This window comes from Dendrobates tinctorius, unplaced genomic scaffold (assembly GCF_039654945.1).
Source record: "Dendrobates tinctorius isolate UK_male_01 unplaced genomic scaffold, ASM3965494v1 ptg000535l, whole genome shotgun sequence".
Taxonomy (NCBI): domain Eukaryota; kingdom Metazoa; phylum Chordata; class Amphibia; order Anura; family Dendrobatidae; genus Dendrobates; species Dendrobates tinctorius.
In genome coordinates, this window is record NW_027362194.1 from 282,266 (window position 1) to 353,510 (window position 71,245).

Sequence of the window (71,245 nt, forward strand, 5' to 3'; positions counted from 1 at the left end):
GTATGTTTTGCGCTGAGCTCCGGCACCAGCCTCATTATTTACTAATGTAAAGGTCGGGGACGAGCCGTGTAGACTCTGGACTGTGCGATGGACGGAGACCTGCAGGATGTGTGAGGCCATGATGAGCCGCAGACCCGGATTCCTCCTCACCTTCATCATCCTTATGTGCTGTACCCCAACGTCTCAGACGGTATGTCAGGGTGGGGGGCGTACAGCACCAGACACACAGGAGCAGAGACTGTCACCTCCTCCTGGAGCATAAGAGCTGACAATCTACAGAAAATGCAGGGCCAGGAGCATAGACAGCACAAGTACCACCATTACTGGAGACGCCGTCCATCACTGCCTGCCTGAGCGTCCTGAGCCCACAGTGGGGTCTATTGATGGGACCCCCTATTAGCTACAGCTGAGAGCTGCCCCTGACTCTGAGGGACGCCTGACAGTCAGGCATTACACCCAACACTTATTATTACAAAGTGCACACTGTAGATTCAGACTGGAGACAGCACTGGAGTATACCTTCAAGGTTCTAGCAATTTTCTGGATGGACTGAAATTAATGTCTCACAGTAAAGATGGACTGTGGTTCTCGCTGTATTCAGGCTTAGCACAGTTGTGGAATAGTCTCAGCCCCGTATGGAGCTGTAGAGTGACACTGAGCTGCCAGACACCTGATGGACGCAGCCATCTTCTGAAAGTCGGAGATCAAAACATGAACTCCAGACGAGGCAACTTGATCATTAGAATGTAAGGGGCAGCACATATTATGGGTTGACTTCCTCCCTCTGTCTCTTCCTTCTTTCCTACCTTTCTCTCTTCACTCCTTTATCTTCCTTCTTCTTTCTTCCTCTTCCTTCCTTTTCCTTCCCCTTCCTTCTTCTTCCCCTTCCTTCTTCTTCCTCTTCCTTCTTCTTCCTCTTCTTTCTTTCCTTTTCCTTCATTCCTTCCTTCCTTCCTCTCTCTTCCTTCTGTCTCCTTCCTTTTCCTTTTTCTTTGCCCTTCCTTCTTCCTTCTTTCTTTCCTTCCTCTTCCTTCTTTCTTTCCTCTTCATTCCTTCCATCCTCTCTCTTCCTTCCCCTTCCTTGTTCTTCCTCTTCCTTCCTTCTGTCTCCTTCTTCCTTCCTTTTCCTTCCTCCTTCCCCTTCCTTCTTTCCTCTTCATTCCTTCCATCCTCTCTCTTCCTTCCCCTTCCTTGTTCTTCCTCTTCCTTCCTCTCTCTTCCTTCTGTCTCCTTCCTTTTCCTTCCTCCTTCCCCTTCCTTCTTCCTTCTTTCTTTCCTCTTCATTCCTTCCATCCTCTCTCTTCCTTCCCCTTCCTTGTTCTTCCTCTTCCTTCCTCTCTCTTCCTTCTGTCTCCTTCCTTTTCCTTCCTCCTTCCCCTTCCTTCTTCCTTCTTTCTTTCCTCTTCATTCCTTCCATCCTCTCTCTTCCTTCCCCTTCCTTGTTCTTCCTCTTCCTTCTTTCCTTCCTCTTCCTTCTTTCCTTCCCCTTCCTTCTTCCTTCTTTCTTTCCTCTTCATTCCTTCCATCCTCTCTCTTCCTTCCCCTTCCTTGTTCTTCCTCTTCCTTCTTTCCTTCCTCTTCCTTCTTTCCTTCCTCTTCCTTCTTTCCTTCCTCTTCCTTCTTTCCTTCCTCTTCCTTCTTTCCTTCCTCTTCCTTCTTTCCTTCCTCTTCCTCCCTCTTCCTTCCTCCCATGTGAACATTTCCGTAAGAACAATGGAAACCTCTGTATGAACATAACCGTGGTCCGGACTTTGTTATGAGCCTTCACTTCCTCCCCAATCACAAGATCTTTTCTTGCTCCCATTGACCTGCCCTAGTGCTCCTTACAGCTGAGGGTTTGTTACATTGTATCCAGTCCTCTGTGAGACATATGAGCCTGAACTCTCGGCTGATACATTGTAACAATCCGGGATCTGGATGTGTCCCCCAAACCCTGAGTTCTGGGTCCGGACCCCCAGCTGCGGTGTAAGATAAGGAACTCCTCTCCTTATCTTCGGGGTCTTTGGACCCCACATGTGCCCGGGCCCCGCGGTGACTGCTGCGCCTCAACCCCTGAATACAGGGCCGAAATCTCTGCAGGAATGTTATTTAACACTTTGTGTTCCAGCACTGACAGCAAGCAGAGATCTTGTGACTGAGAAAGTGATCTGATGATCGTACATGATCCTGAATGATGACGATCTCTGGTTGCTATGTGTTACAGCTCATTTGCTTCTTGCCACGCTCGGGCTGGCCCATAGGGGAATCCTCCGGAGGGCCCTTGTGCAGTCAGGGGCCCACAACCCCACTGGATGGGCAGTACTTGGCATAATTCACACGTTTTGCTGATCATTCACCCAGTGTATTATTATAGAGAGAGGTGAACCTGGGAATGGGAGCAGTGTAATATTTGTATACAGGTGACGAGTGGGTCCCCAAAGTCAATGTTACTGGTGGGCCCTTGGCACCGCAGCTCGACACTGGCCATGTTAGTGATTAGCGCCCCCTATGTTCCTTGTATCTTATTGTCGTCTTTCTTTCCGCAGTTTCGCCATCGTCTGACGAATCACGGTAAATATTATCTCACGGATGTTTACTGAGCGCCGCACAGCGAGAAATGTGCGGGAGGACAGAGGAAGGACATATAGAGGGTACATATAGGGGAGTACACAGAGGGGGAGTACGGAGTATACAGGGAGGCAGCACACAGAGGAGGAGTACAGATTATACAGGGAGACAGTACACAGAGGGGGAGTACAGAGTATACAGGGAGGGAGTACAGAGAGGTGGAGTACAGAGTATACAGGGAGGGAGTACAGAGAGGGGGAGTACAGATTATACAGGGAGACAGTACACAGAGGGGGAGTACAGAGTATACAGGGAGGGAGTACAGAGAGGGGGAGTACGGAGTATACAGGGAGGCAGCACACAGAGGGGGAGTACAGAGTATACAGGGAGGGAGTACAGAGAGGGGGAGTACAGATTATACAGGGAGACAGTACACAGAGGGGGAGTACAGAGTATACAGGGAGGGAGTACAGAGAGGGGGAGTACGGAGTATACAGGGAGGCAGCACACAGAGGAGGAGTACAGATTATACAGGGAGACAGTACACAGAGGGGGAGTACAGAGTATACAGGGAGGGAGTACACAGAGGGGGAGTACAGAGTATACAGGGAGGGAGTACACAGAGGGGGAGTACAGAGTATACAGGGAGGGAGTACATAGAGGTGGAGTACGGAGTATACAGGGAAGGAGTACAGAGAGGTGGAGTACAGAGTATACAGGGAGGGAGTACAGAGAGGTGGAGTACGGAATATACAGGGAGGCAGTACACAGAGGGGGAGTACAGAGTATACAGGGAGGGAGTACAGAGAGGTGGAGTACGGAGTATACAGGGAAGGAGTACAGAGAGGTGGAATACAGAGTATACAGGGAGGGAGTACAGAGAGGGGGAGTACAGATTATACAGGGAGGCAGCACACAGAGGGGGAGTACAGAGTATACAGGGAGGGAGTACAGAGAGGTGGAGTACGGAGTATACAGGGAAGCAGTACAGAGAGGTGGAGTACAGAGTATACAGGGAGGGAGTACAGAGAGGTGGAGTACGGAATATACAGGGAGGCAGTACACAGAGGGGGAGTATAGATTATACAGGGAGACAGTACACAGAGGTGGAATACAGAGTATACAGGGAGGGAGTACAGAGAGGTGGAGTACGGAGTATACAGGGAAGCAGTACAGAGAGGTGGAGTACAGAGTATACAGGGAGGGAGTACAGAGAGGTGGAGTACGGAATATACAGGGAGGCAGTACACAGAGGGGGAGTACACAGAGGGGAGTACACCAGGAAGTACAGGGGTACACAGGGCATTCACAGATTGAAATACACTAAGGGGCATATATCTAAATGGTAATGAACTGAGCCACCCTTCATGTATTTACTCCATTCACTGCTAGCAAGCAGCCTGAATGATACAACTTCCTACCTCTGCTGACTCTATTTCTGTGCTGCAATATATCCAAATGGTACAACTCTGTAGTTCTCCTGCTTTACCATTTTGCCACATATTTTAATGTGCCTGCTAAAGCTTTGGTATAACTCATTTGTTGCACTGTATGTAATACTTACTGCTTTAGATCCATGACTGGGGCCTCTGTAGATGTTATCAGGTGGAAGGTGCTATAGCACATTAACATCGCCTGGTCTAGTGCCTTTGATCATCTAACCATCCCCTGGTGTGCTGGCCCCAGCTGCCAAATTATACCCAACCAGCTCCCACAATCCCTCTCTCCTGAGCCTGTAGTGTGGCCTATATATGTAGTAGTTGCTAAGGGGAAGCACGCAGTGCGGGGTACAGCACGCAAGCATCCCCTAAGCAAAGCATCACAGAAGCTAAGCATCATGAAAACGGCAGTTATACATGGCAGTTAGGGCAGGAATCAGGTAACCGACACTTTGCTCTCCCCCTCAACCATGTGCTTTATTTTTATCCTCCTGTGTTCCTTCGCCATCCATATTCACCACCCTATCCCCCCTCCTTCACAACTCTTACACATCAGCCCCTCTATACTACCCTCTCCCATGTACAGCTCCCATGCACTCCTCACCTTCCTGAGAAACCTCAGCCCATCTTGCCCAAACACATCGCAGAAAAAACTACCTACAATTCCAACAACTATTTGCTCTTTATCTTCCTTCTCCTACTGATTTCAGGTGACATCTCCCCCAACCTCAACCCCCTACCCTACTTCATATCGAAACCATAATAATCTTATTACTATTACTTGCACTCCCTCATCTTCATCTTTTATTTGTGCCCTCTGGAATCCACGGTCTGCTTGTAACAAGCTTCCTTTCCTGCACAACTACTTTCTGAACAACTCAATCTGTTGGCCCTCACTGAAACCTGGATTCAGGATTCTGACACTGTCTCTCCTGCTGCCATTTCCTACGGTGGCTTACAATTCTCTCACGCCCCGAGACCCACAAACAGACCTGGGGGTGAAGTCAGCATACTCCTGTCCCCACAATGCACTTTCCAGGTCATCCCCCCCAGTTCCATCACTCTTATTCCCTTCTTTTGAGGTCCACACCGTCAGGCTCTTTCGTCCCCTCTCCCTCAGGGTAGCGGTCATATACCGGCCCCCAGGCTCACCCACCCATTCCTTGACCACTTTTCAGCCTGGCTGCCGCACTTCATGTCCTCAGAACTACCAACCCTTATCCTGGGAGACTTCAACATCCCCATTAACAGCCCTACTTCTACATCTGGATCCCAGCTTCTATCACTAACCACCTCTCTAGGCCTCTCACAGCTTTCAACCTCTGAGACACATAAGGATGGTAACACCCTTGATCTGGTCTTCGGCCGGCTCTGTTCAATCTCCCTCCTAAATAACTCACCACTTCCACTCTCTGACCACAACATTCTCTCCTTCACTCTCACAAATCCTCATCCACCCCAGCTCACTCCTACCTACCACACAGTCAGAAATCTACAAGCCATTAACCCTCAGACACTTTCAGACTCCCTACACTCATCACTGTCCCCAATCTCCTCTTCTTCCTGTCCTGATCTGGCTGTACATTACTTCAATGACACTCTTAGAAGCACCCTTGACCAAGTAGCTCCCCTCACCCTCAGAACCTCCAAACACAGAGTAAAACAGCCCTGGCTCACATCGCAAACTCAACTTCTCCAGCGATGCTCTAGGTGTGCTGAACGCTTATGGAGGAAAACCCGCACACCAGAAGACTTCATCCACTTCAAATTTCTGTTAAGAACCTATAACGCTGCCCTTCACCTCGCCAAACAGACCTACTTCACCACCCTGATCTCACTAGCCAACAACCCCAAGAAACTTTTGACACCTTTCACTCCCTCCTCAGGCCAAAAGCACAAGCCCCTATCACAGACATGTGTGCTGATGACCTGGCTCCCACTTTTCAGAAAAAATAGATACTATCAGTCAGGAAATCTGCTCCCAACCACCAAGTGCTGTGACTCCCATCCCTCCCTGCATCTCCCCTGGCTCAATTTCCACATTTGATCCCATCACAGAAGAAGTCTCCAGACTCCTCTCTTCTTCTCGTCCGACTACATGCACTACCAATCCCATTCCCTCACATCTCCTCCAGTCTCTCTCTCCAGTCGTCACAACTCACTAACTACAATCTTTAATCTCTCCCTCTCCTCAGGCATTTTCCCATCCTCCTCCAAACACGCCATCGTTACTCCATTACTAAAGAAACCTGCTCTCGACCCATCCTGCACAAACAACTACAGACCAGTCTCCAATCTCCCCTTCATCTCTAAACTTTTGGAGCGCCTAGATTACTCCCGCCTTACCCGTTACCTCTCCACTCACTACCTCCTAGACCCTTCACAGTCCGGCTTCCGCCCCCTACATTCGACTGAAACTGCACTCATCAAAGTGACCAATGACCTTCTGACAGCAAAACGTAACGGTGACCACTCTCTGCTCATTCTTCTCGACCTATCTGCAGCTTACGACACTGTTGACCACCATCTCCTACTCTGTAGGCTCCAGTCACTAGGCATTAAGGACACTGCTCTCCTGGTTCTCCTCCTATCTTTCTGACATCTCCTTCAGTGTTCTGTTCTCTGGCTCCACTTCATCTCCTCTTCCTCTCACTGTCGGGGTACCTCAGGGCTCAGTCCTTGGTCCACTTCTCTCTCTACACGGCCCCAATTGGACAGACCATCAGCAGATTTGGCTTTCAGTACCATCTTTATGCTGATGACACACAACTATATACGTCATTCCCCAACCTTACCCCCTCTGTACTACAGAACGCCACTGACTGTCTGTCTGCAGTCTCCAATATCATGTCCGCTCTCTATCTGAAACTCAACCTCTCCAAAACTGAACTTCTTCTGCTCCCGCCGTCTACTAACCTCCCTAAATCTGACATTTCCTTCTCCGTGGGTGGTACCACAATAACGCCCCGGCAGCAGGCGCGCTGTCTGGGTGTTATGTTTGACACCAATCTCTCCTTTACATCCCATATACAATCTCTTGCCCGCTCTTGCCGCTTACACCTAAAGAACATCTCTAGAATCCGCCCTTTTCTCACCATGGAAACAACAAAAACCCTCACTGTAGCACTGATCCACTCCCGCCTGGATTACTGCAACGCTCTATTAATTGGCCTCCCCGTCACTCGACTATCCCCTCTCCAGTCCATACTTAATGCAGCGGCCAGGGTTGTCCATCTGGCTAATCGGTACTTGGACGTGTCCGCTCTTCGTTAGTCATTACACTGGCTGCCCATTCATTATAGGATCCAATTCAAATTACTTGTTCTCACCCACATAGCTCTCCACGGTGCGGCACCCCCTATATCTCCTCCCTCATTTCTGTCTATCGGCCTAGCCGATCGCTGCGCTCTGCAAACGACTTTCGACTAACCTCTGCACTAATCCGTACCTCCCACTCCCGACTCCAAGACTTCTCCCGAGCTGCGTCAGTCCTCTGGAATGCTCTACCCCAAGAAATTAGGACTAACCACAATTTGCACAGTTTTAGGCGCTCCCTCAAAACACATTTGTTCAGAGCGGCCTATCACATTCACTAATCAAAGTCATTCTCTGTGTAAGTGTGCGTGTGTAGCCCATTCACTATCTCCATCCATCCCTCACGTCTTCAAGATGGCTGGACCTTCATTGTAAATACACCATTGTAAATACACCCCTGTCCTCTGTATCTCCCCCACCTCATTGTAGATTGTAAGCTCTCACCAGCAGGGGCGGCTTATTTCGTCTTATTTTACTTTATTGTATTGTTAATGTTGTTACTTATGACTTGTGTTTTGAAACTGTTAAACTGTAAAGCGCTGCGGAATATGTTGGCGCTATATAAATAAAGATTATTATTATTATTAATATTATTAAGGGGGGCTTACTTTGAATTTCAGTTTCTCACCTTTCCAAGATCTCTGCTTGCTGTCAGCAAATGACAACATTCTACCCTTTATATCATAACTAACGTCCCCTTAGTTTCCACGCTCAGCTGATGGGTTTGTTACAATGTGTCAGTGCGGCTTTGTCAGGGAAATCTCCTAACATAAAACCCACAAACAGAAGATCTCAAAATGGCTTTATCATTTTTGTTGTCACTAACAACAAGCAGCGGTGATGGATCTAAAAGTGGTGGAGAAGCAGCCACTACCCCCATCATCTAATCATTCACAGGTTTTGGGGGATGGCGTGGGGTGACAGTGGCATTTACACTCCGCCATGGTCACTAGCACTGCTTGCTGGTCACTGCTTCATCCTGGAGCTCATCCTGGAGCTTCATCCTGGAGGTAAAAGTGGCTGGGACCCTAGGAGGTAGCGACCATGCTATTTTAGAATTTTGGATAACTAGAGGCGGAAGACCTGTGAAGACTCAGACGTCAAGGTTAGATTTCAGAAAGGCAGATTTTAAGGGATTCAGAAAGAGAATTGGAGGGATCCAATGGCTGGATATCCTTAAAGACAAAAATGTCCAGGAAGGATGGGAAATCTTGAAAAATGAAATTCTCAAAGCACAGTTGTTAACAATTCCGAAAAGAGGGAAGAATAGGAAGCATTTAAGGAAACCAGGATGGATGAACACAGAACTTAAGCACATGCTAAAAAGGAAGAAAAAAATGTTTATAAAATGGAAAGAGGGAGGCATATCTAAAGAAGAATATAATGCTGTCTGCAGAACCTGCAGGGCACAAATCAGATTAGCTAAAGCTGAAAATGAATTGAGGCTTGCAAGAGATGTCAAAAGCAATAATAAAGGATTTTGGGGATATGTCAAAAGTAAAAGAAAAGTCAAAGATGCTATAGGATTTTTACAGGATGAAAATGATGAAATGGTAAGACAGGATGTTGAGAAGGCTGAACTTTTAAATTCCTATTTTGCATCTGTTTTCTCTCAGAAAGGAAATGTAACATCAACTGTTATTCACTGTCCTATTAAGGGAATAGAAGAATCCAGGATATCTATAAACAGAAAGATAGTGAGGAAACACTTAGCTAACCTAAATGAATTCAAGTCTCCAGGTCCAGATGAATTACACCCCAGAGTACTGAAGGAGATAGCAGAAGAAATTTTTGAACCCCTCTCCATAATCTTTGAAAATTCTTGGAGAACAGGAGAAGTGCCAGAAGACTGGAGAAGAGCAAATGTTGTTCCTATCTTCAAAAAGGGGAAGAAGGTGGACCCAGGCAACTATAGGCCGGTGAGTCTGACTTCTATACCAGGAAAGATCTTTGAACAAATTATTAAACAACATGTATGTCAATACCTGGATAAGAATGAAGTGATTAAACAGAGTCAGCATGGGTTTGTAACTAATAAGTCATGTCAGACTAATTTAATTTCCTTCTATGACGGTATTACTGATTGGGTGGATCAAGGAAATGCTGTAGATATAGTATATCTTGACTTCAGCAAAGCATTTGACAAAGTCTCTCATACAATCCTTATTGAAAAAATGACTAAGTATGGAATGGACAAGGCAACTGTTAGGTGGATTCATAACTGGCTTAGTGATCGGACCCAAAGAGTGGTCGTAAATGGCTGCACATCCAGTTGGAAGAATGTCTCAAGTGGGGTACCACAGGGCTCTGTCCTGGGCCCTGTATTGTTCAACATCTTTATCAATGATTTAGATGAAGGAATTGAGGGTAAACTGATTAAATTTGCTGATGACACAAAGCTAGGAGGGATAGCTAATACTAGAGAAGAGAGAGAGAGGATTCATAAAGATTTAAATAAACTGGAGAAGTGGGCAGCAACTAACAGAATGGTTTTTAACAGGGAGAAATGCAAAGTACTACATCTGGGCAATAAAAATGAAAAAAGCATATATAGAATGGGAGGAATAGGGCTAAGTGACAGCACATGTGAAAAAGACTTGGGTATACTAATAGATCACAGACTGAATATGAGTCAACAGTGTGATGCAGCAGCAAAAAAGGCAAATGCAATTCTAGGATGTATTAACAGAAGCATACAGTCTAGATCACGTGAAGTAATTATTTCCCTCTACTCCTCTTTGGTCAGACCTCATCTGGAATATTGTGTCCAATTTTGGGCACCACATTTTAAAAAAGACATCAACAAACTGGAGCAAGTTCAGAAAAGAGCGACCAGAATGGTGACCGGTCTGCAAACCCTGTCTTATGAGGAAAGGTTGCAGGATTTGGGAATGTTTAGTTTGCAAAAGAGAAGACTGAGAGGAGACTTAATAGCTGTCTACAAATATCTAAAGGGCTGTCACATTGTAGAAGGATCAACTTTATTCTCATTTGCACAAGGAAAGACTAGAAGCAATGGGATGAAGCTGAATGGGAGGAGACACAGATTAGATATTAGAAAAAACTTTTTGACAGTTAGAGTGATCAATGAGTGGAACAGGCTGCCACGAGAAGTGGTGAGTTCTCCTTCAATGGAAGTCTTCAAACAGAGGCTGGACAGACATCTAACTGGGATGATTTAGCGAATCCTGCTTTGAGCAGGGGGTTGGACCAGATGGCCCAGGAGGTCCCTTCCAACTCTAGCATTCTATGATTCTATGATTCTATGATTCATCTTCCTTGTTTTACAGAACAGTTGCTGAAAAATCTGGGAAGACAACTTGTGGAGAACTTCTTCTATGCACTGAACCTGAACTACGATGACTCTGTGGAGGGTAAATCTACATCCTGGAGTATGCAGACCCCCTTCCTGCCTGCAGACCCCCCTTCCTGCCTGCAGACTCCCCTTCCTGCCTGCAGACTCCCTTTCCTGCCTGCAGACCCCCCTTCTTGCCTGCAGACTCCCTTTCCTGCCTGCAGACATCCCTTTCTGCCTGCAGACCCTCCTTCCAGCCTGCAGACTCCCCTTCCTGCCTGCAGACTCCCCTTCCTGCCTGCAGACCCCCCTTCCTGCCTGCACACCCCCCCTTCCTGCCTGCAGACCCCCCCACATCCTGCCTGCAGATCACCTTCCTACCTGCAGACCCCCTTCCTTGCTGCAGATCCCCCCTCCTGCCTGCAGACCCCCCTTCATGCCTGCAGACCCCCCTCCTGCCTGCAGATCCCTTCCTGCCTGCAGACCCCCCTCCTGCCTGCAGATCCCCTCCTGCCTGCAGCCCTTTCTGCCTGCAGAGCCTCCTCCTGCCTGCAGAGCCCCTTCCTGCCTGCAGACCCCCTTCCTGCCTGCAGACACCCCTTCCTGCCTGCAGATCCCCCTTCCTGCCGGCAGACCCCCTTCCTGCCTGCAGATCCCCTTCCTGCCTGCAGATCCCCTTCCTGCCTGCAGATCCCCCTCCTGCCTGCAGACCCCCCTCCTGCCTGCAGATTCCCCTCCTGCCTGCAGACCCCCTTCCTGCCTGCAGACCCCCTTCCTGCCTGCAGATCCCCCTCCTGCCTGCAGACCCCCTTCCTGCCGGCAGATCCCCCTTCCTGCCGGCAGATCCCCCTTCCTGCCGGCAGACCCCCTTCCTGCCTGCAGATCCCCTTCCTGCCTGCAGATCCCCCTCCTGCCTGCAGACCCCCCTCCTGCCTGCAGATTCCCCTCCTGCCTGCAGAGCCCCCTCCTGCCTGCAGACCCCCTTCCTGCCTGCAGACACCCCTTCCTGCCTGCAGATCCCCCTTCCTGCCGGCAGACCCCCTTCCTGCCTGCAGATCCCCTTCCTGCCTGCAGACCCCCTTCCTGCCTGCTGATCCCCCTCCTGCCTGCAGACCCCCTTCCTGCCTGCAGACCCCCTTCCTGCCTGCAGACCCCCTTCCTGCCTGCAGACCCCCTTCCTGCCTGCAGATCCCCCTCCTGCCTGCAGACCCCCCTCCTGCCTGCAGATTCCCCTCCTGCCTGCAGATCCCCCTCCTGCCTGCAGACCCCCTTCCTGCCTGCGTGATTCTTAGAGGGGGGAGGATCAGCAGGAGGGAGACTTCTGATTGGGCAGTGCACCCAGCACAGCTCTGACATCACACCAGAAGACCCCACCCACTAGGAGAGGTACATGGTCAGTGCAGAGAGTGGCCCCAGAGCCTCACTCTATAGTAATTGGCCCCCCCATGCAGAAGCATTATGTTAACATGAAACTTCTTGATCAGATCCCTGCAGCTCACAGCCATGTCTTAACCACGGAACATGTGTGAACACGGAGCAAGGATACACGTGTCGCTGCTCAGAGTTCTTCACTGGATTAAACTGTGAGAAAGGTGAGAAAAGAAGGAAAAGCTCAGTGTGGCAGAGTTCACACAGGTCCTGTTAGGATTCTTTACAGTAACAGCAGTCATGATATGAAATGTCTTCTATGGGGTGTAAGAATTCTTCATTGTAAGATCATTGAGGTTGTGCAATATTCTTTGAAACTGGTAAGGATTATTTGCTGTTTAAGAGCTGCATAATTCTCTAATTAGACTGTAAGGAGTCATTTCTAGAAGAACAAGAAGACTGGAAAATGAACTGAGAGCAGTAAGGCTGTGGTATATGTTATCTAGACAGGAAGTATTCTTCACTGTAAGAGCACCATGACTCACTTCCACAGTCTTACAGGAACGTTTCCCATAGATATGTCCTCTAAAGAAAATCCGTATTTTATTCTGCAGTGAAGTAATGCTGTTCTCCAGTTTCTATAGATAGAAAGGATTCTTTTCTGTAAGAGCAGTGAAAGTGAGAGTTTCACTGCAAGCGCAATAAAGCTGTGCCATATTTTCTGAGATTCTCTACTATGTGAGCATTAAAGAAGTAGAAAATGTTCTATACAAGATAAGGGTTCTTTACTGTAAGAGCAATAAGGGGGTGAAATATTCTGCATAAATGAGAAGGATTCTTTGCTGTAAGAGGCTGCTGCCAGTGTTTCTCCTGGGTGTAAGTGCTCATCCTATGATCCAGAAATGCCCAGAACATTTATGCTATGGACGGCTTCTTTGAGGACCCACTGGAGGGTCTTTCGACCTCTGGGTGATCGGTCCGACCTCCTAACATCGAGCTTCTCAGTGACCTCATTATCCGTGCAGCTCTTTAATATAAAATATTTTCTGTACGTTTTGTGGACAGTGATGGGGCCGTGCAAGAAGGACACGTGCGACCACGGCGACTGCGTCCTGAAGAAGTTTTCTCCGTATTACAAGTGTCGGTGTCACTATCCGTACCAAGGCCCCGCGTGCAGTGCAGGTATGAGGCGGCCCCGGGGTCAGGGGGCTACACACAAAATCTACTGTTGTCAATTTCAAGACCTCTACTTGCTGTCAGTGAAAAGAAACCCCTTCCGTTATCCTCTCCCAGCGAACATCCATTATGTCACAGTGGGGGTCCAACGAGGCTTTACATACTATGGGGGCAGGTATGGGGTCCGCTCAGGATAAGTAAAAGTGCACAGAGCTTCCCCTCTGCCTAATATAATGGCGTCAGATACAAAGAGAGCACTGCTACATCTGCACACGGCAGCACTGACCGCTCCCTCGCTATTGCTGCCCGCGGATGGGATTGTTGTCTTCTTTTTGCAGTTGAATCTGTTTGCACCAACAATCCCTGTAAGAACGGAGGAACCTGCCTAAGAAAACTCCTGAGCGAGTTCATCTGCATCTGTCCAAAGAGCTTCAGGGGGACGTTCTGTGAGATGGGTGAGTGCAAAGTGAGGGTGATGGGAGTCAGTCTGAGCTCGGCTGCAAGGTAAAGACATTTCTCACATTATGGAATTGCATTATGAGCAATTGTCTAATATAATAATGGTATTGTAATTGCGCTGTTTGTGGCAGACTGGGCTCCTGGACTGGACAGATCACTGAACCAGCAAACACCAGTATCTGGTGACCGCCCGTCCCTCCATCATCAGTATCTGGTGACCGCCCGTCACCTCCATCATCAGTATCTGGTGACCGCCCGTCCCTCCATCATCAGTATCTGGTGACTGCCGTCTCCTCCATCATCAGTATCTGGTGACCGCCCGTCCCCTCCATCATCAGTATCTGGTGACCGCCCGTCTCCTCCATCATCAGTATCTGGTGACCGCCCGTCCCCTCCATCATCAGTATCTGGTGACCGCCCGTCTCCTCCATCATCAGTATCTGGTGACCGCCCGTCCCCTCCATCATCAGTATCTGGTGACCGCCCGTCTCCTTCATCATCAGTATCTGGTGACCGCCCATCCCCTCCATCATCAGTATCTGGTGACCGCCCGTCACCTCCATCATCAGTATCTGGTGACCGCCCGTCCCTCCATCATCAGTATCTGGTGACTGCCATCTCCTCCATCATCAGTATCTGGTGACCGCCCGTCCCCTCCATCATCAGTATCTGGTGACTGCCCGTCACCTCCATCATCAGTATCTGGTGACCGCCCGTCTCCTCCATCATCAGTATCTGGTGACCGCCCGTCACCTCCATCATCAGTATCTGGTGACCGCCCGTCCCTCCATCATCAGTATCTGGTGACTGCCGTCTCCTCCATCATCAGTATCTGGTGACCACCCGTCCCCTCCATCATCAGTATCTGGTGACCGCCCGTCTCCTCCATCATCAGTATCTGGTGACTGCCCGTCCCTCCATCATCAGTATCTGGTGACCGCCTGACCCCTCCATCATCAGTATCTGGTGACCGCCTGTCCCCTCCATCATCAGTATCTGGTGACTGCCCGTCTCCTCCATCATCAGTATCTGGTGACTGCCGTCTCCTTCATTATCAGTATCTGGTGACCGCCCATCTCCTCCATCATCAGTATCTGGTGACTGCCCGTCTCCTTCATCATCAGTATCTGGTGACCGCCCGTCTCCTCCATCATCAGTATCTGGTGACCGCCCGTCTCCTTCATTATCAGTATCTGGTGACCGCCGGTCTCCTCCATCATCAGTGTCTGGTGACCGCCCGTCCCCTTCATCATCAGTATCTAGTGACTGCCCGCCTCCTCCATTATCAGTATCTGGTGACCGCCCGTCTCCTTCATTATCAGTATCTGGTGACCGCCGTCTCCTCCATCATCAGTATCTGGTGACTGCCCGTCTCCTCCATCATCAGTATCTGGTGACTGCCCGTCTCCTTCATCATCAGTATCTGGTGACTGCCCATCCCTCCATCATCAGTATCTGGTGACCGCCCGTCCCCTCCATCATCAGTATCTGGTGACTGCCCGTCTCCTTCATCATCAGTATCTGGTGACTGCCCGTCCCTCCATCATCAGTATCTGGTGACCGCCCGTCCCCTCCATCATCAGTATCTGGTGACTGCCCGTCTCCTTCATCATCAGTATCTGGTGACTGCCCGTCCCTCCATCATCAGTATCTGGTGACCGCCTGTCCCCTCCATCATCAGTATCTGGTGACCGCCTGTCCCCTCCATCATCAGTATCTGGTGACTGCCCGTCTCCTCCATCATCAGTATCTGGTGACTGCCGTCTCCTTCATTATCAGTATCTGGTGACCGCCCATCTCCTCCATTATCAGTATCTGGTGACTGCCCGTCTCCTCCATCATCAGTATCTAGTGACTGCCCGTCTCCTTCATTATCAGTATCTGGTGACTGCCCGTCTCCTCCATCATCAGTATCTGGTGACCTCCGTCTCCTCCATCATCAGTATCTGGTGACTGCCCGTCTCCTCCATCATCAGTATCTGGTGACCGCCCGTCTCCTCCATCATCAGTATCTGGTGACTGCCCGTCTCCTCCATCATCAGTATCTGGTGACAGCCCATCTCCTCCATCATCAGTATCTGGTGACCGCCCGTCTCCTCCATCATCAGTATCTGGAGACTGCCCGCCTCCTCCATTATCAGTATCTGGTGACTGCCCGTCTCCTCCATCATCAGTATCTGGTGACCTCCGTCTCCTCCATCATCAGTATCTGGTGACTGCCCGTCTCCTCCATCATCAGTATCTGGTGACTGCCCGTCTCCTCCATCATCAGTATCTGGTGACCTCTCGTCCCTTCCATCATCAGTATCTGGTGACCGCCCGTCTCCTCCATCATCAGTATCTGGTGACAGACCATCCCCTCCATCATCAGTATCTGGTGACATCCCATCCCCTCCATCATCAGTATCTGGTGACAGCCCATCTCCTCCATCATCAGTATCTGGTGACCTCTCGTCCCTTCCATCATCAGTATCTGGTGACCGCCCGTCTCCTCCATCATCAGTATCTGGTGACCTCTCGTCCCTTCCATCATCAGTATCTGGTGACTGCCCGTCTCCTCCATCATCAGTATCTGGTGACAGCCCATCCCCTCCATCATCAGTATCTGGTGACAGCCCATCCCCTCCATCATCAGTATCTGGTGACTGCCCATCTCCTCCATCATCAGTATCTGGTGACCGCCCATCTCCTCCATCATCAGTATCTGGTGACCGTCCGTCCCCTCCATCATCAGTATCTGGTGACTGCCCATCTCCTCCATCATCAGTATCTGGTGACCGCCCATCTCCTCCATCATCAGTATCTGGTGACCGCCCGTCTCCTCCATCATCAGTATCTGGTGACAGCCCATCCCCTCCATCATCAGTATCTGGTGACAGCCCATCCCCTCCATCATCAGTATCTGGTGACTGCCCATCTCCTCCATCATCAGTATCTGGTGACCGCCCATCTCCTCCATCATCAGTATCTGGTGACCTCTCGTCCCTTCCATCATCAGTATCTGGTGACCGCCCATCTCCTCCATCATCAGTATCTGGTGACAGCCCGTCCCCTCCATCTCTTCTTCTGATTCTTTCTAGACAGACATAGTATCATACTTGGACCTGGAGGGAGCAGAACTTGTCTGTGTTGGTTCGGAGTAATTAGGCCTCTCATTAGTGATGGAGCAGCAGAGTCAGGAGGGTCTGGCGCCATTTGTCCCTATAGACAGAATATCAGAATCTCTTTCTCCAATAATCCGTACCGTGGATCCTGGATTATTGGACTGCTCCTCCCAGTTCTTACTCTCTGGCAGATGGATTTTCATTTATCTGATGTGAGATTATTTTCCTGTCCTCTCAGCATCCAGTGAGTGCTACCGGAACGATGGGCTGCGGTACCGCGGTTATACCAGCCAGACAGACGACGGGCACCGCTGCCTGCCCTGGGACTCCTACCTCCTGGCCAGGGAGGCCATCAACGCCTTTGTGCTGGACATATGGCAGTTTGGGATCGGGGAGCACAATTTCTGCAGGTAAATCTCTAACCGTTCTCTGTACACAGCTCCTAGGCAAAGCTGCACCGCTCCAAAAAAAATAAAGGGAACAGTAAAATCCCAGATCCTAGATATCACTGAATGACGTATTACGGATGCAAATCTTTATTCCTTACATAGTGGAATGGGCCAAGAACGATAAAACATAAAAATTATCAGTGTAAAACACAATTCATTTCCCCTGGAGGTCTGGATTTGGAATGATGCTCAACATCAAAGTGTAAAATCAAATTACAGGCTGATCCAACTTCAGTGGAAATGCCTCAAGACAAGGAAATGATGGAGCGCCTGCCTCTGGCGAGCACATGGAGGGCTGTGTGACCCTCCAAAGAAATGCCACCCTACACCATTACTGACCCACTGCCAAGCCAGTCATACTGGAGGATGCTGCAGGCAGCAGAACGTTCTCCACGTCAGACTCTGTAATGTCTGTCACATGTGCTCAGTATGAACCTGCTCTCATCCATGAAGAGCACGGGGCACCAATGCCGAATCTGCCAGTCTTGGTGCTCTCTGACAAATGCCAAGCGTCCTGCACGGTGTTGGGCTGTGAGCACAACCCCCATCTGTGGACGTCGGGCACTCATACCACCCTCATGGAATTTTCTGACAGTTTGAGCAGACACATGGATCTTAGTGGCCTACTGGAGGTCATTTTGCAGGACTCTAGCACTGTTCCTCCTTGCACAAAGGAGGATGTAGCGGTCCCGCTGCTGGGTTGTTACCCTCGTACTGCCCCCTCCACGTCTCCTGGTGTACTGGCCTGTCTCCTGGTATCTGCTCCATGCTCTGGACACTGTACTGCCAGCCACCGCTAACCTTCTTGTCACAGCTCGCATTGATGTGCCATCCCGGATGAGCTGCACTAACTGAGCAACTTCTGTGAGTTGTAGACACCGCCTCATGCTACTGTACAGTACCTCTAGGGGTGAGAGCAATGACAAAATGCAAAAGTGGCCAAAACAACAGCCAAAAAGGATGAGAACAGAGAAATGGTCTGTGGTCACCCCCTGCAGAACCGTTCCTTTATAGGGGTTGTCTTGCTAATTGACGATCATTTCTACCTGTAGTCTGTTCCATTTGCACAACAGCTGGAGAAACTGATTCACAATCGGAGTTGCTTCATAACTGGTCAGGTTTATTCCACAGAAGTGATTGACTTGGAGTTACATTGTGTTGTTTAGTGTTCCCTTTATATTTTGAGCGGTGTATGTGTCTAAAATAGAAAAAGTAACTTACTTAGTACTAAAGTCCCACACCTGTAATAGCGGCATAGCAGCTGGTCATAGTCCACACTAAACAGAAAACGGCACAAGTTGTTTTTCTTCATAATTTATCGAAAATATTTCATCCAGTATATATGCAAGTAAGAAAACAGGTGCAGTATATTCACCACTGTGAGCAAATCCAGACTGCGGTGCGGCAAGAGTAAGCTTCCGATTTGGAGTTATATCTGGGTGTGGGTGATCCCTGGGCAGACAGATCCTGGGTGTGGGTGATCCCTGGGCAGACAGATCCTGGGTGTGGGTGATTCCTGGGCAGACAGATCCTGGGTGTGGGTGATCCCTGGGCAGACAGATCCTGGGTGTGGGTTATCCCTGGGCAGACAGATCCTGGGTGTGGTTGATCCCTGTGAATACAGATCCTGGGTGTGGGAGATCCCTGGGCAGATAGATCCTGGGTGTGGGTGATCCCTGGGCAGATAGATCCTGGGTGTGGGTGATCCCTGGGCAGACAGATCCTGGGTGTGGGTGATTCCTGGGCAGACAGATCCTGGGTGTGGGTGATCCCTGGGCAGACAGATCCTGGGAGTGGGTGATTCCTGGGCAGACAGATCCTGGGTGTGGGTGATCCCTGGACAGACAGATCGTGGGTGTAGGTGGTTCTTGGGCAGACAGATCCTGGGTGTGGGTGATTCCTGGACAGACAGATCCTGGGTGTGGGTGATTCCTGGACAGACAGATCCTGGGTGTGGGTGGTTCTTCGGCAGACAGATCCTGGGTATGGGTGATCCCTGAGCAGACAGATCCTGGGTGTGGGTGATTCCTGGGCAGACAGATCATGGGTGTGGGTGATCCCTGGGCAGACAGATCCTGGGTGTGGGTGATTCCTGGGCAGACAGATCCTGGGTGTGGGTGATCCCTGGGCAGACAGATCCTGGGTGTGGGTTATCCCTGGGCAGACAGATCCTGGGTGTGGGTGATCCCTGTGAATACAGATCCTGGGTGTGGGAGATCCCTGGGCAGATAGATCCTGGGTGTGGGTGATCCCTGGGCAGATAGATCCTGGGTGTGGGTGATCCCTGGGCAGACAGATCCTGGGTGTGGGTGGTTCTTGGGCAGACAGATCCTGGGTGTGGGTGATTCCTGGGCAGACAGATCCTGGGTGTGGGTGATCCCTGGGCAGACAGATCCTGGGAGTGGGTGATTCCTGGGCAGACAGATCCTGGGTGTGGGTGATCCCTGGACAGACAGATCGTGGGTGTGGGTGGTTCTTGGGCAGACAGATCCTGGGTGTGGGTGATTCCTGGACAGACAGATCCTGGGTGTGGGTGATTCCTGGACAGACAGATCCTGGGTGTGGGTGGTTCTTCGGCAGACAGATCCTGGGTATGGGTGATCCCTGAGCAGACAGATCCTGGGTGTGGGTGATTCCTGGGCAGACAGATCCTGGGTGTGGGTGATTCCTGGACAGACAGATCCTGGGTGTGGGTGGTTCTTGGGCAGACAGATCCTGGGTGTGGGTGATCCCTGGGCAGACAGATCCTGGGTGTGGGTGATCCCTGGGCAGACAGATCCTGGGTGTGGGTGATCCCTGGGCAGACAGATCCTGGGTGTGGGTGATCCCTGGGCAGACAGATCCTGGGTGTGGGTGATCCCTGGGTAGACAGATCCTGGGTGTGGGTGATCCCTGGGCAGACAGATCCTGGGTGTGGGTGATCCCTGGGCAGATAGATCCTGGGTGTGGGTGATCCCTGGGCAGGCAGATCCTGGGTGTGGGTGATTCCTGGGCAGACAGTTCCTCGGTGTGGGTGATCCCTGGGCAGACAGATCCTGGGTGTGGGTGGTTCTTGGGCAGACAGATCCTGGGTGTGGGTGATTCCTGGGCAGACAGATCCTGGGTGTGGGTGATCCCTGGGCAGACAGATCCTGGGTGTGGGTGATCCCTGGGCAGACAGATCCTGGGTGTGGGTGATCCCTGTGAATACAGATCCTTGGTGTGGGAGATCCCTGGGCAGATAGATCCTGGGTGTGGGTGATCCCTGGGCAGATAGATCCTCGGTGTGGGTGATCCCTGGGCAGACAGATCCTGGGTGTGGGTGGTTCTTGGGCAGACAGATCCTGAGTGTGGGTGATTCCTGGGCAGACAGATCCTGGGTGTGGGTGATCCCTGGGCAGACAGATCCTGGGCGTGGGTGATTCCTGGGCAGACAGATCCTGGGTGTGGGTGATCCCTGGACAGACAGATCCTGGGTGTGGGTGGTTCTTGGGCAGACAGATCGTGGGTGTGGGTGATTCCTGGACAGACAGATCCTGGGTGTGGGTGATTCCTGGACAGACAGATCCTGGGTGTGGGTGGTTCTTGGGCAGACAGATTCTGGGTGTGGGTGATCCCTGAGCAGACAGATCCTGGGTGTGGGTGATTCCTGGGCAGACAGGTCCTGGGTGTGGGTGATTCCTGGACAGACAGATCCTGGGTGTGGGTGGTTCTTGGGCACACAGATCCTGGGTGTGGGTGATCCCTGGGCAGACAGATCCTGGGTGTGGGTGATCCCTGGGCAGACAGATCCTGGGTGTGGGTGATCCCTGGGCAGACAGATCCTGGGTGTGGGTGATCCCTGGGCAGACAGATCCTGGGTGTGGGTGATCCCTGGGCAGACAGATCCTTGGTGTGGGTGATCCCTGGGCAGACAGATCCTGGGTGTGGGTGGTTCTTGGGCAGACAGATCCTGGGTGTGGGTGATTCCTGGGCAGACAGATCCTGGGTGTGGGTGATCCCTGGGCAGACAGATCCTGGGTGTGGGTGATCCCTGGGCAGACAGATCCTGGGTGTGGGTGATCCCTGTGAATACAGATCCTTGGTGTGGGAGATCCCTGGGCAGATAGATCCTGGGTGTGGGTGATCCCTGGGCAGATAGATCCTCGGTGTGGGTGATCCCTGGGCAGACAGATCCTGGGTGTGGGTGGTTCTTGGGCAGACAGATCCTGGGTGTGGGTGATTCCTGGGCAGACAGATCCTGGGTGTGGGTGATCCCTGGGCAGACAGATCCTGGGCGTGGGTGATTCCTGGGCAGACAGATCCTGGGTGTGGGTGATCCCTGGACAGACAGATCCTGGGTGTGGGTGGTTCTTGGGCAGACAGATCGTGGGTGTGGGTGATTCCTGGACAGACAGATCCTGGGTGTGGGTGATTCCTGGACAGACAGATCCTGGGTGTGGGTGGTTCTTGGGCAGACAGATTCTGGGTGTGGGTGATCCCTGAGCAGACAGATCCTGGGTGTGGGTGATTCCTGGGCAGACAGGTCCTGGGTGTGGGTGATTCCTGGACAGACAGATCCTGGGTGTGGGTGGTTCTTGGGCAGACAGATCCTGGGTGTGGGTGATCCCTGGGCAGACAGATCCTGGGTGTGGGTGATCCCTGGGCAGACAGATCCTGGGTGTGGGTGATCCCTGGGCAGACAGATCCTGGGTGTGGGTGATCCCTGGGCAGACAGATCCTGGGTGTGGGTGATCCCTGGGCAGACAGATCCTTGGTGTGGGTGATCCCTGGGCAGACAGATCCTGGGTGTGGGTGATCCCTGGGCAGATAGATCCTGGGTGTGGGTGATCCCTGGGCAGACAGATCCTGGGTGTGGGTGATCCCTGGGCAGACAGATCCTGGGTGTGGGTGATTCCTGGGCAGACAGATCCTCGGTGTGGGTGATCCCTGGGCAGACAGATCCTGGGTGTGGGTGGTTCTTGGGCAGACAGATCCTGGGTGTGGGTGATTCCTGGGCAGACAGATCCTGGGTGTGGGTGATCCCTGGGCAGACAGATCCTGGGCGTGGGTGATTCCTGGGCAGACAGATCCTGGGTGTGGGTGATCCCTGGACAGACAGATCCTGGGTGTGGGTGGTTCTTGGGCAGACAGATCCTGGGAGTGGGTGATTCCTGGGCAGACAGATCCTGGGTGTGGGTGATCCCTGGACAGACAGATCGTGGGTGTAGGTGGTTCTTGGGCAGACAGATCCTGGGTGTGGGTGATTCCTGGACAGACAGATCCTGGGTGTGGGTGATTCCTGGGCAGACAGATCCTGGGTGTGGGTGATCCCTGGGCAGACAGATCCTGGGTGTGGGTTATCCCTGGGCAGACAGATCCTGGGTGTGGGTGATCCATGTGAATACAGATCCTGGGTGTGGGAGATCCCTGGGCAGATAGATCCTGGGTGTGGGTGATCCCTGGGCAGATAGATCCTGGGTGTGGGTGATCCCTGGGCAGACAGATCCTGGGTGTGGGTGATTCCTGGGCAGACAGATCCTGGGTGTGGGTGATCCCTGGGCAGACAGATCCTGGGAGTGGGTGATTCCTGGGCAGACAGATCCTGGGTGTGGGTGATCCCTGGACAGACAGATCGTGGGTGTAGGTGGTTCTTGGGCAGACAGATCCTGGGTGTGGGTGATTCCTGGACAGACAGATCCTGGGTGTGGGTGATTCCTGGACAGACAGATCCTGGGTGTGGGTGGTTCTTCGGCAGACAGATCCTGGGTATGGGTGATCCCTGAGCAGACAGATCCTGGGTGTGGGTGATTCCTGGGCAGACAGATCATGGGTGTGGGTGATCCCTGGGCAGACAGATCCTGGGTGTGGGTGATTCCTGGGCAGACAGATCCTGGGTGTGGGTGATCCCTGGGCAGACAGATCCTGGGTGTGGGTTATCCCTGGGCAGACAGATCCTGGGTGTGGGTGATCCCTGTGAATACAGATCCTGGGTGTGGGAGATCCCTGGGCAGATAGATCCTGGGTGTGGGTGATCCCTGGGCAGATAGATCCTGGGTGTGGGTGATCCCTGGGCAGACAGATCCTGGGTGTGGGTGGTTCTTGGGCAGACAGATCCTGGGTGTGGGTGATTCCTGGGCAGACAGATCCTGGGTGTGGGTGATCCCTGGGCAGACAGATCCTGGGAGTGGGTGATTCCTGGGCAGACAGATCCTGGGTGTGGGTGATCCCTGGACAGACAGATCGTGGGTGTGGGTGGTTCTTGGGCAGACAGATCCTGGGTGTGGGTGATTCCTGGACAGACAGATCCTGGGTGTGGGTGATTCCTGGACAGACAGATCCTGGGTGTGGGTGGTTCTTCGGCAGACAGATCCTGGGTATGGGTGATCCCTGAGCAGACAGATCCTGGGTGTGGGTGATTCCTGGGCAGACAGATCCTGGGTGTGGGTGATTCCTGGACAGACAGATCCTGGGTGTGGGTGGTTCTTGGGCAGACAGATCCTGGGTGTGGGTGATCCCTGGGCAGACAGATCCTGGGTGTGGGTGATCCCTGGGCAGACAGATCCTGGGTGTGGGTGATCCCTGGGCAGACAGATCCTGGGTGTGGGTGATCCCTGGGCAGACAGATCCTGGGTGTGGGTGATCCCTGGGCAGACAGATCCTGGGTGTGGGTGATCCCTGGGCAGACAGATCCTGGGTGTGGGTGATCCCTGGGCAGATAGATCCTGGGTGTGGGTGATCCCTGGGCAGGCAGATCCTGGGTGTGGGTGATTCCTGGGCAGACAGTTCCTCGGTGTGGGTGATCCCTGGGCAGACAGATCCTGGGTGTGGGTGGTTCTTGGGCAGACAGATCCTGGGTGTGGGTGATTCCTGGGCAGACAGATCCTGGGTGTGGGTGATCCCTGGGCAGACAGATCCTGGGTGTGGGTGATCCCTGGGCAGACAGATCCTGGGTGTGGGTGATCCCTGTGAATACAGATCCTTGGTGTGGGAGATCCCTGGGCAGATAGATCCTGGGTGTGGGTGATCCCTGGGCAGATAGATCCTCGGTGTGGGTGATCCCTGGGCAGACAGATCCTGGGTGTGGGTGGTTCTTGGGCAGACAGATCCTGGGTGTGGGTGATTCCTGGGCAGACAGATCCTGGGTGTGGGTGATCCCTGGGCAGACAGATCCTGGGCGTGGGTGATTCCTGGGCAGACAGATCCTGGGTGTGGGTGATCCCTGGACAGACAGATCCTGGGTGTGGGTGGTTCTTGGGCAGACAGATCGTGGGTGTGGGTGATTCCTGGACAGACAGATCCTGGGTGTGGGTGATTCCTGGACAGACAGATCCTGGGTGTGGGTGGTTCTTGGGCAGACAGATTCTGGGTGTGGGTGATCCCTGAGCAGACAGATCCTGGGTGTGGGTGATTCCTGGGCAGACAGGTCCTGGGTGTGGGTGATTCCTGGACAGACAGATCCTGGGTGTGGGTGGTTCTTGGGCAGACAGATCCTGGGTGTGGGTGATCCCTGGGCAGACAGATCCTGGGTGTGGGTGATCCCTGGGCAGACAGATCCTGGGTGTGGGTGATCCCTGGGCAGACAGATCCTGGGTGTGGGTGATCCCTGGGCAGACAGATCCTGGGTGTGGGTGATCCCTGGGCAGACAGATCCTGGGTGTGGGTGATCCCTGGGCAGACAGATCCTGGGTGTGGGTGATCCCTGGGCAGATAGATCCAGGGTGTGGGTGATCCCTGGGCAGACAGATCCTGGGTGTGGGTGATCCCTGGGCAGACAGATCCTGGGTGTGGGTGATTCCTGGGCAGACAGATCCTCGGTGTGGGTGATCCCTGGGCAGACAGATCCTGGGTGTGGGTGGTTCTTGGGCAGACAGATCCTGGGTGTGGGTGATTCCTGGGCAGACAGATCCTGGGTGTGGGTGATCCCTGGGCAGACAGATCCTGGGCGTGGGTGATTCCTGGGCAGACAGATCCTGGGTGTGGGTGATCCCTGGACAGACAGATCCTGGGTGTGGGTGGTTCTTGGGCAGACAGATCCTGGGAGTGGGTGATTCCTGGGCAGACAGATCCTGGGTGTGGGTGATCCCTGGACAGACAGATCGTGGGTGTAGGTGGTTCTTGGGCAGACAGATCCTGGGTGTGGGTGATTCCTGGACAGACAGATCCTGGGTGTGGGTGATTCCTGGACAGACAGATCCTGGGTGTGGGTGGTTCTTCGGCAGACAGATCCTGGGTATGGGTGATCCCTGAGCAGACAGATCCTGGGTGTGGGTGATTCCTGGGCAGACAGATCATGGGTGTGGGTGATCCCTGGGCAGACAGATCCTGGGTGTGGGTGATTCCTGGGCAGACAGATCCTGGGTGTGGGTGATCCCTGGGCAGACAGATCCTGGGTGTGGGTTATCCCTGGGCAGACAGATCCTGGGTGTGGGTGATCCCTGTGAATACAGATCCTGGGTGTGGGAGATCCCTGGGCAGATAGATCCTGGGTGTGGGTGATCCCTGGGCAGATAGATCCTGGGTGTGGGTGATCCCTGGGCAGACAGATCCTGGGTGTGGGTGATTCCTGGGCAGACAGATCCTGGGTGTGGGTGATTCCTGGACAGACAGATCCTGGGTGTGGGTGGTTCTTGGGCAGACAGATCCTGGGTGTGGGTGATCCCTGGGCAGACAGATCCTGGGTGTGGGTGATCCCTGGGCAGACAGATCCTGGGTGTGGGTGATCCCTGGGCAGACAGATCCTGGGTGTGGGTGATCCCTGGGCAGACAGATCCTGGGTGTGGGTGATCCCTGGGCAGACAGATCCTGGGTGTGGGTGATCCCTGGGCAGACAGATCCTGGGTGTGGGTGATCCCTGGGCAGATAGATCCTGGGTGTGGGTGATCCCTGGGCAGGCAGATCCTGGGTGTGGGTGATTCCTGGGCAGACAGTTCCTCGGTGTGGGTGATCCCTGGGCAGACAGATCCTGGGTGTGGGTGGTTCTTGGGCAGACAGATCCTGGGTGTGGGTGATTCCTGGGCAGACAGATCCTGGGTGTGGGTGATCCCTGGGCAGACAGATCCTGGGTGTGGGTGATCCCTGGGCAGACAGATCCTGGGTGTGGGTGATCCCTGTGAATACAGATCCTTGGTGTGGGAGATCCCTGGGCAGATAGATCCTGGGTGTGGGTGATCCCTGGGCAGATAGATCCTCGGTGTGGGTGATCCCTGGGCAGACAGATCCTGGGTGTGGGTGGTTCTTGGGCAGACAGATCCTGGGTGTGGGTGATTCCTGGGCAGACAGATCCTGGGTGTGGGTGATCCCTGGGCAGACAGATCCTGGGCGTGGGTGATTCCTGGACAGACAGATCCTGGGTGTGGGTGGTTCTTGGGCAGACAGATCCTGGGTGTGGGTGATTCCTGGACAGACAGATCCTGGGTGTGGGTGATTCCTGGACAGACAGATCCTGGGTGTGGGTGGTTCTTGGGCAGACAGATTCTGGGTGTGGGTGATCCCTGAGCAGACAGATCCTGGGTGTGGGTGATTCCTGGGCAGACAGGTCCTGGGTGTGGGTGATTCCTGGACAGACAGATCCTGGGTGTGGGTGGTTCTTGGGCAGACAGATCCTGGGTGTGGGTGATCCCTGGGAAGACAGATCCTGGGTGTGGGTGATCCCTGGGCAGACAGATCCTGGGTGTGGGTGATCCCTGGGCAGACAGATCCTGGGTGTGGGTGATCCCTGGGCAGACAGATCCTGGGTGTGGGTGATCCCTGGGCAGACAGATCCTGGGTGTGGGTGATCCCTGGGCAGATAGATCCTGGGTGTGGGTGATCCCTGGGCAGACAGATCCTGGGTGTGGGTGATCCCTGGGCAGACAGATCCTGGGTGTGGGTGATTCCTGGGCAGACAGATCCTCGGTGTGGGTGATCCCTGGGCAGACAGATCCTGGGTGTGGGTGGTTCTTGGGCAGACAGATCCTGGGTGTGGGTGATTCCTGGGCAGACAGATCCTGGGTGTGGGTGATCCCTGGGCAGACAGATCCTGGGCGTGGGTGATTCCTGGGCAGACAGATCCTGGGTGTGGGTGATCCCTGGACAGACAGATCCTGGGTGTGGGTGGTTCTTGGGCAGACAGATCCTGGGTGTGGGTGATCCCTGGGCAGATAGATCCTGGGTGTGGGTGATCCCTGGGCAGACAGATTCTGGGTGTGGGTGATCCCTGGGCAGACAGATTCTGGGTGTGGGTGATCCCTGGGCAGACAGATCCTGGGTGTGGGTGATCCCTGTGCAGACAGATCCTGGGTGTGGGTGATCCCTGGGCAGACAGATCCTGGGTGTGGGTGATCCCTGGGCAGATAGATCCTAGGTGTGGGTGATCCCTGGGCAGACAGATCCTGGGTGTGGGTGATCCCTGGGCAGACAGATCCTGGGTGTGGGTGATCCCTGGGCAGATAGATCCTGGGTGTGGGTGATCCCTGGGCAGATAGATCCTGGGTGTGGGTGATCCCTGGGCAGACAGATCCTGGGTGTGGGTGATCCCTGGGCAGACTTTCTCTTCCACCTGCGGCTTTGATGTTTCGGGTGATCTCCCGCCTGCAGTCTTTCTTCCATTCCGTCCTTTTTCTCTGTGTAATCAGCTCTTATCTGATGTCTGTCCTCAGTATACAGCTCTTCCAGCTGTGTCTCCATGGTTACAGACTACAAACAATTCCCGTGTAGTCTGACCCTGCGATCATCCATGTGCTGTTCCTCTCCATCTGTATTAGCACGGGGGGGCACATACTTATCGCTGTCATTTCATTCATTACACAGAAACCCGGACGGTGCAGAGAAGCCGTGGTGTTACTATCAGGATCAGGAAGAGAAGCTGAAATGGAACCTATGTAACGTGTCTGCATGTCAGGCGGGTAATATCCCCCATCCTGGTATCACACCGCTGCGGGGGACGGGCCGTGCATTGTGGGGAATATCGGGGGGGGGACGGGCCGTGCATTATGGGGAATATGGGGGGGACGGGCCGTGCATTGTGGGGAATATGGGGGGACGGGCCATGCATTGTGGGGAATATGGGGGGACGGGCCGTGCATTGTGGGGAATATCGGGGGGGGACGGGCCGTGCATTGTGGGGAATATCGGGGGGGGACGGGCCGTGCATTGTCAGAATATGGGGGGACGGACCGTGCATTATGGGGAATATGGGGGGGACGGGCCGTGCATTGTGGGGAATATGGGGGGACGGGCCATGCATTGTGGGGAATATCGGGGGGACGGGCCGTGCATTGTGGGGAATATCGGGAGGACGGGCCGTGCATTGTGGGGAATATCGGGGGGACGGGCCGTGCATTGTGGGGAATATCGGGAGGACGGGCCGTGCATTGTGGGGAATATCGGGGGGACGGACCGTACATTGTGGGGAATATCGGGGGGACGGGCCGTGCATTGTGGGGAATATCAGGGGGACGGGCCGTGCATTGTGGGGAATATCGGGGGACGGGCCGTGCATTGTGGGGAATATCAGGGGGACGGGCCGTACATTGTGGGGAATATCGGGGGGACGGGCCGTGCATTGTGTGGAATATCGGGGGGACGGGCCGTGCATTATTGGGACTATCGGGGGGACGGGCCATGCATTGTGGGGAATATCGGGGGGACGGGCCGTGCATTGTGTGGAATATCGGGGGGACGGGCCGTGCATTATTGGGAATATCGGGGGGACGGGCCATGCATTGTGGGGAATATGGGGGGACGGGCCGTACATTATTGGGAATATGGGGGGACGGGCCGTGCATTGTGGGGAATATGGGGGGACGGGCCGTGCATTATTGGGAATATCGGGGGACGGGCCGTGCATTACTGGGAATATGGGGGGACGGGCCGTACATTGTGGGGAATATCGGGGGGACGGGCCGTGCATTATTGGGAATATCGGGGGGACGGGCAGTGCATTGTGGGGAATATCGGGGGGACGGGCCGTGCATTATTGGGAATATCGGGGGACGGGCCGTGCATTACTGGGAATATGGGGGGACGGGCCGTGCATTGTGGGGAATATCGGGGGGACGGGCCGTACATTGTGGGGAATATGGGGGGACCGGCCGTGCATTATTGGGAATATGGGGGGACGGGCCGTGCATTGTGGGGAATATGGGGGGACGGGCCGTGCATTATTGGGAATATCGGGGGACGGGCCGTGCATTACTGGGAATATGGGGGGACGGGCCGTACATTGTGGGGAATATCGGGGGGACGGGCCGTGCATTATTGGGAATATCGGGGGGACGGGCAGTGCATTGTGGGGAATATCGGGGGGACGGGCCGTGCATTATTGGGAATATCGGGGGACGGGCCGTGCATTACTGGGAATATGGGGGGACGGGCCGTGCATTGTGGGGAATATCGGGGGGACGGGCCGTACATTGTGGGGAATATGGGGGGACGGGCCGTGCATTATTGGGAATATGGGGGGACGGGCCGTGCATTGTGGGGAATATGGGGGGACGGGCCGTGCATTATTGGGAATATCGGGGGACGGGCCGTGCATTGTGGGGAATATCGGGGGGACGGGCCGTACATTGTGGGGAATATGGGGGGACCGGCCGTGCATTATTGGGAATATGGGGGGACGGGCCGTGCATTGTGGGGAATATGGGGGGACGGGCCGTGCATTATTGGGAATATCGGGGGACGGGCCGTGCATTACTGGGAATATGGGGGGACGGGCCGTACATTGTGGGGAATATCGGGGGGACGGGCCGTGCATTATTGGGAATATCGGGGGGACGGGCAGTGCATTGTGGGGAATATCGGGGGGACGGGCCGTGCATTATTGGGAATATCGGGGGACGGGCCGTGCATTACTGGGAATATGGGGGGACGGGCCGTGCATTGTGGGGAATATCGGGGGGACGGGCCGTACATTGTGGGGAATATGGGGGGACGGGCCGTGCATTATTGGGAATATGGGGGGACGGGCCGTGCATTGTGGGGAATATGGGGGGACGGGCCGTGCATTATTGGGAATATCGGGGGACGGGCCGTGCATTACTGGGAATATGGGGGGACGGGCCGTACATTGTGGGGAATATCGGGGGGACGGGCCGTGCATTATTGGGAATATCGGGGGGACGGGCAGTGCATTGTGGGGAATATCGGGGGGACGGGCCGTGCATTATTGGGAATATCGGGGGACGGGCCGTGCATTACTGGGAATATGGGGGGACGGGCCGTGCATTGTGGGGAATATCGGGGGGACGGGCCGTACATTGTGGGGAATATGGGGGGACCGGCCGTGCATTATTGGGAATATGGGGGGACGGGCCGTGCATTGTGGGGAATATCGGGGGACGGGCCGTGCATTGTGGGGAATATCGGGGGACGGGCCGTGCATTGTGGGGAATATCGGGGGGACGGGCCGTACATTGTGGGGAATATGGGGGGACCGGCCGTGCATTATTGGGAATATGGGGGGACGGGCCGTGCATTGTGGGGAATATCGGGGGACGGGCCGTGCATTGTGGGGAATATCGGGGGACGGGCCGTGCATTATTGGGAATATCGGGGGACGGGCCGTGCATTGTGGGGAATATCGGGGGGACGGGCCGTGCATTGTGGGGAATATCGGGGGGACGGGCCGTGCATTGTGGGGAATATCGGGGGGACGGGCCGTGCATTACTGGGAATATCGGGGGACGGGCCGTGCATTGTGGGGAATATCGGGGGGACGGGCCGTGCATTGTGGGGAATATCGGGGGACGGGCCGTGCATTGTGGGGAATATCGGGGGGACGGGCCGTGCATTGTGGGGAATATCGGGGGACGGGCCGTGCATTGTGGGGAATATCGGGGGGACGGGCCGTGCATTGTGGGGAATATCGGGGGACGGGCCGTGCATTGTGGGGAATATCGGGGGGACGGGCCGTGCATTGTGGGGAATATCGGGGGGACGGGCCGTGCATTACTGGGAATATCGGGGGACGGGCCGTGCATTGTGGGGAATATCGGGGGACGGGCCGTGCATTGTGGGGAATATCGGGGGGACGGTATGTGCCAGAATGAAATAATAAAACATCCTCCATCTTCTAAGATCCGTGCCGGATCATTTCTGAGACCTCTGCTTGCTGTCAGTGGGAGCATTCTTATTTATATGGCGGATGTATGGATATTCACTGCTCCAAAAAAATAAAGGGAACACATAAAAAGCCCAAAGTAACACTAAGAGTCAGTGACACTTCTGTGAAATCAGCGCTGACTGTGGTTCTGTTCCTGACATGTGTCGGCCCAGTGTGCAGGGTGACCTTGTTTTCTGGAGCAGTGTATATCCTAGTGGTTTTACTGCTGAGGGTTTGTTACTATTTTATCCGGTACTCGGGAGATATCAGCAGCCCCTCAGGGCCGATACACTGTGACAGCCTGTTAGGGCAGGAGAATGCTGTTGATGGCTGTCTACACTGATACACTGTGACTACTCCTCAGCTGTGAGAAGTTTTAGGCTCATACAGGTTATCAGATGTTGAATATAATAAATAATGTTATCTTTTACTGACAGCAAGCAGAGATCTCGAGGTAACAAAAAGTGTCATTTTCATTTCTCAATTACCAAGCTTAGTTGTATAACTTGGGGAACCACAACTCCCAGCAGACTCTCATGCTGAGAATTGTAATTTTCGGAATGTTGGAGCCTCCTGGCTGCACAATGAGCGGAGGAGCATCACGACTCCCATCATCCTCTGACTTCTCCTGTTCTCTAGTTCCACGTCTCGGTGTGACGACCACACTGAAGCCGCCCAATTCCGCGGCACCGCCCACGCGGAGCTCCAGCGCCCCGTTCTCCACCTGTGGCCTCAGAGAGCTGCCTTCTAACACCCGGGGAAGGATCTTCGGTGGGTTTAGATCTCAGCCGGGCAAACACCCGTGGTTGGCGTCATTGCAGCTGAAGAGCCCCGTGGCATCGCTTCGCGCCGGGCATCTCTGCGGTGGCACTTTAATTGCCGAATGCTGGATCCTGACAGCTGCGCATTGTGTAAAACCTCTGTAAGTAACTCAGATCATCGCTCTGGGGTGAGACTATGGGGGCGTCCAGAATGAGAGAAATATGGCTGCTTCTTTCTAGACACAGCGCCCCCCCCGCCCACAGGATGTGTGTGGTATTACAGCTTACTCCGGCATATCACATATTCAATCACATCGCTTCACTTTCTCCTGTTTTCTATAAATTAACTCATTTATTATATAACTTGAAGTTTAAGATCTCTGATTGCTGTCAGGGAATGGAAACTTATTTATGGAAAACCTTAGGGTTAGGGTTAGCCTAAGTTTGTCACAATTGTAGCTAGTCTAGACAATGCTCTGTGAGCTAAGCTCACCACAGCACAAGTCTCCTCCTGCGCTAACAGTTTGTTACATTGTATCAGTGCAGGTAGAATGTGTCCTGGAGTCCTGGAGGTCAGCAGATTGTGCAGACTGGCTACAATGGGCACATCTTGTGAGATCAGACTGGGGTTCAGCAAATAATCGTGTTCCCAAGCACTGACAGCAAGCAGAGATCCTGATGGCAGGGTATTAGTAATCGATGTGTCCGCAGGTCTCAGCCAGGTCTGTGGCGAGTGTCACTGGGTAAGCTGGACATTCAGAAGAAGGAGACGTTGGAGCAGATATTCGATGTGGAGAAGATAATCATACACGATGATTTCCGGGAAGAAATCTTCAGTCTCCATAATGATATCGGTGAGTGATGGGTCCGGGGCGGAGAGGACGCAGATGAGAGCGGAGAAACAGCCGCAGGAACTACAGATCCGCTGCCAAATTATGGGGAAGCCGAATACAACCAGTATGGCCGCAAATACTGATACAGTAGCAGCCGCCACCCAGCTTTTCCAGCCCCCTGAACGGAGTCCGCTTCATCGTACAGAATGTACAGAAGGTGGGATGGAAAGTTCTGCGACTTTCTAATAGACTCGTCATTCGTGGGGTTGTTAAATGACTTTTCATCTTAGATTTCGTGACTTTTGCGCACCAAATTATTCAAAATTCTGCACAAAATCAAAACTGTTCCATTGAAATATTGAGGCGAGAAGCTGAGCACCACAAAAGACCAGGAGACTGTGGCAGGGCCATGGGTCTGCTGCTCAGGGTCTTACCCCGATATGTCTGGACCGCGAGTCCTTCCCCCCCAGGACCGTTCTCTTACGGACGCCGTGCGTCGGTGTCTCCTTGTAAGTTCCAGTGAAATGTCGCACATGACGCTTTATCACAAAAGTTTCTGAGATGAAAAATAACTTCTCCAGGAAGAATCTGGAGGACACCTGCCCAAAAATGTGACAGTCGCAAAAAGTAAATACACTTACACACAAACACATGAATTACAAAAAAAAACAAACACGCCTTCAATGGCGAACAGAGAAAAAAAAAACAAGTGAAGAAGTCGAAAATAATTTCAAATCAGGCGCAATTAGAAGATGAATTTAGAGCAAAAACCTTAAAAATGGAAAAACTAAACCAAAAGTCGGAGCAAATGCCAAAATGACTGATAAATCTGATAAAGACCTCTGCTGTCAGCAGATCAGAAACAGTCTTGTTTAGATCCACAGACTGAGAACGCCTCTCGATTCAGCATTTGTCACAGCTGAGAGTTTGTTACAATGTATTCAACACTCATCCGGGAACTAAACGGAGCAGCGCAAACCGTCCTCCTCCTGCTCTGATGGTTTGTTACAGACTGTGTTGACCTAAAAGGAGGGGAAGGTAACCCCTTAACGCATTTCCTCAGCCCCTCTTAACCACTATAAATTAGACACTGAGATCGAATGATGGGTGAAAGTCGGTCACAGCTTTATTAAACTTCTTTTATAAAATTTAACAACCTTTTGTAAACAGGCACTTGGCTTTCTTAAAACGCGCTAGCCGCTCAATGCCCCGCTCCATAGACGCAGGCAAGTCAGCCGGCAAGCCGTAGCTTCGTGACATAACTTCTCCAACGCCACGGAGGATCCTGACCTCAGACAGGACTCCGACCCCCACCCATCAACAGCAATGCCTGCTCAATGCCATCTTGGAGACCAGAGAGGAAGATATCGAGCCCGATATCATTCAAATGTACCCCATCGGGTCTCAACAATGCAGCATTGTCCCCTTCCAACTGTCTATGCCTAACCACTACCCCAAAACGCTCACGAACAAACTTAGAAATCCGAGCGTTTATGTTCCTCCTGGTGCGCTCCACGGCTATACCATCCCTCGCTCCTTGCCACACCGCCCTTGGAACGATTTCTGACCATACGAAAACTAATTCTTGAAAAAAACCATGAAATCGCTCCATGTCGGCTCGCATCATCGTAAGGAGCTCCGCCATTTTGTATGAACATAAATCATTTCCCCCTGCATGCAAAACCAAAATTGTCGGACCCCTGGTTCCTCTTGAAATCGACACCATCTCTGGGAGAACTTGCGGCCATTGCAACCTCCTGATGCCTCTCCACATGCAGGACACATTTCGGAAGCCTAAGTGCCTCCCACCAGGGTGGGTGGCACTCAGCTCGCTGTGCTGCCCAAAATATGTACGAGTGTCCCAGCAGCCATACCGTTGGTCTAACCGGATCTGCAGAAAGAATTGAAGCGTTAGTACAACAAATCTGGACGAATGTACCTAGCAAAGCACGCTGAACGCCACCTCCAAATCCGCCGAACTTCATCATCAGGCAAACCTTCCTTAGCAGCCTCCGTAGCAGCCCCAATGCGAAAAGAATGTGTGCCATAATCCCGCACATCCACTCCCACCCCCGTCAAACATTTATTGAACACCGCCTGGAATTGGTATCTCGTCAATGGCGACGAATCTGCGTGCGTGAAGAAAAATTCACCACCGCATCTAATATCCAAGTATCCCGTCAACAAACCCACCGGGCACGTTGGGGAGTCAGACGCATTCAACAACACCCAAGAGCCCCGTCCCAATGTATCAGTCTTGGACTTCCTTATGCGTACCCGCACCGCTGTATCCAAGAAAACCACGTCCCCAACTAATAACCCACACTCTGAACCGTGTTTTCCCCTCAGAACTAATTCCCCAACCCTTAACGCTCCAAAAAATGCTAAACTGAACGCCGCGGATATGAGAGTCGCTTCGAACTTTGAACTACAGACCTTTTGCGAAATCTCTATCAGCTGGCCCAGTAAGGCTAGCGAAATAGGCCGCCGACACTCACTAGTAGGATGAATCCTCTTCCACCCTTTAATGGCCTGCCTAATAATAAAGGATTTCGTCACATCCCCCCAACCTAACAATTGAAAATGAAAGGCAATACCCGACAAACGCTGCTGAACTGATGTCCCAGACAAACCCCTATCCCTCAAATGGCAGAGGTACTCTATTACCACTTGCAATCTCGCCTCCCCGCAGTCTTGCACCAGCCTGGAACCCGCCAGTAAACACCATTCCTTCCACGCCTTACCATAAGCTTGCCACGTAGACGCAGTCACCGACGAGCGAACCAGCGACATCAGCTGTTCGCGACCACCTCCCACAGGTGCAGCGGACATCGAAAAACCTCCTGGAGAGCATTGGGGCAAGAACCTGATAGCACCTGTAAATCAGGGGGAATGGGAAAGTTAGACATGCAAAGATCACTTTCTTGTACCAATTGAGCTCGAAGCCAGATATTAAATCTCAGGCTCAATAAAGCCAACCGGCGCAGCAGGCTCAATACTGGCTGCGACTTGGACGACATATGATTGATACATCTAGCAACGTGCAAATCAGCGGTCTGCATATGAATCTCCTGATTGCTGAGTAACTCACCCCAAAGTTCCATTGAAACGACTATCGCAAAAATCTCACATAACGTCCCGTCCCGACATAACTCCGAACTCCGCCAAACCTCCGGCCACGTCTCCCTACACATTCTGTTCTCGAAAACCGCCAAAAAACCAGTCTCTGTATCTCCTGTGAAGCGTAATCCCAAATCGCGAGCCATGCGGCAGGGCAACATGAAACAGGTATGACCATTGAACTGTTCCAAAAACGACCGCCACACTTCCAAATCTGCCTTCATAGTCCTTGTAACCCGCACCCTGTGATGAGGGCTAGACGCACCTTTAGTAGCTAATGATAGCAGCACGGTGGCTCAGTGGTTAGCTGCCAGTGGGGTCCTGGGTTCGAATCCCACCAAGGACAACATCTGCAAGGAGTTTGTATGTTCTCCCCGTGTTTGCGTGGGTTTCCTCCAGGCACTCCGGTTTCCTCCCACACTCCAAAGACATACTGATAGGGAATTTAGATTGTGAGCCCCATCGGGGACAGTGATGAAAATGTGTGCAAACTGTAAAGCGCTGCGGAATATGTTAGCGCTATATAAAAATAAAGATTATTATTATTATTATAGCCTCCGCGAAAAAACCCTGCCCACTGGCATGATTCTGCTGGCAAAAACAAAGAGACCTAACAGCGATTGCATCTGTAAAAGAGTCACCTTGTTAACTGACATGAATCCATCAATCAACGACATCAATTTTTGAACCTTCTCACTGGGAAGATGGTACACCATTGCGACCGTATCAATTTCAATGCCCAAAAACGATAAAACTTGCACCGGGCCGATGGTCTTCTCTTGGGACAATGGCACACCAAATCTATCTGCCATGCTCGTGAAGGCCACAAGCAACCTGTGACATAAATCAGATCCCTTTGGGCCAACAAAAAGAAAATCATCCAGGTAGTGGGTAACGGAGCTGCTCCCCGATTCCCATCTCACTACCCATTCCAAAAATGAACTAAAAAGCTCAAAATAATAACAAGAGATAGAACATCCCATAGGAAGACACATGTCATAGTAAAATTCGCCGTCCACTCGGCAACCTAGCAGATGAAAACAATCCGGGTGCACTGGCAGCAAACGAAACGCCGAGTCAATATCCGATTTTGCCAACCAAGCACCTTCTCCCGCCGTTCTGATCAACGTTACCGCCCGATCAAACGATGCATAAGACACCGATGCATCTTCGGGCGAAATCCCGTCATTGACGGAACACCCTTTCGGATGCGATAAGTGATGTATCAATCGAAACGAACCCGTCTCCTTCTTTGGAATAACCCCTAACGGCGACACTCTAAACTCCGAAAACGGCGGTATTGAAAAGGGGCCCGCCATCCTACCAAGACGAACCCCCTTTTGTATCTTTTCGACAAGAACCTCTGGATGTTCCCGAGCCGATTTCAAATTCGCCGGGAAACCACTGCATCTTTGCAATTGGAACGGAATGAAAAAACCCTCAGAAAAACCAAAACGCAGCTGACCTGCCGCTTCTTTATTAGGATAGCGGTCTAACCACGGTCCCATCTCGACTACGCTCACCGGCGTCCTTCCTATCAGTTTGTTGCGGCTTACTTGGCAACTTTCCTGCCGGCCGCGAACATTTACATGCTGGATGGGAACCGCCGCATGCCGAACATTCGTGCTTAAACTTACAAAGGCTGTAGAATCTGCAGTGCCCTTCATTGAACAACCAACAGGCACCGGGTCTTCGCACGACCACTGAACTGGAACCTGTTGCGCTTTGTCCAGCAGCCGCTGATGGAAAGGGAGATGGCCTTTGTGTCATCATCAACCTTAACCAAACCTCGGTCGCTTTCACCCCCCAACCAATATCTGGATGGAGAGCCAATCTCCTCCGGAATTCTTCGTCATACCGCCACCATGCTGATCCACCATGAGCCTTATAAGAGTTATAAATCAAATCTTGGTAAATAAAAAGCTCCGAACAACGACCCGGATGCTTCTGACCCATAATGCAACCCAGCACTGCAAAAGCCTGCAACCAATTGTTCATCGTTTTCGCCACCTTCTGGCGCCCTTTATCCGTAAATCTCTCAAACGTCCTCCTCTCCTTATCCACCGTATGTTGATCCACAGAAATTAGCGACCAAATATCTACATAACCATTATTCCAAATTTTTGTTTTAGTTTCCTCATCGATGTGCGACCCAAGCGCACTCACCCCACAAAACATGGTATCTTTATATACTCCCGCTGGCGCGGTATCAACTTTTGCTTTGTCTTGTGCAACACCGGATGTTAAGGGCAATTGCCCAATCAACGCCTTCAGAGCTGAAAGAACCACAGCATTATCCGCACTTTGCAGTCCCAAAAGGGAACACTCACCCGCGTCCGCTGATGGAGGAGGGACTGCCATCGATGGAGGTACTCCGGCTCCTGGACACCTCTCCTGGCTGAACGTGCTGCAACTTGTAGCCCTGGGAGGTACGGCCATCTCGACCAGGCTGAAAGTCCTTGACCGCGCCCTCGACTCCCGATGACTAGGAGGAGGGCCCTGGCCATGTTCAGGACTCGCAGACGTGCTGGACACCTCCGACACCGAAGATGGGGAGCCACGCCTCGAGGACCGATGATGATGACGACCACGAGAAGGGTCCCTGCGCCCCGACCGCCGGGACCTCTTCCTATTCCTCCGAGGTGTGCGACGCTCCCGCCGCGACTGTGGGGACGACGAATAAGAGGACGAGGATCTCAGGCGCCTACGCCTGTCCTCCCTCCTGATTGGGGAACCCCTTAAATCCGCATTAACCCCTGCAACCCCTTCCGCAGCCACCCTGTTCTGGGCCTGCGAAAACTGGGCGTCATTAGACGTAGCCACAGTGTCATCCGTATTTAAGTTACCCCTTGTGGCACTAACAGCCATAATCAAGGGCGGCTGTGACGGGCTTGACCCCGGCTGCTGCTGAAAAGCTGGTGGTTGTCCATGTCCCCCCCCTAATGGCACCGTGGCCTGTGCTCTAATTGCCTCCTCCGCCGACCCTGCGGAGGAGGTGCTATTCCTGCCCCCCATAATGTGTCCCACCGCTGGGACCGACAGCTCCCCACTGCCCTGACCCCACACCTCCCTCCCTGTGCCCGATTCCCTGGGTACCGCACGTGAGGCGCGCACGCTACCACTGCTGCGCGCTGCCGCCAGGGACCTAGTCACTATGTCCTGCAGCGCCGCCGACTCCTCACGTGCTTCGGCGCCAGACCGGAAGTGAGGGGGCGGCGACTTCCGCCCTGCCGCCCGCCGCCCACGCAGCCCAACAGGCACCGGTGAGGCCTCCCAGAGACGCAGAGGAGGGCGGGTACGGCGCCCGGACCGCCTGCCTCCTCCCTGCCCCCCCGCCGCCGGCCGCACACACTGAGCCGCAGCGGCCGCGGCAGGGGTGACCGCCGCTTGAACCGCGCTATGGGGCCTAACCGCCGAGGACAGGTGAGCGCTGATCCCTTCTATCACTGACCGAAGCCAGGGCTCACCCTCCTGCAGCACCCGAGCTCGCAGGGCCTCAATCAGAGGGTCTGCCATCTTCCTACCAGACAGTGCTAAAAAAGCACTTCCAGGACCGCAGTGAACGGAGGAAGAGGAAAGGCTGCCAACCTCCAAGGACTTTATATACGTAGGAAGGGGCTGTGCTAGTCCCTTCTTTATCCCAATTGGCTCCCCCATACTTAAACCCCACCTCACAAATCCTGGAAGGGCAGCTGTCATGCCCGAACCAATCCTGGGTAAGGGGAGGGTGGGAAAGGCTCACCCAGTCAGTGGCACTTTCCTTAATCAGATCAGTGCCCACCAATGTATCAGTCTGACAATGGCATCATTTACCTGGACTAGAAACAATTGCATGACAAGTACAAGGCCTGCACAGGCTCCAGCCTCTGATAGACAGCAAGCAGAGATTCTGACCTGATGTGTGATACAATGAGGGGCGGTTTGGGGGGGGCAGATTTGGGGGGGGTGCTCCTGGTTCTCATTGCTCGGTCTCCTTTTCCGCAGCTCTTATCAAACTGAAAAAATCCAACGGCAGGTGCGCCACAGAGACGCGGAATGTGAAGACGGCGTGTTTACCGGACCGCGAGATGTCACCAGGAAAGATCTGCGATATTTCTGGATGGGGGATGACAGAAAAAGGTGCGTTACGTGCTGATCCTCGGCTGCCTGACAAGTGGTGATCGGATTTATATACCATGAATTCAGCCTTTCCATGAAATGATGTTGGCAGGAATAGGTATCCCCTCATATAGATAGTAAAGCTGCAGCTGCATCCCCCTCTTCCCCCTCTCCTCTCTATTAGGGCCTATATTTCTGCAGACAGAGGTTCGGTCCGCCGGTCTCTGTCCTGTCACAGTTTACTCTGTTCCCCTAGGACACCTCTGACTGATCCACTGTTGTCTCTGACAGGTCAGACCGCTTATCTTCTTGATGCTTCTGTCCAAGTGATTTCCGTAACCAACTGCTCCGATGCCAAATCCTATGGGAAGCTGATTGACAGCAGCATGCTCTGCGCTGGGGTCCCTGAGGGGGGGATAGATGCCTGTCAGGTATGTCTGCGTTGGGATCTGCACTTTACATTCTCCCTTCTTTCCAATCTTAAAAGGGTTCTCCGCTTAGGACAATCCCTGCATATTATAAGGGTCCCGGACTACAGGCTGCCATAGGGAGACCTGGTAGTAACTGTTGTGTTCCCTTGTAGCTGGTCGCTCGTCTTCATGATCATTTCTTCTTGGTGATGGTCATTCATTACCGGTGTCGTTTACAGAAATGTGGGATGGATGGTTCTGACAATCATGCAAAAAAAATCCTCTTATGGTCCAGTATCTGATCCCTGGTGATATAGTGGTGCAGTGTCTGGTCATTGTTGATATAGTGGTGCAGTATATCTGATACCTGGTGATATAGTGGTGCAGTGTTTGGTGCCTGGTGATGCACTGGTGGAATGTATGGTCAATTGTGATATAGTGGTGCAGTGTCTGGTCCCTGGTGAAATAGTGGTGCAGTGTATGGTCAAAAGTGATATAGTGGTGTAGTGTCTGGTCATTGGTGATATAGTGATGCACTATATCTGGTCTCTGGTGATATTGTGGTGCAGTGTCTGGTCCCTGGTGATACACTGGTGCAGTGTATGGTCAATGGTGATATAGTGGTGGAGTGTCTGATCCCTGGTGATATTGTGGTGCAGTGTCTGGTCCCTGGTGATACACTGGTGCAGTGTATGGTCAATGGTGATATAGTGGTGGAGTGTCTGATCCCTGGTGATATAGTGGTGGAGTGTCTGATCCCTGGTGATATAGTGGTGGAGTGTCTGATCCCTGGTGATATAGTGGTGGAGTGTCTGATCCCTGGTGATATAGTGGTGGAGTGTCTGATCCCTGGTGATATAGTGGTGCAGTGTCTGGTCCCTGGTGATACACTGGTGCAGTGTCTGGTCCCTGGTGATATAGTTGTGCAGTGTCGTATCCCTGGTTATATAGTTGTATGATCCCTGGTGGTTCCTGGTGATCTAGTGATGCCATGTACCAGTTGTGGTGTTATGCTCTTTTGGTGTCTAGTCCCATGTGATGTAGTGAGTCATTCCCCCCGTGATGTATGAGAGTAGTAATGTCCTGGTGGTCTTGCTTCCCTTTGATTCAGTGATATAACTCTGCCTAGTTTTTGGGTTCATGGCCATCTGCAGTTGTCCTCCCCATTACGTCATCAGTCACTTCTGGTGGCCCAGTGAATCATGGCTTTCCCTTGTCCTTCCGTGGTCATCCACTCATGATTCCGTGTGAGGTGAACTCTGGGCCTGTTAGTCAGTTGCTAATGGATAATTCAGTGGTCACTCATTAGAGTTCTGTAATTATCCTGAATTATCTCTGGTGGTCCGGGGGAATTCTCCAAATCCCCACTGAGCGTGATCCAGTGGCCACTGAAGGTGACAGTGATCATGAGCTTTAGTGGTCATTATTATTATTATTTATTATTATAGCGCCATTTATTCCATGGCGCTTTACATGTGAGGAGGGGTGTACATAATAAAAACAAGTACAATAATCTTAAACAATACAAGTCACGACTGGTACAGGAGGAGAGAGGACCCTGCCCGCGAGGGCTCACAGTCTACAGCGGGATGGGTGATAATACAGTAGGCGAGGGTAGAGCTGGTCGTGCAGCGGTTTGGTCGATCGGTGGTTACTGCAGGTTGTAGGCTTGTCGGAAGAGGTGGGTCTTCAGGCTCTTTTTGAAGGTTTCGATGGTAGGTGAGAGTCTGATATGTTGTGGTAGAGAGTTCCAGAGTAGGGGGGATGCGCGGGAGAAATCTTGTATGTGATTGTGGGAAGAGGAGATAAGAGGGGAGTAGAGAAGGAGATCTTGTGAGGATCGGAGGTTGCGTGCAGGAAAGTACCGGGAGACGAGGTCACAGATGTATGGAGGAGACAGGTTGTGGATGGCTTTGTATGTCATGGTTAGGGATTTGTACTGGAGTCTCTGGGCAATGGGGATCCAGTGCAGGGATTGACAGAGGGGAGAAGCTGGGGAATAGCGGGGGGACAGGTGGATTAGTCGGGCAGCAGAGTTTAGAATAGATTGGAGGGGTGCGAGAGTGTTTGAGGGGAGGCCGCAGAGCATGAGGTTGCAGTAGTCAAGGCGAGAGATGATGAGGGCATGGACTAGGGTTTTTGCAGATTCTTGGGTGAGGAATGAACGGATGCGTGAAATATTTTTGAGTTGAAGTCGGCAGGAAGTGGAAAGGGCTTGGATATGTGGTTTGAAGGAGAGATCAGCATCAAGGATTACTCCGAGGCAGCGAGCTTGTGGGACTGGAGAGAGTGGGCAGTCATTTATTGTAATTGATAGGTTCGTAGGGGGGGGTCACGTGAGATTGGGGAAAGATGATGAATTCTGTTTTGTCCATGTTGAGTTTCAGAAATCTAGCGGGGAAGAAGGATGAAATAGTGGACAGACATTGAGGGATTCTGGTTAGTAGGGAGGTGATATCTGGTCCAGAGATGTAGATCTGTGTGTCGTCAGCATAGAGATGATACTGAAAGCCATGAGATTCTATGAGCTGTCCCAGGCCAAAGGTGTAAATATAGAACAGCAGGGGCCCAAGGACTGAACCTTGTGGGACTCCGACAGATAGGGGGCGAGGTGAGGAGGTGTTGTGTGAGTGGGAGACGCTGAATGTCCGGTATGTTAGGTATGATGAGATCCAGGATAGGGCCAAGTCTGTGATGCCGAGGGATGAGAGGGTCTGTAATAATAGGGAATGGTCGACTGTGTCAAAGGCAGTCGACAGGTCCAGGAGGAGGACAGAGTAGTGTCGCTTGCTCTTGGCGGTTAAGAGGTCATTGGTGACCTTAGTAAGGGCAGTTTCAGTGGAGTGGTGTGACTGAAAGCCAGATTGTAAGCGGTCGAAGAGGGAGCAAGAAGAAAGATGGGAGGACAGTTCAAGGTAGACGTGTTGTTCCAGGAGCTTGGAGGCATAGGGAAGAAGTGATATAGGGCGATAGCTAGATACAGAGGATGGGTCAAGAGAGGGCTTTTTGAGGATAGGTGTGATGGAGGCATGTTTAAAGCTTGAGGGGAAAACACCAGTTGTTAGTGATAGGTTGAAGAGATGGGTTAGGGTTGGGATGAAGACTGTGGTGAGGTTTGGTATGAAGTGGGATGGGATCGGGTCGAGTGCACAGGTGGTGAGATGTGATCTTGAGAGTAGAGTGGAGAGTCGATCTTCTGTAATGGTGAAGAAGTTGGTTTTGAAGGTGGAGGGCTGGGAAGTCGGGAGGAAGGGCTCTGAGGGTTGTTGACCAAAACTGTCTCTGATGTTATCAATCTTCTGCTTGAAAAATGAGGCAAAGTCTTCAGCTGAGATGAGTGGGGAGGGAGGAGGTGCTGGGGGGCGGAGGAGAGAATTGAAGGTGTTGAATAACTGTTTAGGGTTGTGAGACAGGGAGGATATGAGAGATGAGAAGTAGGTTTGTTTAGTTGTGGCGAGTGTGGTCTTGAAAGTAGTGAGGGACTGTTTGAATGCGATGAAGTGCTCGTTGGAGTGGGATCTTTTCCATCTGAGCTCAGCAGCCCTGGAAGCCCGCCTCAGCTCTTTGGTCAGGCTGGTGTGCCAGGGCTGTCTGTTGATTTTGCGAGTTTTGGTATGTGTAAGTGGGGCAGCGGATTCCAAAGCTACAGCTATTGTGGTGTTATATAGAGCAGCAGCGTCATCTGCATTGTGTAAGGAACTTATATCTGTAAGAGGGAGGAGGGATTCAGAGAATGAGTGTAGGTCAAGGTGTTTAAGATTCCTGCGAGGGTGTGAAAGTTTGTGGGGTGGGGATTGTAGACATGGAGTGAAGAGGGAAGAGAATGTGAGAAGGTTGTGGTCAGAGAGAGGAAGAGGTGAGTTAGAGAGGTTAGCTAGGGAGCAGAGGCGGGTGAAGATGAGGTCCAGTGTGTGGCCATCTTTGTGGGTGGCTGTAGAAGACCATTGAGTGAGGCCGAAGGAGGAAGTGAGAGATAGGAGTTTAGTGGCAGCTGAGAGGGAAGTGTCAATGGGGATGTTGAAGTCGCCCATGATGATAGTAGGGATGTCCGCGGAAAGGAAATGAAGTAACCAGGTGGTGAAGTGGTCAAAGAAGGTGGTGGCTGGCCCTGGGGGGAGGTAGATGACAGCCAGTTGGAGGTTGGAGTGGGAGTAGATGCGCACAGAGTGCACCTCAAAGGAAGGGAGGGTAACAGAGGGTGGCAGTGGGATTGGGGTGAAGGAGCAGGTATCTGACAGGAGAAAACCATCTCCTCCGCCATGTTTGCTGCTGTGGCGGGGGGTGTGAGAAAGGTGGAAGCCGCCATACGAAAGTGCAGCAGGAGAGGCTGTGTCAGAAGGGGTGAGCCAGGTTTCGGTGATGGCGAGGAAGGAAAGTTTGGTAGTAACAAAAAGATCATGGATGTAGGAAAGCTTGTTGCAGACAGAGCGAGCGTTCCACAGAGCTCCTGTTAGTGGGACTGGGGAAGCGGGGGCTGGGTGAATGGGTATAAGGTTGGAGAGGTTACGGAAGGTTGTGATAGAGCGTGGATGGGAGGTAGAAATGACTGTGGGAATGTGGTGAGGAGGACCAGGATTTGGAGAGATATCACCAGCAGTCATTAACCCTACGCTATACTCAGTGCCACCAGACACCCGGGGCACAACTTGTCCTTGTGCCAGTTTCCTGGATGAATCTTCTCCTTGACTTTGCAGGGTGACTCCGGAGGTCCCCTCGCCTGTGAACTTGATGGTCAGACTAAAGTGGCCGGAGTGGTGAGCTGGGGAGAGAAGTGCGGAGTGAAGGACAAACCCGGGGTCTACACACACGTCTACAGATTCCTACCATGGATCGAAAGCAACATGAAGTCCAATCCCTAAGAGCAGAATCTGGAATCCTGAGCGACACAACAAGACCCTAAATATATCGTCACACGCCGGGGGGAACATCAGACTCCAGGGTCACTGGTAATCGGGGGGGGGGGGGGGGGGGTCTCCTCACATGCAGCGTCCTACTTAACCCCTTAGTGGTTGCATTGGAAACCTTTTATAGAAATGCAGTTTTGCGACTTTTCTCATATCCGTCCTTCAGTCGGGTCATAGTGTATTCTAGGAATGTTACAATGTATCATCCTGATATAACCTATCTTTTATTTATCTCCTCCTTTAAATCTGTCAACATATTATTGGTCAGGACCGGGAGACGGAAGAAAAAAAGATAAGAGTTTTTTTAATAACTAAAAGTTACAACCCTTAGAGACAAAGCAGTTTCTTTCCATATGTTTCATCAGTTCAGTAAAATTCCTAAACACAGTGTCCCCCCTCCCCTCGCCTTCCTGAAGGCTTCTCCATTTTTCCTCCCAAGGCGCCAGGGTTTCTAATACAAACAGATCACTCAGACTGGGAGGCAAAGGGTTAAGGCAACGCGACAAATCGCAGAAGGGGCAGCAGAAATGATCAAAGATTACAAAATTATAGAATCATAGAATCGTAGAGTTGGAAGGGACCTCCTGGGCCATCTGGTCCAACCCCCTGCTCAAAGCAGGATTCGCTAAATCATCCCAGTCAGATGTCTGTCCAGCCTCTGTTTGAAGACTTCCATTGAAGGAGAACTCACCACTTCTCGTGGCAGCCTGTTCCACACATTGATCACTCTAACTGTCAAAAAGTTTTTTCTAATATCTAATCTGTGTCTCCTCCCATTCAGTTTCATCCCATTGCTTCTAGTCTTTCCTTGTGCAAATGAGAATAAAGTTGATCCTTCTACAATGTGACAGCCCTTTAGATATTTGTAGACAGCAATTAAGTCTCCTCTCAGTCTTCTCTTTTGCAAACTAAACATTCCCAAATCCTGCAACCTTTCCTCATAAGACAGGGTTTGCAGACCGGTCACCATTCTGGTCGCTCTTTTCTGAACTTGCTCCAGTTTGTTGATGTCTTTTTTAAAATGTGGTGCCCAAAACTGGACACAATATTCCAGATGAGGTCTGACCAAAGAGGAGTAGAGGGAAATAATGACTTCACGTGATCTAGACTGTATGCTTCTGTTAATACATCCTAGAACTGCATTTGCCTTTTTTGCTGCTGCATCACACTGTTGACTCATATTCAGTCTGTGATCTATTAGTATACCCAAGTCTTTTTCACATGTGCTGTCACTTAGCCCTATTCCTCCCATTCTATATATGCTTTTTTCATTTTTATTGCCCAGATGTAGTACTTTGCATTTCTCCCTGTTAAAAACCATTCTGTTAGTTACTGCCCACTTCTCCAGTTTATTTAAATCTTTTTGAATCCTCTCTCTCTCTTCTCTAGTATTAGCTATCCCTCCTAGCTTTGTGTCATCAGCAAATTTAATCAGTTTACCCTCAATTCCTTCATCTAAATCGTTGATAAAGATGTTGAACAATACAGGGCCCAGGACAGAGCCCTGTGGTACCCCACTTGAGACATTCTTCCAACTGGATGTGCAGCCATTTACGACCACTCTTTGGGTCCGATCACTAAGCCAGCTAAGAATCCACCTAACAGTTGCCTTGTCCATTCCATACTTAGTCATTTTTTCAATAAGGATTGTATGAGAGACTTTGTCAAATGCTTTGCTGAAGTCAAGATATACTATATCTACAGCATTTCCTTGATCCACCCAATCAGTGATACCGTCATAGAAGGAAATTAAGTTAGTCTGACATGACTTATTAGTTACAAACCCATGCTGACTCTGTTTGATCACTTCATTCTTATCCAGGTATTGACTTACATGTTGTTTAATAATTTGTTCAAAGATCTTTCCTGGTATAGAAGTCAGACTCACCGGCCTATAGTTGCCTGGGTCCACCTTCTTCCCCTTTTTGAAGATAGGAACAACATTTGCTCTTCTCCAGGCTTCTGGCACTTCTCCTGTTCTCCAAGAATTTTCAAAGATTATGGAGAGTGGTTCAGAAATTTCTTCTGCTATCTCCTTCAGTACTCTGGGGTGTAATTCATCTGGACCTGGAGACTTGAATTCATTTAGATTAGCTAATTGTTTCCTCACTATCTTTCTGTTTATAGATATCCTGGATTCTTCTATTCCCTTAATAGGACAGTGAATAACAGTTGGTGTTACATTTCCTTTCTGAGAGAAAACAGATGCAAAATAGGAATTTAAAAGTTCAGCCTTCTCAACATCCTGTCTTACCATTTCATCATTTTCATCCTGTAAAAATCCTATAGCATCATTGACTTTTCTTTTACTTTTGACATATCCCCAAAATCCTTTATTATTGCTTTTGACATCTCTTGCAAGCCTCAATTCATTTTCAGCTTTAGATAATCTGATTTGTGCCCTGCAGATTCTGCAGACAGCATTATATTCTTCTTTAGATATGCCTCCCTCTTTCCATTTTATAAACATTTTTTTCTTCCTTTTTAGCATGTGCTTAAGTTCTGTGTTCACCCATCCTGGTTTCCTTAAATGCTTCCTATTCTTCCCTCTTTTCGGAATTGTTAACAACTGTGCATTGAGAATTTCATTTTTCAAGATTTCCCATCCTTCCTGGACATTTTTGTCTTTAAGGATATCCAGCCATTGGATCCCTCCAATTATCTTTCTGAATCCCTTAAAATCTGCCTTTCTGAAATCTAACCTTGACGTCTGAGTCTTCACAGGTCTTCCGCCTCTAGTTATCCAAAATTCTAAAATAGCATGGTCGCTACCTCCTAGGGTTCCAGCCACTTTTACCTCCTCAACCATTTCCTCCCTGTTTATAAGGATTAGATCCAAGGTAGCAGTTCCCCTTGTTTTCTCCCCTACCTTTTGGAAGATAAAGTTGTCAGCAAGAGAGGATAAGAATTTCCTTGACCTGTTAGTTTTGCCTGAGAGAGATTCCCAACAAATGTCTGGATAGTTGAAATCTCCCATGACAACTATGTCATATTTTTTGGAGAACTTGGCCATTTGATGCATAAAGAGTTCATCCATATCTTCAGCTTGCACAGGCGGCCTGTAGTAAATGCCTACAATGGTGTCCTTTCCATTGTTCTGTCCTTGTATTCTTACCCAAACAGTTTCCACAGAACTCCCAGTCTCTGAAGCTTCAATCTCTGTGCAGATATACGCGTTTCTAACATACAATGCAACACCCCCTCCTCGTTTATCAAGTCTGTTTCTTGCAAATAAGTTGTATCCTTCTAGTCTTGTATTCCAACCATGTGTATCGTCCCACCAAGTTTCAGTGATTCCAATGACGTCATATTTCTTTTCCTGTGTTAGTAGTTCCAATTCTCCTTGTTTGTTGCCCATGCTTTGTGCATTAGTATAGAAACATTTTAGTTTGTGATTGGTTTCTCTTTCTCCAATATTTTTATTAATTAGATTCTTTCGTCTTTGTTCTTCCTTTCCACTTCTATTAGCAGAGTTCTCAATAGCATTTGTCAGGTGTATGGCTTTTTCTGGTCTTTTGCTTCCCTTCCCATGTTGTTCTAGTTTAAAGCTCTCCTTACAAGTGTAGCAAGGCGACTTCCAAATACATGCTTTCCAGTCTTCGTAAGGTGCACCCCATCTCTAGCAAGTAGTCCATCGTATAAGTAGTTCACTCCGTGATCCAGAAATCCAAATCGTTGCTGACGGCACCATCGACGTAGCCAGTTGTTCACCTGCAGTAATTGTTATTATCAGTAATAACAATAAAAATAATGTTTGTTACTGTTATTAACGGGTAACTGAGTCGTGGCCAAAAGTTCTGAGACTGAAACAAGTTTTGTTTTTCATATTTTGCCTCTTCTGTGTTTTTCACTCTTTTAGTCGCTGTTTCTATGGTTACTGACTGACAATTATAAACATTCCGAACGTTGTTACGCTATTGACAAATCCATGAAGTTTTTGTGACACCTCAATATTCCCAGCGCTGCCCTTTATCCTCCATATTCCTGCCCCTTATTCTCCACATTCCTGCCCCTTATTCTCCACATTCCTGCCCCTTATCCTCCACATTCCTGCCCCTTATTCTCCGCGCTCCTGCCCCTTATTCTCCGCGCTCCTGCCCCTTATTCTCCGCGCTCCTGCCCCTTATTCTCCGCGCTCCTGCCCCTTATTCTCCGCGCTCCTGCCCCTTATCCGCCGCGCTCCTGCCCCTTATCCGCCGCGCTCCTGCCCCTTATCCGCCGCGCTCCTGCCCCTTATCCGCCGCGCTCCTGCCCCTTATCCGCCGCGCTCCTGCCCCTTATCCGCCGCGCTCCTGCCCCTTATCCTCTGCGCTCCTGCCCCTTATCCTCCGCGCTCCTGCCCCTTATCCTCCGTGCTCCTGCCCTTTATCCTCCAGACTCCTGCCCCTTATCCTCCGCGCTCCTGCCCCTTATCCTCCGCGCTCCTGCCCCTTATCCTCCGCGCTCCTGCCCCTTGTTCCCCTCCGGCCCCTTGTCCTCTGCGCTCCTGCCCCTTGTTCCCCTCGCTCCTGCCCCTTGTTCCCCGTGCTCCGGCCCCTTGTTCCCCGTGCTCCTTCCCCTTGTTCCCCGCGCTCCGGCCCCTTGTTCTCCGCGCTCCGGCCCCTTGTTCCCCGCGCTCCGGCCCCTTGTCCTCCGCGCTCCTGTCCCTTGTTCCCCGTGCTCCGGCCCCTTGTTCCCCTCGCTCCTGCCCCTTATTCCCCTCGCTCCTGCCCCTTGTTCCCCGCGCTCCTGCCCCTTGTTCCCCTCTGGCCCCTTGTCCTCTGCGCTCCGGCCCCTTGTCCTCTGCGCTCCTGCCCCTTGTTCCCCGCGCTCCTGCCCCTTGTTCCCCTCGCTCCTGCCCCTTGTTCCCCTCCGGCCCCTTGTCCTCTGCGCTCCGGCCCCTTGTCCTCTGCGCTCCTGCCCCTTGTTCTCTGCGCTCCTGCCCCTTGTTCCCCTCGCTCCTGCCCCTTGTTCCTCGCGCTCCTGCCCCTTGTTCCCCGCGCTCCTGCCCCTTGTTCCCCACGCTCCTGCCCCTTGTTCCCCGCGCTCCTGCCCCTTGTTCCCCGCGCTCCTGCCCCTTGTTCCCCGCGCTCCTGCCCCTTGTTCCCCGCGCTCCGGCCCCTTGTTCCCCGCGCTCCGGCCCCTTGTTCCCCGCGCTCCGGCCCCTTGTTCCCCGCGCTCCGGCCCCTTGTTCCCCGCGCTCCGGCCCCTTGTTCCCCGCGCTCCGGCCCCTTGTCCTCCGCGCTCCTGTCCCTTGTTCCCCGTGCTCCGGCTCCTTGTCCTCTGTGCTCCAGCCCCTTGTTCCCCTCGCTCCTGCCCCTTGTCCTCAATATTCCCAGCGCTGCCCTTTATCCTCCATATTCCTGCCCCTTATTCTCCACATTCCTGCCCCTTATTCTCCACATTCCTGCCCCTTATCCTCCACATTCCTGCCCCTTATTCTCCGCGCTCCTGCCCCTTATTCTCCGCGCTCCTGCCCCTTATTCTCCGCGCTCCTGCCCCTTATTCTCCGCGCTCCTGCCCCTTATTCGCCGCGCTCCTGCCCCTTATTCGCCGCGCTCCTGCCCCTTATTCGCCGCGCTCCTGCCCCTTATCCGCCGCGCTCCTGCCCCTTATCCGCCGCGCTCCTGCCCCTTATCCGCCGCGCTCCTGCCCCTTATCCGCCGCGCTCCTGCCCCTTATCCGCCGCGCTCCTGCCCCTTATCCGCCGCGCTCCTGCCCCTTATCCGCCGCGCTCCTGCCCCTTATCCTCTGCGCTCCTGCCCCTTATCCTCTGCGCTCCTGCCCCTTATCCTCCGCGCTCCTGCCCCTTATCCTCCGTGCTCCTGCCCTTTATCCTCCAGACTCCTGCCCCTTATCCTCTGCGCTCCTGCCCCTTATCCTCCGCGCTCCTGCCCCTTATCCTCCGCGCTCCTGCCCCTTATCCTCCGCGCTCCTGCCCCTTATCCTCCGCGCTCCTGCCCCTTGTTCCCCTCCGGCCCCTTGTCCTCTGCGCTCCTGCCCCTTGTTCCCCTCGCTCCTGCCCCTTGTTCCCCGTGCTCCGGCCCCTTGTTCCCCGCGCTCCTTCCCCTTGTTCCCCGCGCTCCGGCCCCTTGTTCTCCGCGCTCCGGCCCCTTGTTCCCCGCGCTCCGGCCCCTTGTCCTCCGCGCTCCTGTCCCTTGTTCCCCGTGCTCCGGCCCCTTGTTCCCCTCGCTCCTGCCCCTTGTCCTCTGCGCTCCTGCCCCTTGTTCTCCGCGCTCCGGCCCCTTGTTCCCCGCGCTCCGGCCCCTTGTCCTCCACGCTCCTGTCCCTTGTTCCCCGTGCTCCGGCCCCTTGTTCCCCTCGCTCCTGCCCCTTGTCCTCTGCGCTCCTGCCCCTTGTTCTCCGCGCTCCTGCCCCTTGTTCCCCGCGCTCCTGCCCCTTGTTCCCCGCGCTCCTGCCCCTTGTTCCCCTCGCTCCTGCCCCTTGTTCCCCTCGCTCCTGCCCCTTGTTCCCAGCGCTCCTGCCCCTTGTTCCCCTCGCTCCTGCCCCTTGTTCCCCTCCGGCCCCTTGTCCTCTGCGCTCCTGCCCCTTGTTCTCTGCGCTCCTGCCCCTTGTTCCCCTCGCTCCTGCCCCTTGTTCCTCGCGCTCCTGCCCCTTGTTCCCCGCGCTCCTGCCCCTTGTTCCCCACGCTCCTGCCCATTGTTCCCCGCGCTCCTGCCCCTTGTTCCCCGCGCTCCTGCCCCTTGTTCCCCGCGCTCCTGCCCCTTGTTCCCCGTGCTCCGGCTCCTTGTCCTCTGTGCTCCAGCCCCTTGTTCCCCTCGCTCCTGCCCCTTGTCCTCAATATTCCCAGCGCTGCCCTTTATCCTCCATATTCCTGCCCCTTATTCTCCACATTCCTGCCCCTTATTCTCCACATTCCTGCCCCTTATCCTCCACATTCCTGCCCCTTATTCTCCGCGCTCCTGCCCCTTATTCTCCGCGCTCCTGCCCCTTATTCTCCGCGCTCCTGCCCCTTGTTCCCCGCGCTCCTGCCCCTTGTTCCCCGCGCTCCTGCCCCTTGTTCCCCGCGCTCCTGCCCCTTGTTCCCCGAGCTCCTGCCCCTTGTTCCCCGAGCTCCTGCCCCTTGTTCCCCGCGCTCCTGCCCCTTGTTCCCCGCGCTCCGGCCCCTTGTCCTCCGCGCTCCTGCCCCTTGTTCCCCGCGCTCCTGCCCCTTGTTCTCCGCGCTCCGGCCCCTTGTTCCCCGCGCTCCGGCCCCTTGTCCTCCGCGCTCCTGCCCCTTATCCTCCGCGCTCCTGCCCCTTATCCTCCGCGCTCCTGCCCCTTATCCTCCGCGCTCCTGCCCCTTATCCGCCGCGCTCCTGCCCCTTATCCGCCGCGCTCCTGCCCCTTATCCGCCGCGCTCCTGCCCCTTATCCTCCGCGCTCCTGCCCCTTATCCTCCGCGCTCCTGCCCCTTATCCTCCGCGCTCCTGCCCCTTATCCTCCGCGCTCCTGCCCTTTATCCTCCAGACTCCTGCCCCTTATCCTCCGCGCTCCTGCCCCTTATCCTCCGCGCTCCTGCCCCTTATCCTCCGCGCTCCTGCCCCTTGTTCCCCTCCGGCCCCTTGTCCTCTGCGCTCCTGCCCCTTGTTCCCCTCGCTCCTGCCCCTTGTTCCCCGCGCTCCAGCCCCTTGTTCCCCTCGCTCCTGCCCCTTGTTCCTCGCGCTCCTGCCCCTTGTTCCCCGCGCTCCTGCCCCTTGTTCCCCGTGCTCCTGCCCCTTGTTCCCCTCCGGCCCCTTGTCCTCTGCGCTCTGGCCCCTTGTCCTCTGCGCTCCTGCCCCTTGTTCTCTGCGCTCCTGCCCCTTGTTCCCCTCGCTCCTGCCCCTTGTTCCTCGCGCTCCTGCCCCTTGTTCCCCGCGCTCCTGCCCCTTGTTCCCCGCGCTCCTGCCCCTTGTCCTCCACGCTCCGGCCCCTTGTTCCCCGAGCTCCTGCCCCTTGTTCCCCGCGTTCCGTCCCCTTGTTCTCCGCGCTCCGGCCCCTTGTTCCCCGCGCTCCTGCCCCTTGTTCTCCGCGCTCCTGCCCCTTGTTCCCTGCGCTCCGGCCCCTTGTCCTCCGCGCTCCTGCCCCTTATCCTCCGCGCTCCTGCCCCTTATCCTCTGCGCTCCTGCCCCTTATCCGCCGCGCTCCTGCCCCTTATCCGCCGCGCTCCTGCCCCTTATCCGCCGCGCTCCTGCCCCTTATTCTCCAGACTCCTGCCCCTTATCCTCCGCGCTCCTGCCCCTTATCCTCCGCGCTCCTGCCCCTTATCCTCCGCGCTCCTGCCCCTTGTTCCCCTCCGGCCCCTTGTCCTCTGCGCTCCTGCCCCTTGTTCCCCTCGCTCCTGCCCCTTGTTCCCCGCGCTCCGGCCCCTTGTTCCCCGCGCTCCGGCCCCTTGTTCCCCGCGCTCCGGCCCCTTGTCCTCCGCGCTCCGGCCCCTTGTTCCCCATGCTCCGGCCCCTTGTCCTCTGCGCTCCAGCCCCTTGTTCCCCTCGCTCCTGCCCCTTGTTCCCCGCGCTCCTGCCCCTTGTTCCCTGCGCTCCTGCCCCTTGTTCCCCGCGCTCCGGCCCCTTGTTCCCCTCCGGCCCCTTGTCCTCTGCGCATCGGCCCCTTGTCCTCTGCGCTCCTGCCCCTTGTTCCCCGCACTCCTGCCCCTTGTTCCCCGCGCTCCTGCCCCTTGTTCCCCGCGCTCCTGCCCCTTGTTCTCCGCGCTCCTGCCCCTTGTTCTCCGCGCTCCTGCCCCTTGTTCCCCGCGCTCCGGCCCCTTGTCCTCCGCGCTCCTGCCCCTTGTTCCCCGTGCTCCTGCCCCTTGTTCCCCGCGCTCCTGCCCCTTGTTCCCCGCGCTCCTGCCCCTTGTTCTCCACGCTCCTGCCCCTTGTTCCCCGCGCTCCGGCCCCTTGTCCTCTGCGCTCCTGCCCCTTGTTCCCCGCGCTCCTGCCCCTTGTTCTCCGCGCTCCGGCCCCTTGTTCCCCGCGCTCCGGCCCCTTGTCCTCTGCGCTCCTACCCCTTGTTCCCCTCACTCCTGCCCCTTGTCCTCTGCGCTCCTGCCCCTTGTTCCCCTCGCTCCTGCCCCTTGTTCCCCTCGCTCCTGCCCCTTGTTCTCCGCGCTCCTGCCCCTTGTTCTCCGCGCTCCTGCCCCTTGTTCCCCTCGCTCCTGCCCCTTGTTCCCCGCGCTCCTGCCCCTTGTTCCCCGCGCTCCTGCCCCTTGTTCCCCTCGCTCCTGCCCCTTGTTCCCCTCGCTCCTGCCCCTTGTTCCCCGCGCTCCTGCCCCTCGTTCCCCTCGCTCCGGCCCCTCGTCCTCCTCGCTCCGGCCCCTCGTCCTCTGCGCTCCTGCCCCTTGTTCCCCGCGCTCCTGCCCCTTGTTCCCCGCGCTCCTGCCCCTTGTTCCCCGCGCTCCTGCCCCTTGTTCCCCTCGCTCCTGCCCCTTGTTCCCCTCGCTCCTGCCCCTCGTTCCGGCCCCTCGTCCTCCGCGCTCCGGCCCCTTGTCCTCTGCGCTCCGGCCCCTTGTTCTTTGCGCTCCTGCCCCTTGTTCCCCGCGCTCCTGCCCCTTGTTCCCCTCGCTCCTGCCCCTTGTTCTCCGTACTCCTGCCCCTTGTCCTCCGCGCTCCTGCCCCTCGTCCTCCGCGCTCCGACCCCTTGTCCTCTGCGCTCCTGCCCCCTGTTCCCCTCGCTCCGGCCCCTTGTCCTCCGCGCTCCTGCCCCTCATTCTCCAGACTTCTGTCCTTCCCCCGGCATCTGGATCTCGGCTTCTGGGCAGATCCTGACTAATGGCCGCTCATTCTTGTCTCACCAGAGCTCGGAGTTATCACAAGTTCAGTTTTTTTATTTGTTGCCAGTCTTAAGGGATGGGGAGGGTAAACTGGGCAATTGCCGAGTGGTGGTCTCAGGACCGTCCCCTCCAATGTACACTAAAGATAGCTATGACAAAAGGAGGTCACCCTTTCAGAGCTCCTGAGTCCCCTTATAAAGGCTCCTCACAGGTACTGAGGCTCCTCCTATGCACAGAGGCTCCTCCCCCAGTCTGAGCAGCAGTTTTCTAATCACCTTCCATCGATGTTTTAGTTGATGTCGTTTTTAGTCATTGCACTGGGAATCGTAATGCTCACCTGGTACTTATACTCACAAGCCAATCTGAGCAAGCAGTGCTGCAGTGAAAAGCATGGGGGAGAGACAGGGGGTGGATGCCAGACTACAACAGACATTGCCATTAAACTGCAGACACTGATTATAGCCGTGTGCTCATGGCGCAGATATAGGTAGAAGCCAATAAATGTGCAGTGCCCCAAAAAGCAGCGACTATGTCACCTACAGTCAGGGGGGCGCTAAACAGTCCCTAAACCGACCAATTAGGGGCGTTCAAATAATGGAAGGCTACCAGCTCCGCCCCATCACCGATACTATGTAACTACATTCCCGACTTGAATGATCAACTCCTAAACTGATATCCATGACCTATGACCTTTAGGGTTTGGCACACCGTGAGGTCATTGTCTAGCCCAATGCATCCCGCAGGGTCCTAGAGACTGACACATTCGCTTCATTAATTGTGTTTATTCTGTACAAACAAATTGAAAATTCTACAAACGTTTCTCGAATAATTTGGATTGTATGAAAACTGATCCCGCCAGTCCTACAGTAAGTGCTACGGCGCAATCCACTGGAGTGATAGGTCACATACATACATCACTACTATACACCGCCCTCTAGAGGAGAGGAGCGGCGCTGCGAGGTCACCGGGAGAATAAATAATCATATTAATGAGAATGACGTTTCAATAATACAGGAAAATACGAAGAAGCAAAAGCCGCTCAGCGAGTCCACAACATCATCATCACCCGACACCGCGGGATCAGCGCCCTCACTTCTTCACAGGAAGAGTTCTTCTCCGTTTTACTTGAAGAATCTCGGAGGCGTCTCTGTTTATATCACCGAAAGATTCTACATCCGCTCCACCCTGAGAAAACAAAGAAACGAGTCAGACAGACGAGGCGCGAGAGTTGGGGGTCATAGTCCTATACCCCAGGTGTCATTATCCTGTACCCCGAGTGTCAGCATCACTATCCTGTACCCCGAGTGTCAGTGTCATTATCCTGTACCCCCAGTGTCAGGGTCATTATCCTGTACCCCGAGTGTCAGTGTCATTATCCTGTACCCCCAGTGTCAGTGTCATTATCCTGTACCCCGAGTGTCAGTGTCATTATCCTGTACCCCGAGTGTCAGCGTCACTATCCTGTACCCCGAGTGTCAGTGTCATTATCCTGTACCCCGAGTGTCAGCGTCATTATCCTGTACCCCGAGTGTCAGTGTCATTATCCTGTACCCCGAGTGTCAGCGTCATTATCCTGTACCCCCAGTGTCAGGGTCATTATCCTGTACCCCGAGTGTCAGCGTCATTATCCTGTACCCCGAGTGTCAGCGTCATTATCCTGTACCCCCAGTGTCAGGGTCATTATCCTGTACCCCGAGTGTCAGCGTCATTATCCTGTACCCCGAGTGTCAGGGTCATTATCCTGTACCCCCAGTGTCAGTGTCAATATCCTGTACCCCGAGTGTCAGCGTCATTATCCTGTACCCCCAGTGTCAGCGTCATTATCCTGTACCCCCAGTGTCAGGGTCATTATCCTGTACCCCCAGTGTCAGGGTCATTATCCTGTACCCCCAGTGTCAGGGTCATTATCCTGTACCCCCAGTGTCAGTGTCATTATCCTGTACCCCCAGTGTCAGGGTCATTATCCTGTACCCCCAGTGTCAGTGTCATTATCCTGTACCCCGAGTGTCAGTGTCATTATCCTGTACCCCGAGTGTCAGTGTCATTATCCTGTACCCCGAGTGTCAGTGTCATTATCCTGTACCCCGAGTGTCAGTGTCATTATCCCGTACCCCCAGTGTCAGTGTCATTATCCCGTACCCCCAGTGTCAGTGTCATTATCCCGTACCCCCAGTGTCAGTGTCATTATCCTGTACCCCGAGTGTCAGTGTCATTATCCCGTACCCCCAGTGTCAGTGTCATTATCCTGTACCCCCAGTGTCAGTGTCATTATCCTGTACCCCCAGTGTCAGTGTCATTATCCTGTACCCCCAGTGTCATTATCCCGTACCCCCAGTGTCAGGGTCATTATCCTGTACCCCGAGTGTCAGTGTCATTATCCTGTACCCCCAGTGTCAGTGTCATTATCCCGTACCCCCAGTGTCAGTGTCATTATCCCGTACCCCCAGTGTCAGTGTCATTATCCCGTACCCCGAGTGTCAGTGTCATTATCCCGTACCCCGAGTGTCAGCGTCATTATCCTGTACCCCCAGTGTCAGCGTCATTATCCTGTACCCCGAGTGTCAGCGTCATTATCCTGTACCCCGAGTGTCAGCGTCTTCATCCTGTACCCCGAGTGTCAGCGTCTTCATCCTGTACCCCGAGTGTCAGCGTCTTCATCCTGTACCCCCAGTGTCAGTGTCATTATCCTGTACCCCGAGTGTCAGTGTCATTATCCTGTACCCCCAGTGTCAGTGTCATTATCCTGTACCCCAAGTGTCAGCGTCATTATCCTGTACCCCGAGTGTCAGCGTCATTATCCTGTACCCCGAGTGTCAGCGTCATTATCCTGTACCCCGAGTGTCAGTGTCATTATCCTGTACCCCGAGTGTCAGCGTCATTATCCTGTACCCCCAGTGTCAGGAGTCGCTGTCTCTCTGTCTGTCTGGGTTACCTACCTCTCCGTAGTCTCTCTCTGCTGATTGCTGCCACTCTCCGTCCCCTGCATTCCTCTGTTCGGCAGCCTGGCGGGCGAGCTCCACCTTGTAATACCCGGGGGGCGTCCACCCGACTCCTTTCATCCAGTTCAAATCAGATTTGTATTTAACCTAAAATTATAACATCAGATTACAATTACTAATGTTAGGACAGCGGCCAATTAGCCCCATACACGAGCCCCATAGGCGACTCCAATAGACATGAGCCTCCTGTATGAGCCCCGTAGATGACCCCAATACACAAGCCACACAGACCACCACTATAGATGAGCCTTATGGACATGTAAAGCGCCATGGAATAAATGGTGCTATAATAATAATGGACGACCCCCATAGACGAGCCCTCGCTTGCTGCTGGGACATGATTTGGCCCGGTTCGGCACTGGGCCCGATTCAGCACTGGACCAGTTCAGCACTGGGTCCGGTTCAGCACTGGGTCCGGTTCACCACTGGCTCCGGTTCACCACTGGCTCCGGTTCACCACTGGCTCGGGTTCACCACTGGCTCCGGTTAAGTACTGGATCCGATCAGCACTGGCTCCGGGTTCAGCACTGGCTCCGGGTTCAGCACTGGCTCCGGGTTCAGCACTGGCTCCGGGTTCAGCACAGAGTTTGGATCAGCACTGGCTCCGGGTTCAGCACTGTCTCTGGTTAAGCACTGGCTCCGGTTCAGCACTGGCTCCAGTTCAGCACGGGGTTCGGATCAGCACTGGCTCCGGTTCAGCACTGGCTCCGATCAGCACTGGCTCCGGTTCAGCTCTGGCTCCGGTTCAGCACTGGCTCCGGTTCAGAACTGGCTCCGGTTCAGCACTGGCTCCGGTTCAGCACTGGCTCCGGTTCAGCACTGGCTCCGGTTCAGCACGGGGTTCGGATCAGCACTGGCTCCGGTTCAGCACTGGCTCCGATCAGCACTGGCTCCGGTTCAGCTCTGGCTCCGGTTCAGCACTGGCTCCGGTTCAGCACTGGCTCCGGGTTCAGCACTGGCTCCGGGTTCAGCACTGGCTCCGGGTTCAGCACAGGGTTTGGATCAGCACTGGCTCCGGGTTCAGCACTGTCTCCGGTTAAGCACTGGCTCCGGTTCAGCACTGGCTCCGGTTCAGCACGGGGTTCGGATCAGCACTGGCTCCGGTTCAGCACTGGCTCCGATCAGCACTGGCTCCGGGTTCAGCACTGGCTCCGGGTTCAGCACTGGCTCCGGGTTCAGCACTGGCTCCGGGTTCAGCACTGGCTCCGGGTTCAGCACTGGCTCGGGTTCAGCACTGGCTCCGGTTCAGCACTGGCTCCGGTTCAGAACTGGCTCCGGTTCAGCACTGGCTCCGGTTCAGAACTGGCTCCGGTTCAGCACTGGCTCCGGTTCAGCACTGGCTCCGGTTCAGAACTGGCTCCGGTTCAGCACTGGCTCCGGTTCAGCACGGGGTTCGGATCAGCACTGGCTCCGGTTCAGCACTGGCTCCGATCAGCTCTGGCTCCGGTTCAGCTCTGGCTCCGGTTCAGCACTGGCTCCGGTTCAGCACTGGCTCCGGTTCAGCACTGGCTCCGGTTCAGCACTGGCTCCGGTTCAGCACGGGGTTCGGATCAGCACTGGCTCCGGTTCAGCACTGGCTCCGATCAGCACTGGCTCCGGTTCAGCACTGGCTCCGGTTCAGCACTGGCTCCGGGTTCAGCACTGGCTCCGGGTTCAGCACTGGCTCCGGGTTCAGCACAGGGTTTGGATCAGCACTGGCTCCGGGTTCAGCACTGTCTCCGGTTAAGCACTGGCTCCGGTTCAGCACTGGCTCCGGTTCAGCACGGGGTTCGGATCAGCACTGGCTCCGGTTCAGCACTGGCTCCGATCAGCACTGGCTCCGGGTTCAGCACTGGCTCCGGGTTCAGCACTGGCTCCGGGTTCAGCACTGGCTCCGGGTTCAGCACTGGCTCGGGTTCAGCACTGGCTCCGGTTCAGAACTGGCTCCGGTTCAGCACTGGCTCCGGTTCAGCACTGGCTCCGGTTCAGCACTGGCTCCGGTTCAGAACTGGCTCCGGTTCAGCACTGGGTTCGGATCAGCACTGGCTCCGGTTCAGCACTGGCTCCGATCAGCTCTGGCTCCGGTTCAGCTCTGGCTCCGGTTCAGCACTGGCTCCGGTTCAGCACTGGCTCCGGGTTCAGCACTGGCTCCGGGTTCAGCACTGGCTCCGGGTTCAGCACAGGGTTTGGATCAGCACTGGCTCCGGGTTCAGCACTGTCTCCGGTTAAGCACTGGCTCCGGTTCAGCACGGGGTTCGGATCAGCACTGGCTCCGGTTCAGCACTGGCTCCGATCAGCACTGGCTCCGGGTTCAGCACTGGCTCCGGGTTCAGCACTGGCTCCGGGTTCAGCACTGGCTCCTGTTCAGCACTGGCTCCGGGTTCAGCACTGGCTCCGGTTCAGCACTGGCTCCGGTTCAGCACTGGGTCCGGATCAGCACTGGGTCCGGATCAGCACTGGCTCCGGGTTCTGCACTGGGCCCGGTTCAGCACTGGCTCCGGTTCAGCACTGGCTCCGGGTTCAGCACTGGCTCCGGGTTCAGCACTGGCTCCGGTTCAGCACAGGGTTTGGATCAGCACTGGCTCCGGGTTCAGCACTGTCTCTGGTTAAGCACTGGCTCCGGTTCAGCACTGGCTCCGGTTCAGCACGGGGTTCGGATCAGCACTGGCTCCGGTTCAGCACTGGCTCCGATCAGCACTGGCTCCGGTTCACCACTGGCTCCGGTTCACCACTGGCTCCGGGTTCAGCACTGGCTCCGGGTTCAGCACTGGCTCCGGGTTCAGCACTGGCTCCGGGTTCAGCACTGGCTCCGGTTCAGCACGGGGTTCGGATCAGCACTGGGTCCGGATCAGCACTGGCTCCGGATCAGCACTGGCTCCGGATCAGCACTGGCTCCGGGTTCTGCACTGGGCCCGGTTCAGCACTGGCTCCGGTTCAGCACTGGCTCCGGGTTCAGCACTGGCTCCGGTTCAGCACTGGCTCCGATCAGCACTGGCTCCGGTTCACCACTGGCTCCGGGTTCAGCACTGGCTCCGGGTTCAGCACTGGCTCCGGGTTCAGCACTGGCTCCGGTTCAGCACTGGCTCCGGTTCAGCACGGGGTTCGGATCAGCACTGGGTCCGGATCAGCACTGGGTCCGGGTTCTGCACTGGGCCCGGTTCAGCACTGGCTCCGGTTCAGCACTGGCTCCGGGTTCAGCACTGGCTCCGGTTCAGCACTGGCTCCGGTTCAGCACTGGCTCCGGTTCAGCACGGGGTTTGGATCAGCACTGGGTCCGGATCAGCACTGGCTCCGGGTTCAGCACTGGGCCCGGTTCAGCACTGGTCTGGTTCTGGACGGGGCACTCACATCGCTCTGCAGTCCGTGCGCCTGCTTGGCATGTTTCAGCGCCAGCTGCTCTGGGTCGCACGTGTACTGGTGCAGGTGCTGCCGGTAGTGGACGTCGCTCGCCTGCTCCTGGCTCTTCTTGGCCTGGATGAATCCCGGTTGATCCAGATGAGTCCGCACCTTGGACCTCGCCTCCGCGGAGCGTTTCTTGTATTCGCGGTCGCTCTGCAGTTTGCTGATTCTCATGACGTGTTGTGTTTTGGGGTCATCGCTGACGCTGCGGAAGCCGATCTGATGCCCCCGATCCCTCACGAAGGCTTCTCTGTAGCGCAACTGCAGCAGAAAAATGATGTTAAAGCAAAGGACCAAATGCCCCTGGGCGGAGGTGCTGCCCCCTAGTGGAAGAGCTAAAATCCACCTTACATCACTGGCGATCTCCCTGGATGCTTTTGTGGTCTGGAAAGGAATGGCGTCCAGGCGCAGGTCATAGCCCACCGCACGGGACTGCTCCCACCGGGTCCTGTACGCTTTCTGCCCAAAGAAAAACAGCAGAAAATCATTTTAATCCACATCTTATGGTCCATAGATGTTACTTATGCTTTACACTGCAGCACTGCTCATTTTGTTATTTAAAATATGAGGCAAAATATAAGCAGGAAAATGAGCAAAGTCATAAGGTCGTCTGCCCGCACGGCTCCATGACATACAGAGATCACTGCGACTAATTCCATCAATCCAGAGAATGAAACGTACGTCACTGATCTGAGCGGCGTTGACCCGAGCGCGGATGAAATCGGGATGGTCTGCGGGTAGCGAGCATCTGTGCAGCGAGTCCTGATCCCCCGATTTATACAATCTCTGCAAACACAAACGTGGAAGAGATACAGCACTGTGCAAAAGTTATAGGCAGGGGGAGAAAGGAAAATCCAAGAGGCGCCACTCCGGCACCAATCCTTACAAATAATAACGTGGGTTAACCCTTTCTTCTACAGCAAAAAGCCGCATACAGAAAGGTATGGTGGTCTCTGGTGCTGCATTACAATTAGCACATGTCATCCCAGAACAGCGGCGCTCACCGGATCTGAGATTACAAACCTACACTCCACAGAACGCAGCAAGCAAAGCGGGAGGAGACTGCAGAGCAAGATGCCTCCAGGGAGAGAAGGGTTAATGGCAACTCACAAAATACTGCAGAAAAGAGAAATGTGAATCTCATCAGTATCTGGTGACCCCATCTCCTCCATCATCAGTATCTGGTGACCGCCCGTCACCTACATCATCAGTATCTGGTGACCCCATGTCTCCTCCATCATCAGTATCTGGTGACCCCATGTCTCCTCCATCATCAGTATCTGGTGACCCCATGTCCCCCCCATCATCAGTATCTGGTGACCGCCCATCACCTCCATCATCAGTATCTGGTGACCGCCCGTCACCTCCATCATCAGTATCTGATGACCGCCCGTCACCTCCATCGTCAGTATCTGGTGACTGCCCGTTGCCTCCATTACGATACTGATAATGGAGGTGACGGGCGGTCACCAGATACGGATGATGGAGGAGACATGGGGTCACCAGATACTGATCAGATTTACATTTCTTTTTTTTTCCTTCAGCACATTGTTAATTGATAGTTATAAACTACTCAAATTTCTTCTTTTGAAAACAGTTTAACTTTTTATCATCTTTTTCACAACTGCATAAAACTTTTCCACAGTGCTCTAACTGCCTAATAACTGAAAGCTGACTCTTCAGCCCCAAACAGCTTATATTATACTCCAGAGCGGCGCTCACTGTGTACATACATTAGATTACTGATCCTGCGTTACATCATGCATTATACTCCAGAGCTGCACTCACTATTCTGCTGGTGCAGTCACTGTGTACATACATTACATTATTGATCCTGAGTTACCTCCTGTATTATACCCCAGAGCTGCACTCACTATTCTGCTGGTGCAGTCACTGTGTACATACATTACATTACTGATCCTGCGTTACATCCTGTATTATACCCCAGAGCTGCACTCACTATTCTGCTGGTGCAGTCACTGTGTACATACATTACATTACTGATCCTGCGTTACATCCTGTATTATACCCCAGAGCTGCACTCACTATTCTGCTGGTGCAGTCACTGTGTACATACATTACATTACTGATCCTGCGTTACATCCTGCATTATACTCCGGAGCTGCACTCACTATTCTGCTGGTGCAGTCACTGTGTACATACATTACTGATTCTGAGTTACATCCTGTATTATACTCCAGAGCTGCACTCACTATTCTGCTGGTGCAGTCACTGTGTACATACATTACATTACTGATCCTGCGTTACATCCTGCATTATACTCCATAGCTGCACTCACTATTCTGCTGGTGCAGTCACTGTGTACATACATTACATTACTGATCCTGAGTTACATCCTGTATTATACCCCAGAGCTGCACTCACTAATCTGCTGGTGTAGTCACTGTGTACATACACTCCATTACTGACCCTGAGTTACATCCTGTATTATTCTCCAGAGCTGCACTCACTATTCTGCTGGTGCAGTCACTGTGTACATACATTACTAATCCGGAGTTACATCCTGTATTATACTCCAGAGCTGCACTCACTATTCTGCTGGTGCAGTCACTGTGTACATAATTTACATTACTGATCCTGAGTTACATCCTGTATTATACTCCAGAGCTGCACTCACTATTCTGCTGGTGTAGTCACTGTGTACATACATTACATTACTGATCCTGAGATACATCCTGTATTATACCCCAGAGCTGCACTCACTAATCTGCTGGTGTAGTCACTGTGTACATACACTCCATTACTGACCCTGAGTTACATCCTGTATTATACTGCAGAGCTGCACTCACTATTCTGCTGGTGCAGTCACTGTGTACATACATTACTAATCCGGAGTTACATCCTGTATTATACTCCAGAGCTGCACTCACTATTCTGCTGGTGCAGTCACTGTGTACATAATTTACATTACTGATCCTGAGTTACATCCTGTATTATACTCCAGAGCTGCACTCACTATTCTGCTGGTGCAGTCACTGTGTACATACATTACATTACTGATCCTGAGATACATCCTGTATTATACCCCAGAGCTGCACTCACTATTCTGCTGGTGCAGTCACTGTGTACATACATTACATTACTGATCCTGCGTTACTGTACATCCTGTATTATACCCTAGAGCAAAGCCGTTAGATATTCTGATATTCTTACCTCACTGCACTGCTGATAACTATTCTTGGCATGTAGGAGACTCGGAGAATCTGTAACTGCAGTAAAAGACATTGATCCAGGATTCTGTCGATATTTGTTCTGTGAGGGAATAATATAGCATGTAAGAATTGCAGTATTATAGTAGTTATATTCTTGTACATAGGGGCAGTATTATAGTAGTTATATTCTTGTACATAGGGACAGTATTATAGTAGTTATATTCTTGTATATAGGAGCAGTATTATAGTAGTTATATTCTTGTATATAGGAGCAGTATTATAGTAGTTATATTCTTGTACATAGGGACTGTATTATAGTAGTTATATTCCTGTACATAGGAGCAGTATTATAGTAGTTATATTCTTGTATATAGGAGCAGTATTATAGTAGTTATATTCTTGTACATAGGGGCAGTATTATAGTAGTTATATTCTTGTACATGAGGGCAGTATTATAGTAGTTATATTCTTGTACATAGGGACAGTATTATAGTAGTTATATTCTTGTACATAGGGGCAGTATTATAGTAGTTATATTCTTGTACATGGAGGCAGTATTATAGTAGTTATATTCTTGTACATAGGGGCAGTATTATAGAAATTATATTCTTGTACATGGAGGCAGTATTATAGTAGTTATATTCTTGTACATGGAGGCAGTATTATAGTAGTTATATTCTTGTACATGGAGGCAGTATTATAGTAGTTATATTCTTGTACATGGGGGCAGTATTATAGTAGTTATATTCTTGTACATGAGGGCAGTATTATAGTAGTTATATTCTTGTACATAGGGACAGTATTATAGTAGTTATATTCTTGTACATAGGGGCAGTATTATAGTAGTTATATTCTTGTACATAGGGGCAGTATTATAGTAATTATATTCTTGTACATAGGGGGCAGTATTATAGTATATTCTTGTACATAGGGGGCAGTATTATAGTAGTTATATTCTTGTACATAGGGGCAGTATTATAGTAGTTATATTCTTGTACATAGGGGGCAGTATTATAGTAGTTATATTCTTGTACATAGGGGCAGTATTATAGTAATTATATTCTTGTACATAGGGGGCAGTATTATAGTATATTCTTGTACATGGAGGCAGTATTATAGTAGTTATATTCTTGTACATAGGGGCAGTATTATAGTAGTTATATTCTTGTACATGAGGGCAGTATTATAGTAGTTATATTCTTGTACATAGGGACAGTATTATAGTAGTTATATTCTTGTACATAGGGGCAGTATTATAGTAGTTATATTCTTGTACATGGAGGCAGTATTATAGTAGTTATATTCTTGTACATGGAGGCAGTATTATAGTAGTTATATTCTATATTCTTGTACATTATGGCAGTATTATAGTAGTTATATTCTTGTACATAGGGGCAGTATTATAGTAATTATATTCTTGTACATAGGGGGCAGTATTATAGTATATTCTTGTACATAGGGGCAGTATTATAGTAGTTATATTCTTGTACATAGGGGCAGTATTATAGTAGTTATATTCTTGTACATAGGGGGCAGTATTATAGTAGTTATATTTTTGTACATAGGGGCAGTATTATAGTAGTTATATTCTTGTACATAGGGGCAGTATTATAGTAATTATATTCTTGTACATAGGGGGCAGTATTATAGTAGTTATATTCTTGTACATAGGGGCAGTATTATAGTAGTTATATTCTTGTACATAGGGGCAGTATTATAGTAATTATATTCTTGTACATAGGGGGCAGTATTATAGTAGTTATATTCTTGTACATAACATAGGGGGCAGTATTATAGTAGATATATTCTTATACATAGGGGCAGTATTATAGTAATTATATTCTTGTACATAGGGGGCAGTATTATAGTAGTTATATTCTTGTACATAACATAGGGGGCAGTATTATAGTAGATATATTCTTATACATAGGGGCAGTATTATAGTAATTATATTCTTGTACATAGGGGGCAGTATTATAGTAGTTATATTCTTGTACATAAGAGCAGTATTATAGTAGTTATATTCTTGTACATGGAGGCAGTATTATAGTAGTTACAGTCATATGTAAAAGTTTGGGCACCCCTATTAATGTTAACCTTTTTTCTTTATAACAATTTTGGTTTTTGCAACAGCTATTTCAGTTTCATATATCTAATAACTGATGGACTCAGTTATATTTCTGGATTCTAATGAGGTTTATTGTACTAACAGAAAATGTGCAATCTGCATTTAAACAAAATTTGACCGGTGCAAAAGTATGGGCACCCTTATCATTTTCTTGATTTGAACACTCCTAACTACTTTTTACTGACTTCCTGAAGCACTAAATTGGTTTTGTAACCTCATTGAGCTTTGAACTTCATAGCCAGGTGTATCAAATCATGAGAAAAGGTATTTAAAGTGGCCACTTGCAAGTAGTTCTCCTATTTGATTCTCCTATGAAGAGTGGCATCTTGGGCTCCTCAAAACAACTCTCAAATGATCTGAAAACAAAGATTATTCAACATAGCTTTTCACGGAAAGGATACAAAAAGTTGTCTCAGAGATTTAACCAGTCAGTTTCCACTGTGAGGAACATAGTAAGGAAATGGAAGAACACAGGTACAGTTCTTGTTAAGCCCAGAAGTGGCAGGCCAAGAAAAATATCAGAAAGGCAGAGAAGAAGAATGGTGAGAACAGTCAAGGACAATCCACAGACCACCTCCAAAGACCGGCAGCATCATCTTGCTGCAGATGGTGTCACCACTGTGCATCGGTCAACAATACAGCGCATGCATAAGCCTTTTTGTATGACCAAACAACTCAATCTTTGTTTCATCAGTCCACAGGACCTTCTTCCAAAATGTAACTGGCTTGTCCAAATGTGCTTTTGCAGACCTCAGGCGACTGTTTGTGGCGTGCTTGCAGAAACGGCTTCTTTCGCATCACTCTCCCATACAGCTTCTCCTTGTGCAAAGTGCGCTGTATTGTTGACCGATGCACAGTGACACCATCTGCAGCGAGATGATGCTGCAGGTCTTTGGAGGTGGTCTGTGGATTGTCCTTGACGGTTCTCACCATTCTTCTTCTCTGCCTTTCTGATATTTTTCTTGGCCTGCCACTTCTGGGCTTAACAAGAACTGTACCTGTGTTCTTCCATTTCCTTACTATGTTCCTCACAGTGGAAACTGACAGGTTAAATCTCTGAGACAACTTTTTGTATCCTTCCCCTGAAAAGCTATGTTGAATAATCTTTGTTTTCAGATCATTTGAGAGTTGTTTTGAGGAGCCTATGATGCCACTCTTCATAGGAGAATCAAATAGGAGAACTACTTGCAAGTGGCCACTTTAAATACCTTTTCTCATGATTTGATACACCTGGCTATGAAGTTCAAAGCTCAATGAGGTTACAAAACCAATTTAGTGCTTCAGGAAGTCAGTAAAAAGTAGTTAGGAGTGTTGAAATCAAGAAAATGATAAGGGTGCCCATACTTTTGCACCGGTCAAATTTTGTTTAAATGCAGATTGCACATTTTCTGTTAGTACAATAAACCTCATTTGAATCCAGAAATATATCTGAGTCCATCAGTTATTAGATATATGAAACTGGAATAGCTGTTGCAAAAACCAAAATTGTTATAAAGAAAAAAGGTTAACATTAATAGGGGTGCCCAAACTTTTACATATGACTGTATATTCTTGTACATGGGGGCAGTATTATAGTAGTTATATTCTTGTACATGGGGGCAGTATTATAGTAGTTATATTCTTGTACATAGGGGCAGTATTATAGTAGTTATATTCTTGTACATAGGGGCAGTATTATAGTAGTTATATTCTTGTACATAGGGGCAGTATTATAGTAATTATATTCTTGTACATAGGGGGCAGTATTATAGTATATTCTTGTACATAGGGGCAGTATTATAGTAGTTATATTCTTGTACATAGGGGCAGTATTATAGTAGTTATATTCTTGTACATGGGGGCAGTATTATAGTAGTTATATTCTTGTACATAGGGGCAGTATTATAGTAGTTATATTCTTGTACATAGGGGCAGTATTATAGTAGTTATATTCTTGTACATAGGGGCAGTATTATAGTAGTTATATTCTTGTACATAGGGGCAGTATTATAGTAATTATATTCTTGTACATAGGGGGCAGTATTATAGTATATTCTTGTACATAGGGGCAGTATTATAGTAGTTATATTCTTGTACATAGGGGCAGTATTATAGTAGTTATATTCTTGTACATAGGGGCAGTATTATAGTAATTATATTCTTGTACATAGGGGGCAGTATTATAGTAGTTATATTCTTGTACATAGGGGCAGTATTATAGTAGTTATATTCTTGTACATAGGGGCAGTATTATAGTAATTATATTCTTGTACATAGGGGGCAGTATTATAGTAGTTATATTCTTGTACATAACATAGGGGGCAGTATTATAGTAGATATATTCTTATACATAGGGGCAGTATTATAGTAATTATATTCTTGTACATAGGGGGCAGTATTATAGTAGTTATATTCTTGTACATAACATAGGGGGCAGTATTATAGTAGATATATTCTTATACATAGGGGCAGTATTATAGTAATTATATTCTTGTACATAGGGGGCAGTATTATAGTAGTTATATTCTTGTACATAAGAGCAGTATTATAGTAGTTATATTCTTGTACATAAAATAGGGGGCAGTATTATAGTAGATATATTCTTATACATAGTGGCAGTATTATAGTAGTTATATTCTTGTACATAAGAGCAGTATTATAGTAGTTATATTCTTGTACATAGGGGCAGTATTATAGTAGTTATATTCTTGTACATAGGGGCAGTATTATAGTAGTTATATTCTTGTACATAGGAGCAGTATGATAGTAGTTATATTCTTGTACATAGGAGCAGTATTATAGTAGTTATATTCTTGCACATAGGGGCAGTATTATAGTAGTTATATTCTTGTACATAGGGGGCAGTATTATTGTATATTCTTGTACATAGGGGCAGTATTATAGTAATTATATTCTTGTACATAGGGGCAGTATTATAGTAGTTATATTCTTGTACATAGGAGCAGTATTATAGTAGTTATATTCTTGTACATAAGAGCAGTATTATAGTAGTTATATTCTTGTACATAGGGGCAGTATTATAGTAGTTATATTCTTGTACATAGGGGCAGTATTATAGTATATTCTTGTACATAGGGGCAGTATTATAGTAGTTATATTCTTGTACATAGGGGCAGTATTATAGTAGTTATATTCTTGTACATAGGGGCAGTATTATAGTAGTTATATTCTTGTACATAGGAGCAGTATGATAGTAGTTATATTCTTGTACATAGGAGCAGTATTATAGTAGTTATATTCTTGCACATAGGGGCAGTATTATAGTAGTTATATTCTTGTACATATGGGGCAGTATTATTGTATATTCTTGTACATAGGGGCAGTATTATAGTAGTTATATTCTTGTACATAGGGGGCAGTATTATTGTATATTCTTGTACATAGGGGCAGTATTATAGTAGTTATATTCTTGTACATAGGGGGCAGTATTATTGTATATTCTTGTACATAGGGGCAGTATTATAGTAGTTATATTCTTGTACACAGGAGCAGTATTATAGTAGTTATATTCTTGCACATAGGGGCAGTATTATAGTAGTTATATTCTTGTACATAGGGGGCAGTATTATTGTATATTCTTGTACATAGGGGCAGTATTATAGTAGTTATATTCTTGTACACAGGAGCAGTATTATAGTAGTTATATTCTTGTACATAGGAGCAGTATTATAGTAGTTATATTCTTGTACATAGGGACAGTATTATAGTAGTTATATTCTTGTACATAGGGGCAGTATTATAGTAGTTATATTCTTGTACATAGGGGCAGTATTATAGTAGTTATATTCTTGTACATAGGGACAGTATTATAGTAGTTATATTCTTGTACATAGGGACAGTATTATAGTAGTTATATTCTTGTACATAGGGGGCAGTATTATAGTAGTTATATTCTTGTACATAGGTGCAGTATTATAGTAGTTATATTCTTGTACATAGGGACAGTATTATAGTAGTTATATTCTTGTACACAGGAGCAGTATTATAGTAGTTATATTCTTGTACATAGGGGGCAGTATTATAGTAGTTATATTCTTGTACATAGGGGCAGTATTATAGTAGTTATATTCTTGTACATAGGGAGCAGTATTATAGTAGTTATATTCTTGTATATAGGGGCAGTATTATAGTAGTTATATTCTTGTACATAGGGTGCAGTATTATAGTAGTTATATTCTTGTACATAGGGGCAGTATTATAGTAGTTATATTCTTGTACATAGGAGCAGTATTATAGTAGTTATATTCTTCTACACAGGAGCAGTATTATAGTAGTTATATTCTTGTACATAGGAGCAGTATTATAGTAGTTATATTCTTCTACACAGGAGCAGTATTATAGTAGTTATATTCTTGTACATAGGGGCAGTATTATAGTAGCTATATTCTTGTACATAGGGGCAGTATTATAGTAGTTATATTCTTGTACACAGGAGCAGTTTTATAGTAGCTATATTCTTGTACATAGGGGGCAGTATTATAGTAGTTATATTCTTGTACATAGGGGCAGTATTATAGTAGTT

General features: G+C 51.5%; 2 protein-coding genes across 2 annotated transcripts in view; one reads left to right on the plus strand and one right to left on the minus strand.

The window, feature by feature from the left end:
* Positions 1-8,208: 8,208 nt before the first annotated feature.
* Positions 8,209-45,361, plus strand: LOC141078325 (hyaluronan-binding protein 2-like). The gene is made up of 12 exons (XM_073565081.1): positions 8,209-8,311; positions 10,592-10,675; positions 12,078-12,188; positions 13,030-13,146; positions 13,479-13,595; positions 16,942-17,113; positions 27,902-27,996; positions 31,836-32,118; positions 32,669-32,811; positions 39,895-40,029; positions 40,300-40,439; positions 45,113-45,361. Exons 1-12 carry the CDS (start codon positions 8,209-8,211, stop codon positions 45,275-45,277), a joined length of 1,665 nt encoding a protein of 554 aa, XP_073421182.1. The 3' UTR covers positions 45,278-45,361.
* A 10,451-nt stretch (positions 45,362-55,812) lies between these two features.
* LOC141078326 (nebulin-related-anchoring protein-like) overlaps positions 55,813-71,245 on the minus strand; it is a 16,895-nt gene continuing 1,462 nt past the window's right edge. The window contains exons 2-7 of the mRNA XM_073565082.1: positions 64,597-64,695; positions 62,104-62,208; positions 61,774-61,881; positions 61,372-61,683; positions 57,982-58,131; positions 55,813-56,230 (exon numbers count right to left, since the gene is read on the minus strand). Of these exons, the coding sequence (XP_073421183.1) occupies positions 56,135-56,230; positions 57,982-58,131; positions 61,372-61,683; positions 61,774-61,881; positions 62,104-62,208; positions 64,597-64,695 (870 nt within the window). The 3' untranslated portion in view covers positions 55,813-56,134. The remainder of the gene's footprint in view (positions 56,231-57,981; positions 58,132-61,371; positions 61,684-61,773; positions 61,882-62,103; positions 62,209-64,596; positions 64,696-71,245) is intronic.

What these genes read in the sequence shown, in the direction of transcription:
- LOC141078325 (XM_073565081.1), top strand. Translation starts at nt 8,209, where the DNA reads ATGGCGTGGGGTGACAGTGGCATTTACACTCCGCCATGGTCACTAGCA. An exon ending in GGGGACGTTCTGTGAGATGG is followed by an intron (nt 13,596 to 16,941) that starts GTGAGTGCAAAG and finishes CTGTCCTCTCAG; the next exon opens with CATCCAGTGAGTGCTACCGG. An exon ending in GGGGGATAGATGCCTGTCAG is followed by an intron (nt 40,440 to 45,112) that starts GTATGTCTGCGT and finishes TTGACTTTGCAG; the next exon opens with GGTGACTCCGGAGGTCCCCT.